The sequence below is a fragment of the Pezoporus occidentalis genome, unplaced genomic scaffold, assembly GCF_034315485.1.
Source record: "Pezoporus occidentalis ecotype Australia unplaced genomic scaffold, CSIRO_AGI_Poc_V1 ctg3, whole genome shotgun sequence".
In the NCBI taxonomy this organism is placed as follows: domain Eukaryota; kingdom Metazoa; phylum Chordata; class Aves; order Psittaciformes; family Psittacidae; genus Pezoporus; species Pezoporus occidentalis.
In genome coordinates this window covers 19,635,958-19,707,594 of record NW_026914940.1, presented here as the reverse complement: position 1 = coordinate 19,707,594, position 71,637 = coordinate 19,635,958, and the positions used below count along the sequence as shown (strand labels likewise).

Here is a 71,637-nt window from a genome sequence, read left to right as displayed (position 1 = left end):
TGATGCTAAGAATGTCCTACAATATTCTCATCTTTGAAAGGTTGAGTAAATCTGTTATTTCTTAGTGTTCACTATCAAAGTGGTTAAGATTTATTCTTCAGTGGCTGCCAAACGCTAATGCAGTATCTGTGTTCAATCTCCCCTCTCTTAACCTACTTTGTACTGCATTGCCTGTATACTCTCTCTCCTAAACTATCCAGTTTTCTTCTCCAAGCTAGGGCTGTCCTGTGCACACTATTTACTCTCTTCAGCATTCAGGGAAGGGTGAGGTATGTCCCACTGCCACCCTATTCTGAATCCTCTTCACCCAGCCCAGGTCCTTATTCCACAACAAGGCCCAACAGTGTGGTGAGCATGTCATCAGAAGCAGTACTGATGCCCCCCACAAGCTCCTGAATCCCCTCTGGTTCTTTGTCCATAAGGTTTAAGTACTGCTATAATACTGGTAGTAACTCAGGTGCTAAAAGCAAGTGCTAACATTCCCACAGGTTTCCTAAAGACTAGTATGATCTGCTGGTTCTGGACACAGCATACACACACCCATCTGAGCCACAATACTCACTACTCCAAGTCCATGGCAATGCCATTTTGAGGCAAAGGTCACTTTTTAAGCTTATCTGTTTTTAAAACTTTATAGTACATTTATTGTTTAGCATCAATTTAAAGAATTGTTTTGATATAAATCTGTCTAAAATCCTCAAAACCTGGCTTCCATTTTAAATACTTTATTGTCTTGATAACCCACCCTCTTTTACTTGTTTGGTTCCTTTCTTAAAAACATTCATGAGCACATGACACATTAGTAGCTGAAGGCAGACAGAACAAAGACTTTCACAGGCATTCTACTTCCATATAGTAAAATAGTTATCAAACTTTATCACTGATCACTTGGAAGCTCTCTGAACACCAGGATTCATTCTTGCCATCTGCAAGTCAAAAACTTGGAGCCGCGTATTTTTTCTTGATATGATCAGAGTGACACAGGACCTAACTCTTAGAAAATCCAAGCCTACATTTACCTCAAAGTCTGTCCAAACTATTCCAATGCTATACTGGCACTTATGTATTATGTTGCTTGTTGTGTGAAAAATACAGATCAAATTACCACAGAAGTTCAAGAATATGGTTAGAAAATAGAAGTTTCTAAACTTCACTTTTATGCTGACAGGAGAATTTCTGATACTCCATTTCAAATTGCTTTGATGTCTGTGATAATTACTTTGTTTCATGCTAGTTTTTGCTTGTATATTAGTGCTCTGCTTGCAAACAAAAGCTCAAAAGTGATCCAAAAGCTTCATAGTTTTATTCTTTTTCACCCTGTATAATAGTGCCAAAGGGGAAAAAGTTCTTTTGTATTCTGCACCTTGAATTCATCATACAAACATCTGCTCAGCCAAGCAGAGAACAATAAAGTTACTCACTTGACACCAACTATTTGGACTCCCAACTCCTTAGCACATTCCATGAGGTGTCTACAGTTCTTCAGGGTGGTGCCAAACTTCATATTCATCTCCTCATCAGCAGTAATGTCTTCTGTGGCAATGTGCAGTAAGAGCCTAAGAGAAGGGGAAGATGATTGGGGCAGTTGGTTTACATCATCAGCACATGTGAAGCCTGAAGACTGTCAGATCAGAAGTGTGTTGATTATGTTGTCAGTACTCCAGCTCCATCGATGGATGAGTCAAGGGAACCTAATAAAAACAATCCTGTACAGAGAAAAAACTAGCAATTAGGGGCTAAAACATGGAGCCAACAAGGACAAGGGATTTCGAAATGCAGCAACTAAGACTCTTTTGCAGCAGCAAGAGTCTGTTGAGTGCTGTAATAAAAGAGAATGTTACCTTCTATAAAGTATACTTCCTCATAAAACTGTTAAGACTGTAATATGCTTTTCCTATCTGTCCTCCTTCCTAGCCCGAAGGAGAGCACAGAGATTCTCCTTCAGGCAATCAGGTATCAGGTTTGGTTAAACTCGGCAGAAGGCACCAGGCTGACACACTGAAAGCACACCTTGGCCACATCCTTCCACCTCCCGCCTAGCTGAGCACACGGGGATTGGGTGGGGGTATCAACCCGTCCCCTGCTCCTTCTGCGAGGACACTTGTGGAGCAGGAAGGCACCAAGTACCATCTTTTATAGTCTTACGCAGTGAGACAGCTACGCTGGCCTAACAGCTACCTTGACTTCTAAAAGCCCTTTCCAAACATCCCATGATGTTTTTAAAATTCATTTGGTAAAAAGCAAATAAAGCAATCCTAAGTGCTCACACAGGCTGCCCAGCAGTCCTGCTGAGTTTAACTTATACCATTCATCTTGAGAAACTGACAACCTCCCTGCCCTTCCCCACTAGCACAGACAATTCTGTTCAAAGCTGTAGTCAGTGTTTTGTAAAACACTTTTGAAAAGTGCTACATGTAATGAAGAAAAAAGTGTCAGAAGTTAAACTCTAGAATGTAAAAAAAAAAAAAACAAAACCAAACAAAACCAACAACAGACAACCCAAATAAAACAACCCTCCCCCCCCCAAAATAAAACCCAAATACATAAATACTGTGGTTTATAACCACATTATGATTAGACAAAACCATTCCTTAAAGACACCTAAGTTTTATTGATGAGTTTTTATGGCACCATTATAAGTGAGTCGAGATACTTTTCTTGTGCAAACCACTAAAAACGTAAATCTGAAACTAGTAGGATTCTTCTTCCAAGGTTTCAGCAGTTAGTGCAGAGCTAGAGCATGATGTGTGTCTGGGGTTTTTCTACTTATTTTTAAGGAAGCATTGATACTTTAACAATCATGCCTCTACTAGAGCTCTTACTACACTAGCAACCTCAGTAGTTAATTGTTGTCTGAAAAAGCCAAATATGAAGAAATTAAAGACTTTTGAGATTGTGTCTTTCTTTAAAAAAGAAATTACAGTCATTTAACTTACTAAGACCCAAAGGAATAAAACTCAATTATAAAAAGAGACCCGCCCATTATTAAGTTCAGTGCAGAAAGTTACAAGTGTTTTTAGAAAATGAGAAGGAAAATTACAGCTAAACAGGATTTCCTCGGGCAAAGCACAGTTAGATTCATCCACAAAAAGCTAACCTAGCTGTAACAACCACACACAGGAAGAACAAGGCTCTGTGAAGGCTCTGACTTTTTGAAACTACGACCAAGGAAAAGAAAGAAGAAAATTCATAGCTGTCACTTCAGCAAACTGTCAATGACTCAAGTAAGAGAACTGTAATAAAACAAGCGAAGAAATCTCTACCCAGTAGGAGAGCTGGAGATTGGGTCTCTATAAAATTTAGATGGCAAATGGCAGAAATTGAGTTTCTTGTCCTTGGTAAACAGGAACTTTTTCAAATACTAGATTATAGGATCCTTGAAAAGTAATAACAAGTTCATGTTGGTTTTCTCCAGCTCAAACTCCTTCATTCTCTCTCCCTGCTTTACAATTTCTCTGGCTCAAGAAAAATCTGCATCCTAACTTCTGCTGTGGATGTTACAATAAACATCCAAAGAGGCTGCTAAAGAACTAACTCAATGTAAAACTTAACACTGAGAACACCAGTGATGACTGGGAACACTAGTGACAGTAGGGGACAGCTTTAGCATTACTAAGCCTTCCAGATGCATGGAGGATGTCAAGGTCAGCATTTTACACATAACATTCTTTGCACAGGAAGTACTTCCCAGTATGCAAAGCACGGACGGACTTCCATGAGGATGAAGTGTAATCACTAGTAATGATAATATTAATTCTTGAAGCAGTCTGAAGAGTAACAGTAAAAAACCAACCTAGGTGGGTTAAGCAGCCTCCAGATATCAAGCTTGGTTGAATCTTCCCAATTCTACAACTACAGCCGAGTTCTGGGAGAAGACATGACACTTGAAGGACAATCTAAAACCAAGGGCTTTGTAAAGGATGTCAGGAATTCAGTTTCTTGGTGTACTCTGATGGCATTTGTGGGAAGCTTTATCTCATTAATCACTGGAAAGCACTGCAACATTCACTTAGGCACTGACTCCACATTTCTTACAGGTGTAGCCACAGCCAAAGTATTCACATATGAGGGACCTGATGCTCAATGACACAAGCACCTGTCAGTCCAAAAGAGACAGGATGCATTGGCAGAAATACAGTTCTCATATGTAACCACCAGAACATCAGCTTTGATCACTTCCCCACAGAAAGTGCTGCGGCCAATACTAAAGTGACTGAAAACAGAACTGGACTCAAATTTCTCACTGTTTAATGGTGGGGAAATACCTGTAGGTGTATTTAATACACCTGCAGAGCATGCCCAAGCCCAATAGGTCCCAGTGTGCATGCTCACTTGCTGACAGTCTCAGCCCTGACTTCAGCTGAAGCCACTAATACCCAGACTACCCTGAAATACTGAAGCCACAACAGAGCAGGAAGATGTACTCGCAGATGATGAGGTGCCAGACTTCCAAACTTTTAGCACTGAAACCTTTACCTGAAGATTGCCCTATGAAATAAAAATGTAATATTTCTCCCCAAACAAGGGCTTTATTATCATATTAGGAAGACCCAGTAGAGAGAAAAAGTTGCAAAAAAGCTATCTTCAAAGGAGACAGAGAGAAGAGCAAATAGAAGTGAACTGCATTAAAGAAGTTGTGTACCTTGCTTGCAACTCCAACCACCCAGAATACAGGCAAAATTATGTTTCCCCCACATAAGCAGCAAAGCCAGAATTTCAACACTTACTTGGCATTTGGATGGTTACGTGCAATTTTCTTCAGCTCAATATCATTGTCACAAGTCATGATGTTTATCCCAGCTTTCGCTGCATACTTTATCTGAGAAGCTTGCTTGCAAGGATTTGTATATATTATGTTTTCAGGAGAAACGCCCAGGTCTTGTACCAATGCCATTTCAGACTGAAAAACAGGAGCATACCAGAGCAGGAGCATTTGACACAGTCCAGTGCACCATATTCACAGAATCTTTATTAGATGTGCTAAGTTATTATTTATTAGATGTACTAAGGTGTAAAATACACTAAAGAAAAAACTATCCACCACTTCTAGGGCAGAAGTATAGATTTTCTACAGGCAGTTACACAGGAGTTCACCATTTAAGTTAATAAAAAAAGCTGATTTTAAAACAGCAGACATATGGAAGAAGATCAGGCACACAGATAGACAAGAAAAACTTACTTTACTGGAACATGCAAATCCAACGCCAAGGGTTCCCAAAATTTCGAGTACACCTGGAGTAGAATTGCACCTTACAGGATAAAATGGTTTTATTGGTGCCATCACATTCTGCCATTGTATGTTATTCTTTACAAGCTTTCCAAGATCACCAACATAAAATGCTCTTTTTCCAGTCTAAAAAAGGAAGAACAGGAAAATAAAATGTCTGAAATTACGGGTTTGCTGCCAAAACATAAACAACCCATGAAATAGTCTTAAAGAATTATATACATTTTTTCACCTGCTATTAACTTTTAGGTTTGACCTTGAACAATGCTTTTGTTTTTTATTTCACCTAGCAATTTGAACTAGTTAAAAACCAAAGAGGGGATACCTACCACTTCAGAGAAATTAGGAATGTTTTTAGACAACATTCTGAGGTTCCTGAACAAAAGATACTACTTAAATGCCAAATGCTGATTTTCTCTAAGCACAGTATGTTACAAATCTCTTCCAACTTCGTCATTTCAGAAGTCTGCAATTTTTTTGAGGATGAAAATCCACTGGGACAAAAGCTTCCACAGAATCAAAATAATTTATTATATAAGGAATAAATTCTAATGCACTACCCCTTATTTTAACAGGTAGCTAATAGCTCATTTTACTGAAAATTTGTTTGATAGTATTTTAATTCAGGAAGTTAAGTTTGAGACGGTTCTCCACATGCTGTGGAGCACAAAGTTCAACCAGAATTTTAAGAACTAAACTCAGTGTGTTAAGGCTGCAGAGTCAAATACACAATCTTTAAGAAAATGCACACTTTTGTTGTTAATAGCCCCCTTTGTGCATCTGCCACCATAGTCTTTCTCAAGTCACAGTGTGGATGTAGTGGATTGAAATTCAAACAGATGATTCTCTTTGTTTACAAAGTACACTCAGTAAAGTTCCTGTAAATGAAGGGCCTACTGTATAGCAAAGACCATCACCAAGTAACAATCAATCTGAATTAAGACTGTACATCAAATGTTAATTCTAACACTTGACTTTTGCAGATATGAAACTAAATTGTGGCTTATTGTATACAATGTCTTTATTTCTGTTTAAAAAACACAAATAGAAATTCCATCGGGTGGAAGCATACTGACCCCCTGTACGGGTCACCAGCAGGAATGGGATCTGGAGCTTTAGATCCATGGCACAGGCCTCTACCCCTTGAGCTAAAGGAGTAAATGAAAGCAGCAGGAGGCAGCTATCCTCTGTGAGCCAGTCAGTGGTTGAAGACATGACATGTTGCCAGTAGTTTACCTATTTATTTGCTAGACAGAAAAAGAATATTAGGAATCAGGATTTGGGAACCCTACACCTGAGTTCAGAAGGCCATGGGATTTAGCTATTTGTTGTACTATAGTTGAGCACTGCTTTAACATTAGCTCTGATAAACCAAGGAGAAAGTTAACAACTCACAGGTATGGCACATTAAGGATACAGGATTTGCTTACTGAAACTTGTAAAGCTCGCTCTTTGTACAACCTTGTCTATAAAACAAAGGCTACCACATCTTCTTGCCTCGTAAGGAGTGAGTGTAGCTTTATTCTATAAAACTAGTATTGTATACACAGAATTATTTAAGTTTCTTTCCAGTAGATTTCTAAACTGTAATAGGTTTAGTTTCTTGAAAGAAATCACAACATGCTTGTACCCATTTTCAATGAAGAGAAGGGTCATGGGAAGACACATAACCATACAATGATGATGGACCACAGAAATGTTAAACATGGCTTTAAAATGGCTCAGCATATATCTTTGTCTAAACTTTGGTATATTTTTAGGGAGACAAAAAAAAAAAGTTTATCTCAGTGATACCCACTTGCCCAGTTTCAGGTTCCTGGTCTAAATCCCGCTGATCACAAAATCTCTTGAAACAATGAGGTGGGAACCTGTATGTTATTACATCAGCAAGATTACTTTCCTGCTGGCTAAATTCAGAGAGGTAATAATCACTGCCCAAATTTCCCCAAAAGAATTCAGCCCGAGGCAATCAAACAGCAAAAAATTGAAAGAGGAAGCTACATCAGGTGAGTTTTAGCAACTGTTCCTCTGTTGCTGTCAGGTCAGTGCTAGATACCTTTACCTTAAGTTTGAAAACTTAGGATAACTAAATGAGAAGATTTGGAAAAAAAAAAAAAAAAGATCCCAAAACTTACATGAGTGTGTTCATAAATACAGTTGTCAATAACATCTGCAAGAGTTGCTCCTTCATCCAACAGACCAATGGAGTAATTTGCATCCTCAAGAAATCCTTTCATCTCAGCCGTATTCCACAAAGCCGACAGTCATAAACCAAGAAACACAAGGGATGGGCTTCCAAGCCTTATATCCGGGTCCTTAAATTATGCAACAAACTGTAAAAGGAAACATAAAACAACGAGTAAGAGGCATAGAGCATACTGTGTCACTACTTCAAAGTTAGAAAGAGCTTTTCACATCTAATGTACTACAAACAGTAACACACACCCCAGACCAAAGATTTTTTTTATTCTGCTCACCCTCCATTTGCCAGGGATAAGGACAGAGCAAATCTACTGAATAAAACAGAAGCTACATACTTTAAATCTGATACGAACTTAAAGACAAATAAGAAACCACTGATGCAAGGCTGCTCTTAAGAATCCCAGATGATCGGCACACTGATCGGTGCTGAGCTTATGCAAACTATGAAAATACCACAAGTGTAGCATACTTCTACGAACACCTCAGTTCAGCTATTCTTAAGTGTAGCCTCTTACATGACATTAGTATCCAAGTGTGCAACTAGAAAACTGAATATATTTCTGCATTTGTTAAAGAAAACTTGTAGTTTATTAAATGTTAACACTGATATTTAAGATTCACATCTTTGTTAACATTCAATTTTTTGTTTAGATGCTAATTCATAACCATTGCCTTCATACATTGTATTTACTAGACATTTTGTTGTTCTGCTCATAAGATCGCCTACAATACTTGGAAGTCTTTACTTCAGTAAAGGTTAACAGAAAGATGTCACTAGCTAGAAGTAGTTTTAAAAGTGACAATCTCAGTAAGTGGTGTTAAAAGTAACAGTTATAACCCAGCCTTATTTGCATCTTGTTTACCCTCAGACCTTCACTGTAAATCAGATGTTGTTTACAAGCAGTGGTCTCCAAAAGACAACCTGAATCAGTGAAATCCCTAGACAGAAAACAGTGTGAAATATACAGTCTTAGAATATTGATTAAATAGTTGGTCTCAAAAATCAGACAGCAGAAAGCCACAAACAGGTGATTGTACACACTCGTCAGCCCTACTTTATGAATACAGCAATCTGCAGTTTACATTCCATTACAGTTGCAGGTCTTGTTTAAAAGCAGTTTATTAGTTTATAGCAACCAACTGACCCGACTTCCTTTGTTTCAACCATCACTTTATGACTAGCACAACTGACCAAAACCAGCCAGCTAACCCCATTCCTTCCTTACACAAACACCCAAGACTCTTCAGTGTCTCAGAAGAAGTTGCATAGGATGCGTTAGCTTCACCAAAACTCTCAAAACAAGATAATTTTGGCTTCAAATAGTCACAAGCCCACGGTATTAACACTGTCTCGTGTTTCTTTCACCACCTCCTTAGAGTAAAAAATAAAATCCACAATTTGCAACGTAAGTTTGGTTAACACTGTTAATAATATGAACAAAGTTAGTTTTGCTCAAGCTAATACCAAGACAACTAAGCAGCACTTGCTCCTGCTTGTCATTACACAAGTAACAGGGAAAAGAGCCATCGGTTTTGTGTGCTTTCTATGTAACTCAAGTATGCCACCTATGTTTCTTACAAGAAGCATTTACTGACAGGTGAATTAACTCTGGCAGCAAGCATTTTCATTCTACCCAGAAGCTGAACGATAACAGACAAGTATGTTGGGCAAGACCATAACTTGTCTCACAAATATGGTGAGTCATATGCTTATTTAAGCGAATTCTGAAGATTCAAAGCAATCATGAAAGAGCAAGATAATTATCACTGATGTAAGGGTTTAAGTAAATTACAATTATAAAAACAATGAATAGTGGTAGTGGTAGTGGTAATGGTAGCGGTAATAACCAGGAAAAATGTCTTCAGCCAGCCACATCTAAGTTTGTGAGCAACAGCTAAAACTCCTTAATAAAACCCACCAGCAAACAAAACACAAGGCTGTGAAACAAGTCTGACTTGGAATCGGTGAAACAAGCATGAACACCACATCATGTTTCTGTAGTTACTGGCACCCTCTGAACAGGTACTTCATCAGTATCCTTGATTTGGCAGCTGATTAGCACAAAGTCCTCAACACGTTCACCTCCATAAAATATCCATCATTTCCAGGAGCAGAATATCAAAAAGGGTTTGGTTTGGGTATTTTTTTTCCCCTGGAAAGAAAAGCTGCATCAGTGTTGTACTGAAAATTTGATATAGTTCTGGAGTATTCAAAACACAAAGATCAAAAGAAGAAAAAAAAAATCTAACAGCAAAGTTTAATTCTTTTAGCATAAATTTCTTTAGATTATGACTTAAACAGCCTAATGTTTAAGTTTTAAAAGTACTTTATGCATCCTCAAGCTTCCTGGTTGTGTTAATAAACACATTATGTTTAATGTGTTAATAAACACATTAAACTTCTGTTGTCTTCTTCCAAGAAAAGCAATACCCAAAGAGAGGAATAAGTAAACCAACCAAGGTGCACACACATGAGAACAATGCGATTTCCACGTTCAGCAGATCCATCAACCAAAACCCGCAAGTTTTTAATCCTTTTGTGACAGAGGGGTGTTAAAGGAAAATTTAAGTTCATGCTGTATTTAGATCTATAGCACCTTTAGGACACATCAAATCTGCCCTATGACTTTAGAGAAAGTTCAACAAAACCTAATGGCAACATTTTGACACAGTAACCCTGTAGGGAATAAACTTCCATGATCCACTTCCTCTTCCCCCCTCCCATTCACGCCCAACCAGTAAATACTGCAATACCTGCAACTGAACACATGCAAGTGACTGCTGGCAGATGCCTCATATGAGCTTCTTTCTAGCATTTAAGTCAAGTTGGACAAATGCTGCCTTTCCGATCACAAGGTTGCAATTCCCTGACATTTTGTACACAGCTGTTAAACAGCCTTAAGACAAAACTGAAGCATTTTAAGGATTTACTTACTATATATACATAGGGGTGCCACTTAGATTTTAAAGTTTTGGTGGGTTTGGGCCTGTTTTGTACTACAAGCAACTTCCTACAATCTGAAGCATGCAGATTGCCAGGAGTCCCTTCCACTTAACGAACACCTCTGATGGATGTGCCTTGCTGAGAGGTCCCAGTGGAACCAGTCACAGCACTGAGCAGGTTTTTAGATTCAGGAGACACATATCCCCCCCCCCCCGCAGGCTAATTGCTTGTGCCTGGTATTTCAAATGAAGCTGGATCTAAACAACAGCTAGGCTTTTTTACTTCCAGTTTTGTTGTTCATCTAAGTTACAACAGAGTAGATTTAAGAGTTTAAAGTACTCTTAAAAGAATGCTTTTTTCCACAGTTAATGACTGTGGTGTATATAGCTTTCAAACAGAGATGGTGTAGGAGAATGCTTTTCCCCCAGAGCTACCCTTCAACTTAAGTTGTCCCCTGAGTGGGACAACTGCTTTAACAGAAGCATGGGAGAAGGCCTCTTTACCACTAACTACTCTCTAGAAACAACAAAAAGAACACTTATCTGGTAAATTAGCTTTGACTAAGGTTATTTCCTAAAACAGCTTTCTCTTATAGTTCATTCATCCAAAGGTATCTTATGGTCAAGAGGCAGAGATGAAAAGGAATATGCTAGTACAGACTTAATAAAATAGCCTGCAGCAAGCCAGAAACAACCTAGTGTAACCTCACCCAGGCTCCTGAACAGCAACTGCTTTTTTTAAGCATGTCCACAGCATCTAAGCTTTTTCCTTTAGCAAAATTCATCTAATAAAGAAAAAACACTAACTGTTTGTCCTTGGAGTCACAGCCCATTTCTCTCCAGTTTCTCCTGCTCTGGAAGAAATGACATCTTTTCAGTCTTATTGAGAACAAGACAGAACATTCTACAAACAGAAAACCAAATTCTTACCAGCACGGCTACAACACCCCCAGAAAACAGTGCATACATCAGAAATGTTTCTTTAAGGGGGTAGATAACACCTGCAGAAGGATTTGGGATTGTGCTATAACCTTACTCTGTTCTGACTACCCCACCTCCTGAGGGAGGAGGAGAATCAATGATAAAGTTTGTGAAAGATCAAATAAATACATACAGAAGGAAATTGAGAGGATGGTTTAAGACTTCTGTACCTGTAAGACGAGTCAGAAATCATTACAGTACAGAGTTCAGTTCTTGCTGGAAGTGCTGACTTGCTGCAAGTCATAATTTGACAGACTTAGTGTGGTAACACAACCCATTTTACCACCTGAAATATTAGTCGGCACAATGCTCCAGGACATACATTTTAGGGCAAACAAAAGCTGTCAAGGACTATGAGACTTCTACACAGGCATGCAATTGCTTTCTTTGAAGTAAGAGTTAGTTCCTCAGGCTCTTTAGGGTTTAACACAATGACTTCCCAGATGAAGAACTTAAAGATAAAAGCTTACATATTTAAACACAGCAATTAATGCAGAGAACAGAACAGAAAAGTAAAATAAAACGGTATGAAGAAAATAAAATGCTCTGAAAAGTGACTAACAAAACATGTGCTTGTTATATGCAAGCATCCATAACAAGCAATTTTCAATGCTTTTCTTTACACTGTCAGATTTACATATTGTTTGGCCAAAAAAAAAAAAACCCCACACCTTTGAGGTCTGGTTCTTTCATTAAAACTTCCTCTTCGAAGAGCAATCCCTGCAAACTGAATGAGCTTCCAATAACATCTTTCAACTACTTGTCTTAAAGAAAATACTTACAATATTAATTATGCTAATGCAAAAATCATGAAGAGGTAAAATACATTCATCTTGCATGCCTTAAAGTACTGATTCTTCAGGGGTAAAAGATAAAAAAGTAGAAGCATTCTGTCACTAACATTTGGAATTGAGTACAGAACAAGAAGACCAGAAAAGTAAAAACACGAGTCCTCTGTTTTCAGCATAGGAAATGACTATTTATAATGGGAGTATCTTTAATCCAACATGCCATTTCACCAACTTACATCTTTATCATTGTTAGCTGAATGCAGCCACTACTCAGCTGAAAATGCTGAAGTAGGAGTCTTTATTCACAATGACAGTGGACATTTTGCATTACCCCAGTTGCCTCCGAGTACAAATCCACTGAGGGTCATAGACTACAGCTCTAGTTGCATGCTATCATTCTCTCAGGCATATTCCACACAGTTAAATGAGCAATGTAACAAGAGCATCTCTGCTTAAGTGAGCAAGCAAAGGGGGCAGATAATAAATAATGCCCGATCTGACACTTTCTACAGCAGCCATGCCTTCAGGAACCTCCTTCTGTTTTCTTGAAGTTTGAATACATTATTCAAAGCCAATAAGCTAGTAAAGCTTACAAAAATGAGTGGTCCTGTAAGTGCATGGACAGTTCTATGGTACTATCTCAGCACTTCTTCATGACAGTACAAGCAGCTACTTCCCTCTTCTCTCACTTGCTTAGTGAACGTTAGCTTCCCCATTGCTTCCTGTACCCTCATTGCCACCCAGTCCCATTTAGACAAAGTCAAGAGAGACTTAAAGGCTACCCAGTCCAGATAACTACTGCTTCCACTAGAGTGGGAAAGGGCTCATTAATAGATCAGATTTCCAATGGCAATTCCTTAAAATTTCTGATCAATCAGATGTGGCAATAAATAGAACAGATTTTAAAAGGAGCGAGACTTCAGGCCACAGTTGCCAGATTGCTCAGGAAGCCAGAGCCTGAAAAGACAGAACTAAATCCCATGTTCTTCCTTGGCCAGTGTAATACAAGAACTATAAAAAGGAGGCAAGTTCAGTGGGAATGTAGTTAGTACATCTTCAGAGAGATTTTTATTTGAGTTCCGCTGGAATATAAAAATTACATTTAAAATCTCAATTGATTTTTTTCCTCATTAAATTACTTTGCAAGCCAAACAGGACTCAAACTACCAATTAGCTGGCTAACTTACATCTTAGCTATGTTTGAGGGAACTACCTGCGCTTCAGCACACTAAAACAGGTACTGACAGACACTCACAGACTACTGCTACATGATTACATTCAATACTGAGCTACTTATATTTGCATACAGCATATTATTACTGAACACATAATAAATCCAAGCTCAAAATAACCATGTAGAGCTCATCTGAACATTCAACTACAAATACAGTAAATCCAGTGATATTTCCATTCTAGGATAAGCTATACTTTGCACTATTTGCCACAGCACATTTAGAGAAAAAACAATCTCAATGAAGGTAGCAGAACAGCCTTCTCTTTTAGGAGAAAAACTCTGGTCAAAGCCAAAATTCCTTCAGAGCAGTTTTAGAAATTAAATGCATTTATAGTGCCTTCAGATTTCCTACTTTATTAACTCCCTCCTCCTAACAATTATTCTGCCTTTCTTACCCTTTTACTACTTTACTTTATTCCTTTTGAAGTGTAAAACATCATGCAGGAGTTCTACTCACATACAAGAGTGACCTGAACTCAAACTGAACAAGAGGAACAACTTTTTCTGATCTTTTGCTTACAAAAATCACGTGACACAAAGTAACAGTGATATTCAGAGAACTTTCAGTGTTAACTGTATTCACTTGATCAGAGCAGACATCTACATAGAAACAGATATATGTGGTTAATTCAGTAATTTTCAAACAAAACAAAAAAGAGCATTACCTCTGAAGATCAAGCTGGTTTATCATGATAAACCACATCCTTCCCTTACTGCAGTATTTTCAAAGAATAGACATCTATATTAAGTACCTTATTGAGAAACATACCAATGCAACCTGCATTTGGACTCTTTGTGGTCTTTAAAAGGTACCTGGCTCAGGTGCACTTAAGCATTCTCATTCAAGTTTTACACTAAAAAACATTATATAATTTATAGGTACTAAGCCAAACAAAAATGCCTTCAGCTAGACAGGAAAAAAAGGTAATACTATATAAAATCAACTTAACCCAGATAATATAAACGCATTTAAGGCTCTTGTTAAAACCACATAAAGCTATTGTTTCATGTTAACAGAATAGGATAACCACATGCATTCCAGAGTTTTCTGTGCTCCTTAAGACAGCTATGTGCACTCATTTGTTTTCAGTTATCATGGGTCTTGTTTCTCTTGAATAATTATTTGTCTCTTAAACATGCAAAGGCATTTAATTTGGTATACAATTTCCATCCAACACAATTCCACATTCTACTGTAGCTCAACTGCAACTATTTGTGGAAGTGGATACTAATTTGCAAATAATGGAGACAGGCATTTGGGAAGGCACACCCTTCATGATCAGCATTAGTTACTGTTTACAATAGCAGATCTTACTATTTCAGCATAAAATACCCTAAGAAATCCCACAGCAAATAATGATTTGATGTTAACAGTCATGAAGTGTCAATTCATGAATTCAGAATTATCACTGAGACTGAAGTTATAGCATTTTATTTTAGGATTTCTGTAGCAAACAGCCCTAATTCAGAAAAATAACTATTTAACAAAGTTTACTCAAGCATGTTTAAGTCTCCCAGAAATTCATCATATAACTCTGTTGAGAAAAGTATTGTTTGAGTAAAAATTATAGACTCCACTTGAAGGAAAGTCACACACATACACATGCCAGTATTTTTAATTTTGATTGAAACATTGATACAGTTACCCTTACTTACCAAAAAGCCAATACATGCTGGTTTTATTTTTGGAAGAGCTTATCCTCCTGCATACAGATGAAAAGCAAAAGATACTTACATGGACAAGTTAGGAGATGGAACCCTACTATCATCAGCTAGGTTCCCAAGGTGGCTCAGCGTTGAAGTCGAACTGCTCTCTATAAAGCACTTCTCCTAAACCCTCTGGATAGTTGTAAACTTGATCAGAGATTTTGCCCTGTGGGAGAAAATACATACAAAAATGAATTTCCAAGCTAGAACAAAATAAAAGTTTTATCTTACAACATGTAACAAATGTCTTTTCAGTAATGCTTTTAAGGAGGCTTGCAACACCCCACCATGAAAGTTTATTATCAAAATGCTCAGTTTTCAAGATTCGAATGTGAACTCTGAGTCAGATCAAGTCAGACATATGAAGAAGTGCTAAAACACATGAATTACGCGCACGAAAGTGCTTGTTTGTACTTATCTTTCAAAGTCTGAATTGGAAGATTTTCAAAGAGCTGTACATGAACCTGCTTTAGGGTAATATGCTTTAATACTGGACTACCCTCCCACAAGCATTTTTAACCCTGTAACCCCACTTCCTTTCTATTTTAGAATTCCCTTGCCATGTTCTTTCTTCCTCTGCTGTGAATGAACACACCATGTGGGTGAAAAAGCTATGTGGGTGAAAAATACTGCTTTATACAGTGAAACTGAACACCATACAGACAAATCTAGAGACAAGCAAGACAGTGAAAAGAAAGAAACTTATGCTTGCCTTCAGGAATGAGGAAACATTTCAGCTTGCCCTTAAGGGCTATTACACACAACGCCAAAGCAGCATTTTAAAATACAAAGCTAGCTTGCTCAAATGAAGGCAAAACCTTCAGTACATTGTACTGTACTCAGAATAGCACAATGAACATAAAGAGCAGTCAAGAAAACATTAACCAGCCCTGTTGAGTAGTTATTCCTTCTAAAAGGAACTGACATTTTCGTGGAATTAAATACAGTACAGAACTGGTCATGTGTAAACCCACCATAAAACGAAGTTTCTACAAAATCACTGTGGTCTATGGCATGAAATGTGTAATGTACCAACTATTGTAGAAATAAATCTTTGCTGCTCTCGCTATTTAACTGAGACATGTGTTGCCTACAAAAAATGGCTTCTGGGAATCGCCTAACCCAAATGATTATCTTTTCAACTGCATTACAGTTAAGCAAGCTGCTGAAGTCCATTTTTCCACTTGTTCTTGCTATTAAAAAACTAAATGAGTGTACTCTGTAAAACACTGAATTGCAGACTGAATGCAATTCCACAGACCAATCTCTTCAGCTTTACCATATAAATTAACATTTTGAAGCATATAACATTAAACCTCAGTGCTTCAAAATTATGAGATATTAAGGAATTTTGCCAGCTAGAATTAGTGTAGAACAATGTTTTATCTTCCATTAAAGCAAGAAGTTAGTTCTCAGAGCATGTACACATTTAAAGTCAGCAACATTTCCCTTTCGTAAAATTAACTAGTAGCTCCACTATTTTCTAGTGCTATTCTGATTATATGCAAGAACTCATACCAATTTTCCAGTGATTGTGAATTAAGTTTACCTTCACAACAAAACAAGTTGTTAAAAACAGGTGCTTTTAGGGAGAGTGCATGACCTTTAGTACAAAAACTTAAAAAGTCATGCTTCAGACAAATATCACCTGCAGTACTATTCCAGTAAATATTCTCATATGTCCCAAGAAGGAAGTGTGCAGTGAAAGCTCCTGTGGAGCTGGAATGAAATCTGATCATTTTCTGTAGCAACTGTCAACTATGAGCTGTGCTGAGTTGTAATTGCCCTTCAGAATTTCTTTTAAACAAGAACAATTTATCTGAAGGAGCTACATAAATGTATACAAAATAGTCTGACTGCCTTCTTTCATGTAGATTTGACAATATTAAATATTCAGAGAGGAAAACTGTACTATTTGAGCCTTTCCAATCACAGTAATTTTACTCTGCTTTATAACCAGCACAAGGAGTTGGTTTGCTGTACTGCAACAGAGCAGGACTACCATTTTAAGCAGAAGTGTGTTAGATGTCCAGAACCTATATGGACAAACCCAGTCTGAGAAAAATAGCTTAAGTGAGTGGCCACAATGAAGTGTTCATTGCTTAAGGGCCTTGAAGTAGTTATAAAAGCATTCTTGCTAAACAGTGAGCTTTGAGTTGCAGGAATAATTGACAAGGCAGCTTTGCCTTTTAATACTCAAGTGACACCTATATGTATATATTTATGTATCATCTATTAGTATACTCTACTAGCAGGTGTCTCAAGTTTGACAGCAGCTCAACCAGACATGCTGTACTTCGTACATGAATAGTAACAGTCCCCTGAGGAAGAAAATAACCCCCCAGTCACCCACAGCACATAGTTTTGCTGGACCAACTGCATCCTGCAGCAAGCCCTAGGCCTGCCAGTCAGGACCAAGCTCGCTCAGCTCCCCATGTCTGATGCAGACAGACCTGCAAAACTGGGCACAGATTCATTTCCTTTGAGAAACTCAAATACTGTATCTTTCTCTTTCTGAGGAGACACTTTGGTGACCAGAGATTGAAATATTCATGAACCAAACCCTAAAAATCTTGCAATATTATGGCCTTTCACATTTACACCAACTGACAGAGTTGGAGGCACCAAAGTTACTCTGGTGCTCAAAAATTCCAGCTATTCTTCTGTTACAATAGGCCTTTCCCAAACAGTGGCCAGGGTGTAATGGCAAGGTGGTCACCAAGGGAAAGCAGGTCCTGAAGGAAGCACAGGTCCCTGAGGAATTCTATCAACAACACAATCGTTCCTGTGCTACATCAACAGTATTTTGAACTGAAATATGCCATTATACCCAAATTAGTCCATTACACAATTAAGCCTCCCTTTCAGGAAGGGACAGTCTTAATTCCTTCCCAGAGCATTCCGTCTTCCGTATAATTGAAGGGATGGAATCATTTCCAGACCATACAGCACAGCATTGCTGCAAACACACCTGCACCAGCCTTCCAGCACAGAGAGACACAAGTCACCTGCCTGGGGGGCAGGCTGCAGTGCTGAAAGGCGGTAAGCCCACCTCTTGCCTCCGTAAGATTGCCCCCACCGGAGAAACCCCATTGGTGTCTGCCACCAAACAACACCATCCCCCTCCCAAAGTCCTGTCAAGACCCCTCTTTTTCTGGGATTTAACAAGCTTCCCCCCGAACTGAAGGCCCTGCGGGAGGGATAGGGGCAGTAGGACAGCCTACGGCAGGCAGGGCAGGAGCTCACCACAGCCTGAAGCACACGGGGAGGGGGCTGCCGTGTCGCAAGCATCAGCCACGGCGGCAGCAGCATTGTTCACACGGTGACAGGAAGGAAAGAACTAGACTGGACCAGTCCAGACTGGAACAAACCCCTCCTACCATCACCATTATTCACAACCCCCCACCTCCCCCCCCAACACCGCTGCCTCACGCATTATCCAGGGAAGAATAGCGGGCAAGTGCAGCGTCCTCAGAGCCAAAAATCCCACAGCCAGGGTGAGGGCAGAAGTGGGGCAGCATTCCCACCCCAACCCACCGCCATGCTGGAGCCATGCATCTGGCTGGGAGGGCTGGCAGGTCTAACTCGCTTTACTGGACACCACACGGTGTCTTCATTCAAGGGGGGCTACATTCCACTAGGACTACACGATCAAATTCCGTTCAGCCACAGGAGACTGCTGCAGAGGTCTGAAACGCAGTGCTTCTCCTGCCTACTGCACGTGTTAGCTGTGCAGGATTTTGCACTGCAGGAGATGCACTTCAAAAAGGCTCAAAAGTTGATTTAAATTCACTTTCTTCCCTCCTCACCACAAGCCAGGTTCCCTCAGGACAGACACATGTTCCTGAACTCAGGATGAGCCCATACTGCTGACTGGAAAAGACCTGCAGTGCTGTCTAGTAAGGAGTCATTACGGCATCCTCATGGGCCACACCAGCCACGTTCCTGCTTTTGCACTGTGCCCCTTACACATGCACGAGTCCCCTGCTCCCACACCATACTTTCAGCTCTCTTACAACCAGTAAACAGGCATCTCCGCTGACTTCTCTCTCACCAAAGAGGGAACGGCACTGCAGCAAGCACACACACATGCTCAGGATACCCTGACATCCAAGTGCACATGTTTTACACACACAGAGCCAGCAACTGAGCAGTGACTGGACCTTTTTCTCCATGTTTTCCGAGAGCCACCAGTACAGCAGTGACTGACCAGACCACAAGGACTGATGGAGGCAGCTAAACCAAAGAGGCTGAGGCTTAACAAAGAGACTTCCAGAAGGACTGGCAGCACCAAACCTGCTGCTGCTACACTAACACATCGACCAAGCAGAGAGGGAAACGTGTCCTTGAGATGACCAGCAAACATCCACAGCAAACGGGGGGGACTTTAACAGGAGGGAAGAGTTCCACTTCCCATAGGCTGGAGGACCCCTGGCCCCATGGCATGAAGGCAATTTGCCCCGTCATCCCAGCACTCGTCCCGGAAAGCGTCACTTGTGCAATGCCCTCGCCCCTTGTGTAGTGCCTTGACAGCTCACGCTGCTGTCCTGATCCATGGTGTGCTCCCCTGTGCACCGTGCCGAGGGGAACGGGTGAGGCCTCGTGCGGGCACCCCTCAGGTGAGAGGCAAAGACGAGAGTGACAGCGGGAGCCCGGATGGATAGTTACGGTTACAGACACACAACATGGCCTCTGAGAAGCAGGCAAGGAGCCGCCGCAGCCATGCCACAAGCACTTCTCCAGCCTTTCTACCCCTGTCACCCAGGCCAGCCCGGAAGCATGTTACACTGCTACTCCCCCCGGCCTCAAGGAGCATCCTGCGTACGGGAGCACCCGAGAGGACGGGATCTGCCGGGACCCGCATGGAGCTCCCGAGCGCGGCAGCTGCCACAGAGCACGGTGACGGCATGCCGAGGTCCGGAGCAGCCCCTCTCCTTGAGGGGCCCAGGCGAGGACGCCCCTCGCCCCCTCCACAGGAAGGGCCTCACTGCGAGAGGTAGCAACGCCCGAGGGGTACGGGTATCCCGCCGCGGGGCACTGCCCGGCTGCTGGGGGGGAAAGACACCACACAGCCCCCCTCCGCAGGAATCCGCCATGTTAGGGCGGCCGCCGAGCCCCCTTTCCCCGCAGAGCCGGAGGCCCCGCCGCCTTCCCGTGCCCTGCGGAGCTGGGGGAGAAGAACGAGCAGCGGTCCTAGCACAGCCCTCGCCCCGGTTCCCGGCCTCCTGCTCCCGCCTCGCCGCCTCTCTCACGCAGGGCTGTCCGCCATGTTAGCGTGGCGGCCGCTGACCCCCTCCACCCGCCGCCACAGACACACTCCGGGGCACTGTCGACCCCGGCGCCCGTGTGCTTCCTCCCCGGGCGGCGGCCCCGCATCGCCCAGCGCCTCGCTGCGCGCCGGAGAAGGGGGGGAGCCTTGGCTCTGACTCATGCTGCCGCTCTCCATCTGCCGCCGCCGGTGGCAGCCGGTCTCGCCCCACGCCGCCGGGCGGAGAAAGGGCAGCAGGAGGAACCGGCCTCATCCCCATCCCCCTCCCCGCCCGGTACCGCCACGGCGACCGGTGGCAGTGCTGACCGCCGGCTGCCCCTCCCGAGTGCTGCGGCCACCGCTCCCATTCCCCGCCTTGCGCTTGGGGAACTATGGCCTGTCCCTCCCAAGCCCCGGGGAGCGAAGAGCTCCTCCACTGCCTCCCGCCGCCGGTGTCAAAGGACGCCCCAGGTCGCTCCGGAGCTCAGGGTGGGTGTCACCGCCCCTTCCCTCCCTCCCGCCGTCTCCCCCACTGCGGGGCGAGCCCCATCCTGGCTAGGACCCCGGCAGCGGTACTCACGTGAGATAACGGCCTGAAAGATTTGGTAAATCGTCTTCTCTTTTTAGGCGGAATTTTTAAAGAGGGATGTGGGAACCTACAGCAGAAATACAGGCGGCGGCAGCGGCGCCTTCCAGGGCCATAGGCTGCGGGGGCGACCGACTGGGGAAGCGCAGCGCAGCGCTCGGACGAGAGGGCACAGACACAGAGAAACAGAGCCGGAGTGGGCCGGGGGGGGAGCGGGGCTGCTGCAGCTGTGCACGGAGACACGAGCGCGGCTACCAGGCTGCGAGGCGAACGGCGGGGCGAGGAGAAGGGGGCCGCCGCCGCAACGCTCTTATAGGGCGGGCGGGTGGGGAGGGACCCGGAGCCACGCGTCACCGCACCGCGGGCGGGAGGCGCCGCCGCCGAAACCAGCCCTCCGGCGGCGGCGAACTGGGCATGCGTGGAGTGCCGCCGGCGGGCAGTGGGGATCGCCGTCGGCCTCGCCGCCCCGGGTGGGGGCACCACGGCGGTGCTAGTTCTGCGGCTGGGGTTGGGCCCGAGGGATGCCACCCGACCTGGCCCTACCTGACCCGGCCGGCGGGGCTGGTGGCCCAGGCGGATCGCCGTCTCTGGCGGGAGAGGCCGGGGTCTGTCGATGGTGCTTGCGGACGGCAGGGGCCAGGCAGGGCTCGACTGCAGGTATCCCTCGGGACGCAGGGCAGGCGGTTGCGGGCTCGTGAGTTCATGTGCCAACTTGAGCCTGTGTTTCAGGGGTGGTTTCCACAAACCCAAGACTCATCGTCCTATGTCACTACATAGCTGAGCAGGTGGGAAGGGAAGCCAAGTGTTAGTGGCCAGCCAGAAGTCTGGTTCCCCAAGTTAACAGCATCCGAATAATTTGCACTGATTCACTGAGCATTGCTAATCTGTTAATAATGCTCAGTAGAAGCTCTAATCACACTGCATACCTGGCAGCCTCAGTGAATTTCGTGTGTCTTACAGTACTTACATAAGCACTTGAACTGAAGGATTTAGCTGACCCACATATTTAATGGAATTTTGCTGAAGCACTGGGACACCTTCAGCATTTCCCGAAGCCTTTAGTACTTTCATAACACCTTTGTGAGGAAGCGCCAGCTGCAAGTAGAAAAGAGCCACTCAGACATCAAGTGCCTCAGTCAGAGGTAACAGAACTGTCCCATGGTGGGGCTGAGGATGCACCCTGACCTGCCACCCCCACTCTGCCATGTCAATCTTATAAAACCACACAGGGCTGTTCTTTAAGAACTCATTCCAGTAGTCGAAATTCTTTCTGGACAATAAAATACATAGTAATGTAGTTCACTGAGACCAGCAAATGATATACTTGTTCAGAAAAGTAATTGTTCGTCTCAGGACACGTTAATTTTATTTTTAGAAAGGTGTGTTCATACAGTTTGTGCATTTTTTTTTTCCAAAGCAAAGCTGGGTTTGTTTAATTTTCTAGCAGACAGAATTCGGAATAACAGACAATAGATACACACCTGTCATCTCCAGAAAAAAAAGTGAGACTGAGGTTTCACAGCATGCAGGGATGGAGTTTGTCTACTCTTTTCATCTGTTGTCGCCTTCCCTTTTGCCAATAATTTTAGATGAGGAGGAAGTGAATTGATAAATATATGCAGTCTCACTGCAGTCTTTCCTGGTAACAGTGCTAGTAGGTTATGGATGAAGTCAGTCAAAGCAGGCACGTTGATTAGAAAGTCAGAAGACTTCTCACATATACTTGCAGCAAACCTTGCACTGAGGACTAAAAATGGAGTGGTTTACATCACTCTTTTCTGAGGTATGATCTGTATTGCACCCTTTATTTGGGTTCCTATTCCAGAATATAAGTGCAGGAGGAAGAATCAAGAGTATACTAAAAAAAAACAACCCAAAATCCCCAAACAAAAGAAACCACCAACAAACAAACACCCAACACCAAACAAACTAAACCAAACCAAAAAAAACTCCAATCCAAACTGCAAAATCTGTGGAGACTTAGGAAGAGAGATTTGGACAATGCACAATAAATGTGAATCATTAACAGGTAATGAAAGGAGGAAGGGTTGTCCTTGGAGGACAAGGGTTAGAGGGGAGGGCACATGTTACAGTGATATACACAGAGGAGCAATCCAGAAAGCTGTATTCTTTAGGAAGGTAGATTTTTTAAAACACATTTTTGGAAGGGATTTAAACTAGAAAAAAGACTTGACTAGTTTAGAGGCATTTAGGTGCAGCCAAAAAGTGATCCATCAGGGAAAAGACAAAGTCAGTACTGGTTCTATGATGAACTGTTTTTTATCTGTGTTCTAAGACATCTCCTGATGGTAATATCCGAAGATATCCCAGCAGTGATATAACTGACACAATAGTTACTGCCTCCTCATCTACATTCATCTTCCCGAAAGAGTTTTTATTTTGGTAAGTAGGGGATGTTTTTAATATTCTTACCAGAAGTAAGAAAACAGGTGGACTATTTAAGAGGGGAGGACAGTCACGTAGGACAGGAAGAAGAACTTCAGTTTGATATGCAATTAATTGGGGGCACTGTCAGCTATTTTAAAATGTATGGTGGGAGGGAGGATTTCCTGCTCGTATGGAGGAAGCAACACTTGACAACAGAAACATAAACTTCATCCTCTTAAATCTAATGGAAAAAAAAAAAAACAGAGTGGCACACTGTTTGGGACAGTACAAGATTGAACTGTGCAATCACTGTACACAAAATGAACACAAATTGATGGGTGAATGCTTTATACAGTATTTTCACTACCACTGGTGATACTAATGCAGAACTAGAAAACTAATGCCACAGCTCAATATATGTATATTTTTAGTACAGTGCTACACAAGACAACAGTCCTGTTTTGTCTGGAGAGGGAAAATGTGAAAAAACTAACATAAAATTTTCTTCTGCCTCTTTAACATTTCTCTACCCTCAGTTTTAGTACTTGGATTCCTAACCTTGTACAGCTCCATATCCACATTTCATAGATTACTAGAGTAACAATCTGCATTTTGTTCCCCAAAGATAAAAAGGCAGCAGACCACAAAATACGTGTCCAGCCCTGAGTTCCCCTTACTTCCAACTGTGAGGCACTTCTACCGCATTTCTGGTTTTTTTTTGCTTCCACACTTCCTTTTCAGCACTGTTCACAGTTGGATGTAGACAAAATCAGGTGTTATTCCTATGACGCAGATAAACCAGAGCAGGAAGGACGCTCTTCCCCACCTCATCTTTTAGAGTGCAAAAAAATACTCGCTGGTGAGGCAACCCAGCGGTCAGGAGTTTCAGATTGGTTTGGACAGATGTCTGAAGCTGCATAGCCCAGTGACCTTTCCTGCTAATTCCAAGTATTTCCTTCTTTTTATGTCTTCCTACAGGCTACCTCTTCTCTCCTCTGGTTCTTCCATTTCCTCCCCCTCTCTGATGCACCCTCTATCACCAGGCATCAGCAGCGGGGTCGGATTCCACTCCTGCAGTGAGAGAATGAGATTATTTCCTTCTCCATCTCCTCTTCCTCTTCCCCCACTGCTGCCAACTCCTGCAGCAGTATTTTTTCTTAATGCCTCAGGTGCAGGAATTAGGTGATTACACAGGAATTTCATCTTCCATTGAGATTAAAATGTCCCTAGCTACTGAAAACCTAGCACAACAGAAGACAAATACAAATAGCAGTCCACCTCTGGATGTAGGGAAAAGGTTGTTTCCATTTCTGAATGCTTGAACTTGACAATATGCTCCCTGTTCTGGCTCTTCTTACACGCAGTGGCAATTGGTGCCAGTGTAGTTAATGCTGTGTGGCCATCCAGCCAGAGCACTCAGCTGTTGCAGTGCGAGGAAAGAATCAGTCCAAATTATATTTCTGTCTGAGCTGCTTAGGGCAGGAACGCCTGTGCACAGGGAGGCACAAGGAAAGGAAAATGAAGGCTGTGACAGCTCTGAACCCCTCGTGCCCACAGTGCTGTAGAAGTACTAGAGCTCCAGTAGTCCCTCTTTTTAGTAAAACAATCTATATAAATAGGACTTCATGGAAGTAATATCAGTTGATACTCTGAGCTTCAGACCCTTTTCATTGCTGCACACTGGAGTTTCTCCTGTCCAGTTGACAGAAATACTGATAACCAGCTGGAGGAATGATTCATGATCATTAAAAGCCCAGAGGTGGTGGGAGGAGAGTCATCTCTGCCTTAACTCATATGGAGCAGTTGCCTCTCACCTATATTTACTGAGCAGTTTGCTGAATCAAAACAACTGAGGCAGAAATAAGGTCCCAGCTTTTCAGTTTGGATTAGTTTGGCTTCGGAAGAGTGAGTTTAAGTGTAATTTCTATGGAGAATAGTTACAGAATAGATCTCATACTTGTGCTAAGTTGTTTACACAAAATTAATGGAATCACTAGCTCAAAACACTAAAGATATCACAAGTAAATAAAATTAAATTGGGGTTGTTTTACAAAATCAAGGCTGGAAGGAAAAAGGAGGAAAAAATTCAGTCTTGGTTTAGGAGTAGCCAGCAAAATACCATAAGCTCCTTTAAATCCAATGCTAGAATGTTTTCACCTCCAAAAAAATCTAGACTGGGTGGGCAGAGACTGAAAGAAATTGTCTGTCAACTAAATATTTGAGCTACTAAATAAGGACTACTGAAGAGAATATTCAAATATGAGCATTATTTGAGAGTCTAGCCACCTGCATGCCTACTCCACATTAACTGGTAAAGAAAACTGGAAAGTTTTAAGTATCTGCAACATGATACGGACTTTTTAGTGTTAGGAAATGTGCCCAAGTTCAGCCCAGGTTAGAAATTAATTGGGCTCATTACATGATAGATGTTGAGTTGTGTGTTAATCACACCCATTCTAGTTCCTGCTACCCATGTCTCATGGCTCCTCACTAAAACCTGAAGGATCAGCTGTAGGCTGAGGGTTGGGCTTCTGTGGAACGTATGTATTTTGTTCTCATTACTCATTACAAATATCTCTGGATCAGAGAAGAGGCATGGGGCTTGCCTCTGCAGATAAACAGGAGGTGTTGGTTCCCAGAAGATTGAACTAGTCAGCAGCAATAAGACTATCAACTCGTAAAACACAACAGTCCAAACACTGAAGCGGGATAAAGTGGTCTGTGTACCAGGCAAGGAGGTTAAAAATAAGCATATTGTGTGCTGTTACTGGTGGTTACCAAACAGGGAAGTTCTTTTTTTTTATTAACTTTTCAAAATGAATACTCTCTTGGTTGTTTTTTTGTTGCATTTGCAAGGAATTTTTGTTCCCAGATGTTTATTCTCAGTTCTTGCATAAGTAGCCCTCCCTAAATATGGTCCCAGCTCTATGCAATAATTAAGAGTGGTTTGAGGCTGCTTAGCTTGCTAGCTGTTCATGTCAGTCTCTTTCCAGCTTTGGACAGCTGGACAGCTCCAGAACACGCACATGTTATTCTGGTGATTTCTAGACATAGTGTGCCCCAGCAGCCTCTATCTTTTCTGAGCTTCCATGGCTGGTGGGGCATTTCGTTAAGAGTAAAGACTGTCAGTCTTCAAGAGGAAGATTTCCAGCTAACCCCTGGAGAAGCATTTCCCACTTGCCAATGTCTTTCATCACCCTCCCGGCTCTGAGAGGTGGCGGTGATCTCCCCTTGTCATTCAAGAGCAGTGAGAAGGAAAGTGCTCTCTTGAGACTGCACTCCAGTGCTGTCTGTGATGCCTTCAAATGTGCACCTGCATTTTTCTGTGTCACCGATGATGTTGTCTCACACATTTTGGGGATGAGAGAACCACAAGTCAAAGCAGAGGCCTTTCCCACCAGGGTGAAAAGGGCAGGACTCTTAGACAAAACCCTAGCAAAATCTTTCACTATCTTCAAAGCAAGTGACAATACATTTGAAATAAAATATTTGACCCATATAAGATAAATTCTGTTTACTTTGCTTGCATTAATAGTGTTGCCAGTGTTAGCAGGAGGAAGATGAACAAAATATGCACTACTCATTTTCCCTGCACCTGCATTTTCTCTAACACATGCATTTTTCACTTAGAATTTGACAGACTCTTTCAAGAAGAATATTTTTTTTTGCCCCATAAACCCCATAGATGATAGGCTGGCAGTAGTGACCAGCATGGAATAATTACCAATGTAACACAGTTAAGGGCATACAGAAGGATCTGCAGGATCCATGTCACGTACCTACAGTAATGAACAGGCTCTGGACCTCTGCATTTGGTCATTAGACCACTACAGTAGTGATGCTGTTGGTATCTGGGGCCTTCAAATGGGTTGCCTGTCAACATGCTTTTGAGACCCTATTTGCATGCAACCAAGTCTGAGCTTCACCTCTAGAAAACTGTGTTTATGTACCTGCTGCTCTTTCCCTCTAGGGACTGGCCCTTAGCTCTAAGATTTGTGGCTTGCAATTTCTTTTTCTGTGGTCCTCAAAAACAGGGAAGGAAATCCCTTTTTAATTTTGCTGGCATTAAGACCCCTGATCTCATTTAGGACTTTAGCCATCCCTGGCTGAAGAATGTGAGGATATGTCCCAAATCAGACATAACATTGTTGGGAAATGAAACAGTAGCTACAGATATCATCTGCTCAGGACACCATGTCAGTGCTATCCCTGGGCTGTGCTATTGCCAGCCGGATTTGCAGGAGCAATAGGAAGGTCAGCAAAGCAAAGCAGCCGGGGCTGGGTTATTTTTATTACACTCCATTTCCTTGCAGTGGGTCAAAATAGTCAGTACCTTCCAGATCTAATCAGCTTGAAATGCAAGTGAAAGCCGAACATGAAGTGCGTACCAGGCAAGGCTGGGGCAGTACTTCTGGTTAGTACTTGATCCTCTTTGTCATGCCTGGTTTCAGCAGCAAGAACTTTCGGCCCAGTGTGCACGCTCAAACCAGAAGATTTAAGGGCTAAGCCAGGATATCTCAACTTGTTTTAACATCTCTAAAACCCCAAGGCAAGATCCCAGGGAAGACACTGTGTGGGGCTGCAGATGGAGCAGGAGGACTGAGCTGCTGAGCCACTGAACTGAGCTGAGCTCAGCCTTCAGCCCCAGGCAGTCCTTGGGGGTCCCGGCAATGGTGTCAGGCCAGGGTCATGCCCCTGCAGAGAGCTTCCAGGCCAGGGGACTGAAAACCGGCAAACCATCCAGCCCCAGCAAGCTCAACCATTGCAATGAGGAGAGATGGTCTGATTTGAGGAGCAGTTACTGGTACCAGTAAACACAGTGCAGTAGCTGCTCCCTGCCCATTTACACTGCATCTGCTCATGAAAAACACCACTGAAAGTAGTCATGGGCCATTAACTTTGCCGGGCATTCCGAGACTGGGATTTGGATATTTTTTTTTTGTGTGTCAAAGATGGTTTTCCAAAGGGATGTATAACACTGTTCATTAAAACCAAAAAACAAACAAACAAATCAACCACAAAAAAAACACCCCCACCAAACAACAAAACAATAACAAACCAACCAAATAAAACTTTCTTGTTTTAATTTTCTTGTATAATTTTCTTACATAATTTAGAATTTGTTTCCCCTTCTCCACTGCCTGGAAGTGTGGGGCAGGGACCCAGCACAACATCTGGGAAGCTGCTGCTCTCCCCTGGCTGAGATGGATGCCCACATCAGCTCAGGTACCACTGGAGCTGGAGGGAGAGGTAGCTGCACTTGAAAACAATGCATAAAGCAGTGTGTGCTTAAGGTTACCACCTCCCACGTGGTCCTTTACTCAAGACATCCTGATATTTTTCTAGTTATGGAACGGGGATTTGGGCTGAGGTTTACTCTCAGAAACCTAAGAAATATTTACCATTTTGTGTAATAGAAGCAGAGTTGAAATGAATGATTATAATAATATCTAGGCACTGTGTTCCTGAGATTTTGCTACATGTAAACATAATCATAAGCATAATCAATGTCAGTGACTTCCATTTAATTCTCAGACACAGTCTGCATTTAAATGCCACACCAGATTTGACATGGCCAATGATAAATGGAATGCAATTAGTACCACTATTTGCTTTGATGATATACTAAATTATTTCTTACAACAGACCATTTATTATCCAATGCTAATGGTTATAATAATACTCTTGCATTTAATATGTGTAACATATCTTAAACTGTGCCAAACTGATAAGTTTCAAAAAGAGATATTAAAGTCTAGAAAAAAATCATTCCATGAATGACTTTCATCTAATAAATCCTTGTCAATTCCCAAGTCATCATTTTCACAAAGAAATCTTAAACTGTAAGAATTTTTTATGTATTTCTCATCATTACATAACTAAATAAATCTTAATTATGCTGCCTCTTAGTGATTTACAGTCACTTAATGAATATATAACCTTAAGAAAAATGTCTGAATTTAAATGTTCTTATGGCATTTTTAACATAATCCCTCTTCTAATGGTTAACAGGACAATGATTATTTGCCCCCCCCCAATTTATCATGAGCTTATCATGGTAATTGCAAATTAATGAAGAGAGGCAGTCCCTGACAATACAAATATTTGATGTTATGAATTGTTAGCCCTTATACTGCAACATTGCTTGCTGTGGAGCTTACTCAACTGCTCTGCACTCTGAATTTCCATTACCACCCCTTTTCCTTCCTTGCCTGAAAACCTAAGTGCCTGCACTTAACTAAAAATGACTTGCCCAAATTTTACCATTTCTGCAAGGTACTAAAGCTACCTTGTGAATGTCGGCTTTGATATTTCAATTTTGAAATTCCATGGTGGTAAAAGCAGGGCACGCATAAAATACTAGATCTCCAAGACTCTGGGCAGTCTTCCTGCAGAGTCAACTTCTACAGTGGAAAAAGCATTGAGTTTTTTAACATGCCACACTACCCTAACAGCCTCAAGTCTTTAAAGAAACAAAACAAAAAGGAGCAACACAAAATTGCCACAGGGAATTTAGAAATTCAACTGTAAGATTTATTAAAAAAGTAGTATCTTCATATTTTTCACTCATATTTGAATTTCCTCCTATCATCAAAGGACAAGTCTGTTCCACCTTAGTTTCATTGTTTTCCTGGTTTCAAGATAATGCAAACACAGCAAATTCTGGTTGTTATTTAGACAAAAATTTTTCCTTTCTTAACATAAAGGGTTATAGAAGGAGGCATTCAATTCTCTTTTCTGTGGTTACCTTAGTAATGACAAGCCAGGCCCTGGGCCACCAACACTGGGGTGCTCTGTCCCAGTCACACCCTACCACTTATCTACCCCCTTCTAAACCTCCTTCACTCTCCCAACCCTTCCTCCCATCTGCAGCCCCACCAGACACATCTCTAAGTCTTCTTACATTTTCCCAAATGTTTCTTCCTTCTATTTATCTATTTCCTCATGGTTTTTTTCCTGATCCTAGTACCTTCCCCCATTTCCTGAGCTTTATGTTCTCATATTCCTTATTGTGCGGAGGATGCTGCTTCTCAACAGTTTGATCTCCCTGAAGATGATAGGAGGAGGTGATCACTAGGGACAAAGGCAAACTCAGAAAACATACCACCCCAATTACCACGTTGTTCTCAGTAAAATCTTAAGTTTGCAACCATGTATTATCCTTCCTGCTAAGGACTATGTAGAAATGGGGATGTAAGAGCATGTTAGCATTTTAGGCTGAAAAAGTTGGGGCTGTTCAACCTGGAGAAGAGAAGGCTGCGTGGACACCTCATAGCAGCCTTCCAGTAACTGAAGGAGGGCTATAGGGTTGCTGGAGAGGGACTATTTATTCGGGACTGTAGTGATAGGACAAGGGGTAATGGGTTAAAACTTAAACAGGGGAAGTTTAGATTGGATATAAGGAGGAAATTCTTTCCTGTAAGGGTGGTGAGGCACTGGAATGGGTTGCCCAAGGAAGCTGTGAATGCTCCATCCCTGGCAGTGTTCAAGGCCAGGTTGGACAGAGCCTTGGGTGACATGGTTTAGTGTGAGGTGACCCTGCCTATGGCAGGGGGGTTGGAACTAGATGATCTTAAAGTCCTTTCCAACCCTAACTATTCTATGATTCTATGACTCCTGGGGAGAAAAATGGACCAGGCATTCAAATCATCCTTCTTATTCTGCTGTCCATACAATGTGTTCATACATCGGTTCACCTTGAATGAAAACAGCAACCACAACAGGGAGATTTGACACGGGTAATTCCACTTGCAGGACCACAGTTAAGACACTGCTGTGTTTGGTACGCTTCACTTTAAATCTCTGTCTCGTCGCTGTCTCTGTAAGCTGTCTGGTTTCTAAATTCTAATCAGAAGAATATTTCTGTCATCCAGATGACATCCTGTCTGCTGACAATCTTTTAGCCTGGATAACACTTCCTTGAGGTTCTCTGTCTAGATCAAAGAGCCCTCAACAAACTCTGCATGACTGGGCTGGGGCTGCCTGAAGGTGCCTGAAGCAGAAAGCTCTGCTTCTCTGTCGCAAAACTGCATAGTACTTATTCATCACCCTTGCATTTATCACAGCAAGATTCATAAATATTTTTGACAGATGATATATTTCTAAACTTCAATTTTCCAGCAGAAACACCAGAAAGTGGCAGGAAGATGCTTTTTATTCAGTTTGAGGGAAGGATACTGATACTGACAGTAGCAGTCCATCCTTGCAGCAAAGGCAATCTATCATACTCACTATACCTTCCCCTTGGCTCCAGCCAGATACAGCTCTATGGTTTTAGCACTCCGAAGTCTCTGCATTTCTCCAGAGTAGTATCTGTCTTTTTCTCAGAAGTCACGTTAAAAGTCCCCCCTCCAGCAGGTCTTGCCTTTAGGCGTTTTCTTCCAAGTAGAAAGGATTTATTTAGCAAACAGAGTCATCTTTGGTGGGAGGGCACTGGAAGAAACTCACATTCTGATTCATCATTGTTTTCTGCAGCAGAGTGGCCACTTGCACTGAGATGAGGTGTCAGCAGGATGTCAGTGATCATCTGCTCTGTTTAGCCAGACAGCCATGGCTTGGAGTAGCCACAGTGTGCACTGCTGTCTCCCCAGCCAGCCCTTGGCTGGCTACCATGGGAAGAGGGTGTTAGGGGATCTGGAGAGAACCTGGGGCTGTGGAGAAGGAGGGCAATGGGGCTGTGATGAGGTCAGCTAGAATTTCCGCCATAAATCATTGTAATCAGACATGGTTACTGCTGCTGCCCATGGATCGAATTGTCTTGTTCTACCACACCTTAGGTGAACTATGGGACAGTGACACCACAAAGCTGTGGGCCTGTGTACTATTTCTGCTTGCCAGAGTCTCATATGGGAGACCTAAATTGCGCATTCAGACGGCATCCTTAATGACCCAGTGAGTGAAGAATAAAATAAAGGTAGTAATAAAGTGCTGCAGTGAAACCCCTTAGGACACTGATGAGAAAGCACGCAGCTCTGCTTCCCACTAGATGGGTGCAGATTTCTTCTGATGGCGGTACCAAGCTGTCACTGCGGCTGCTTGCTGTAGCGTGAGATGCCAGCTGCACGATACCATTAGCATTCCTCATCAGCCGCGGCTTATGTCTCTCCCTGTGCACGACGTTGGAAAACCAGGTCATTCTCTTGGCTCATCCTCCTCTGATAACTCCTCTTTTCTTCCACTGCCAGGAAGCCAAGGACGGTGTAATTAGTTTTCACTAATGTTCAGCTGTATGTGCAACTGCTTTTGGCTAAAGCCAAAAATGAAGTTTTTGCATAGTTTGCGTGCCCTAATAGGAAGGAAACTTGAGACAAATTTGAGAGGTACCCATTTTCCTTGTGTTATAATAATTCAGCTGATATTTTTCAGAAGACCTCAGGGAATACTAATGACATGTTAAGCTTCCAGTACTTGCAGAATTGAGAATAAATGAGTGAGATTCCAATGAAAATATAAAGTTATATCTACCCATACTATATAACAACTGGTGCTGCAAGAGTCTCAGAACAAGCAAACTGAAATCATACCCTTAAAAGCAGCAAGACTGCCCAAAGTAGTATTTAACTGCTTGGGAGTTGGAGGCAGATCAGAATCCTGATATTCCAAAGAAGCTGCAGGGGAAAACAAGAATGAAAAAGTCAACTCAACCCCCAGATCAGACATTTAGGTTTTCACAGTAAGGCAGTGGAAATGATGGCTTTTAGACCTGTGAGGAATAAATTTTGAGACAACTATATAGAGTGTGCTACAGAGAGATAAAGCAACAAACTTTACTAAAGGTCAAGTGATTTTGTGCTGTGAGTGAATACATAAACATAAATGCCCGTGAAGAATTATCTGGATGGTACAGTGGAGCTTTTATATTGGCAGAGTAACCATATCAGTAATTAGAGCTGCATTAATGTGCTTGAGTGATGCTCTGAAAGTGTCACTGTAATGGCAGTCACAGCATCAACTGAAGCAGCTAAGCTGTGAGAGGAGGAGCTATGAGCTACAGAGGCTTCTTGCTAGGAATGTGCTTAGAATTTGACATGCTGGAACACTATTACATAAAACATTATTTAAATAACAATAATAAAACCCCTCAGTATTAGTATCCAATACAATAACTGCAAAGTCAACCAAGTTATATGCAGTTTTTCAGGAGATAAAATATGAAGCAGTGAATGTATTAATAGTCATTCATGTCCCCGCATCACCAGGTGGGCTCTTTGGAAAGAAGCATACTGAGTTTTAAGGAGCTACATTGTGCTTTGTATACCTTTGGAGGAAGATCCCTGAAAGTACAGTTGGGATTGACAGTGGAAACGTTTAAATTCCCCTTTTGCAATTGTTTAGGTTAAGAAGCTCTAAACATGGGATATAAGCTGTCTCTGCAATATCTCTCTCATATTTGTCTCTGCAAACAAATATGGATGTGTTCACTCAATTATGTGAAAGTTACAGCTCACTGCAGGGAAAGTATCAACCAGAAAAGTTTGCAGGTGGAGTTAATAGGAATACTTGTGCTTATAGAGAGAAACATTTTCCAAAAAAAAAGGAAAAGTCATACTCAAGCACAGGTGATCCTCAGTGCTCAAATTCAGATACATTCATTTTACTATCGCAGCCACTAATTTTACTGAAATAGGATTTGGCCCAAAAGGCTACACTGCAGTTAAACTTGCCATAACAGATCCAGATATGATTGAAGCCCAAGTTCATGGTATACTTTCAGATGTGTGGTGCTAGCTGCAGATAGAATTCTCTTGTTTTTCAGCTTCATCTCTTGCAAGCCATGAGGTTACAAACAGATCCTACAGAAATAAGTCATGTTGACAAGTCTGATGACATCTTGTTTCCTCAAGTGGTTAATTTAATGAAAGCTATTTCAGTGGTATCCACAATCAGTACTAATGTGATAATGAGTATCATCTCAGTACTCTGTGTTGTATGAAAACATTGGTTTGGCTCACAATGGGGCAATTACAGTTTTGTACATACACGAGACAAATACTGAGGATTTAGTGGTTACAGATGATGCATAAAGAATGAATTCAAAGAAGCCCACGACAGAAATGGTTCTTTGAATCTTTTCCAGATTTGTACCCTGAATGTTAATTGTGCTTAAAATGTAATATGCAGAAAAGAACAGTTTAGCATGACTGGGTTTTTCTAATGCATTGCAAAAAGTGAAATAAAGGAACTTCTCTGACATCTTTATGCCCAGATTCTTGCAGCTTACATTCTTTGGTGATATTTAGATTATGTAAATATGGGCAATATAAGTGGTGGTCTTATTTGTAATGCAGCTACTGAGTTGTTAGGAAGAAATCTAAACCTTGCAATTGCATCCTCCTATAAAACAAACAGTGCCTTCTTCACTGGAGGTGCAGAGTTAAGTACCCTCTAGTTAGATCTCGCACTGAAGAGGCTCATGTGTAAAAAGCCCTCCTCTGAGAATAACTTTGCAAATGAAAAAATACAAAAAGCCACAACTTTTATACGTTTTAACACACATCCTCAGGAGGGGAAAAGAAAAAGAGATCTCTATATTCTCAACATAGAATAGTTAGGGTTGGAAAGGACCTTAAGATCATCTAGTTCCAACATAAATGTCCTTCTAAAAACATTGCCTAAGATATGATAATAGCTCTGGTTTGATTCACTGTTCCTGCCTTATGATTTTCTTTACAGACAAAGGGACACCTCTTCCCACTGCTGGCCCTTGGCCATCTGCTACTGCTGGCACTGTGGGGGTCATCCTGCAAATGGTTTGCATCCAGGCTCCAGCAGGCCATTGATCAGTTACTAACAGAACTGAGTAGAGACCTCCAAGGCAGGATGAACTGACAAGAGCAGAGAAGGCAGATTGTAAAAAAACCCAACCAGCCATTGTAACATGCACAGGAAGACAGCTTGAGTTTGAATATTAGCTTCTTTGTTTGTTCCTTTCTAACAGATACTTCCATTGAATAGTAAATGAGCAATGTCATTTGGTATTTTGAGAATGATTAAAAGTTAAGACAAAAAATAACCTAAGTCCTCTTCTTATCTCTTGCACCCAGTGATCTTGAAGTTTTCACCAAACTGTTGCACTAATATTCTTGTAGTCACATATTGGGAAGTGGGAAAAGTAGAAACATAGAATCACACAATATCCTGAGTTGGGAGGCACCCACAAGGTTCACAGAACCCAACTCCTCATTCCACACAAGGCAACCTAAAAGTTAAACCATATACCTAAGTGTTGTTCCAACTTTTTGACCACCAGTGGGCTTGGAGACATGTTCCACTAAAGATCTCTGAGCATATGACCTGCAAGCCATGCAAAAAGACATTTTATTGACAGCACCGTCATGGAGAGCACAAACCTTTGCTGTGGTTGTGCAATTGTGTTGCAAAGGAATGAAAGGATGATAGTTGATCGTGTAGGAAAAGTAGGTCTGTGGGTATGAGTCGAGACCCCAGGCTCTCCCATCCAGCATGGTGGAGCTGCTCAAGTAGAAGACTTTGTGCTGAAGCTGGTGGACGCACTGTCAGGGTAGCACCTGCAGTCGTTGGATCTGGTCCTGAAGATTTGGCTCCAGCACCCATGGCCCATTAATGTTTAAGCAGTGTTAATATATTACAAATAAAAAGCACTTCTACGTGGGTCTTTTGTCCTGCTGATGACAAGGAGATTCTTCCCACTTCCCACAGTTCCATCCATGCTGGCGTCTTTTGTAGAAAGAATGGTTTCTAGAGCATTTATGTCTCACAGAAAATGTTATGGAAAGAGCCTGTGATTCTCTTTAGGATCCTGAAAAATGTATCTGTAACAGAGCAAAATCTTCCTTCATCTGCCTTCCTTCATCTGCCTTTTCATTAAGAGAATATTTGTATGCAGATCAGCTTTATTTGCTCCAGCTTATTGCAGTTATACATCTTAAGCATCACTTCCCTGAACGTTACCCATGCATTTCAGTCTTCTCCTCAGTATCAAGGGGCATACACAGCATTCACCTCATATCTGCAGCCAAACTGAGAAGGAAAATTCATGGGCCTTCTTTTTAATAAAATAAAACGATGAGGCTGCTTCCCTCTGCCTGAAGATATATTTTAGACAAGCAAATAACATGATAAATATATTCTGAAAAAGGTCAGGGCAACAAATGAAGTGCCTGGCTCTTTGAGCAGTAATAGCACTGAGCAAAGAAACGTCTTCTCATTCTGTGAGGAGCATAAATCCTGTCTTCAGTTCTTAAAGTATTCACAAATAATCTTTCAAAATAGAACATAAAACCAGTTTTTGTATATCTGTGTTATAGGCTACAAACAAGGGCTTCCTCCAGAGGCAAACCTTGCTTCTCCAGCATCACCATAAATTACCATAAGCTCCTATGCAGACTGTGCCTGATGTTGAAAATAAAGTTTTATTACTGAAAAGATTTTTTCTAGTATTACTGAAATTAGTTTTAAATGCCATCCTAAAATACTTACATGGCATGTTCCTAAAGCACATATGGCTTGTACAAGCTGTGTTTGCAAGCACAGGACCATTTTTGTATTTGTGTGCTTTTAGAAGTGGAAATGATTTAGACCAGCACTTTTAAGTTCGTAGCTGATCCTTTAAAGATGATGTAGTCCTTACGGAGCAACTGCTCACAAACTGCTATGCACATTTCCTCTGAAATTCAGGTCTCTTTATTGTTCCTCAAAGTGTCTTTAATGTTCAGTGATATGGAAATCACAGGTAGGCAGGCATGGAAACGTCACTGGTGCTGCTCATCTCGCAGAAAGCGTGTGATGCCTTTGGGGTGTGTTATAACACAGGTGGTTTCAGTCTTCCCTTTTATTTCTCTAAGACAGCAGCGTGATAGAGCAAACACTTCCAGGGCATTGCAGGATGTGACATAGAGAGCAGGACTAATGCTATGTAGGCTTTTGCAAGCCCCAGATGGCCAGGGACCTGTGGGTCAGCCTTGTGCTCTTCATTGAAGCTCACTATAGCTTTCCATCTTAACCAGGTTCAAAGAAAGGCCAAACCAAACCCCAAACCAAACAAACAAGCCCTATGTGCCTCTACAAGCTTATCAGCACAGCTGAAGCTTTTCTTTAATTTCTTGTTTGCTTGTTTGTGTGGAGAAATCTGCAGTCACTTAACAGGCTTGGCATTGTGTGCGACTCCCTGCATCTACAACTAGGTCAGCCGGCAGGGTAAGGCACTGTACACACGAGAGGCTCCCTCGGCTCAGTCGGTGCCTGCTGATTGTATTTTGGGAATTAGCTAGGTAGAAGAGAATGTCCTCTCAGGCATGTGCTACCCTGAAACTTTAGTCGGCTTGCTGGAGTCATCTGAAACCTCTTCTTGGCTCCAGCTGAAAAGAGTGCTAGATCCATGGCAGCTAAAGCAAGATTGAAATGTTGGGAAGCTCAGGGGGATTCTCTTCTTCCTTCTTTTCAGCACTTGTAACTACTCAGTAATTAGTCACAGCACCCAATACTATATAGGGCTTGAGCTGTGCTCAGAGAGTATCAGCTTTTCAACGTGATGTGGCTAACTCTTGGGTAGGATAAAAGTGAGAGGATAAAGACCTAGAGTATTTTTACTAGGACTATTTTTATTTTCCCTATGAACATAATTCCTATCGCTGCCTTAGGCAAAGACAAATAAAACTGCAAAGATGACAGCTACCCTTACGTCTAGGCAGGCAGAACTCTGCATTCTGCCAAAGCGTGGGTTTGCCTCCTCTGTCTCTAGCAGAGCTGTCTCTGTTGTAGTGCCATCAATGTGGAAACACTGCTGCAAGAACATATTTTTGGCTGTCACTCAGAAACTGCTGCCAGCCCACTGCAGAGCCTGGGAGACCTTTTACGCTGTGAGCTTGCCTTTAAGGGGAAAGTCCTTACAGGATGAATGTTCGCCATCACTCTCATAGCTCAAATGTTAGGATAATCTGTAAATGAAAAAACCCAATCAAGCAACAGAGAAAGCTGACAGCTCTGCAGGGTCCCTCCTGGGACATGCTAATGCTCTAAAAGCTAGGGAATTATACCCAGCTTCCTTCCAAACTTGCCCATATTATAAAATTCTCCTTCAGGCAGGATACCGAAGAGTCTTTGACTGCACAACTAATGCGGAGGTGACAAACAGAGGGACACTTCCGTCCTACCTTCTCCTTTTTTGAGTGCTTAAAACAAAATCTTCCATATTACCCAGAATTTGTAAAAGTGCAGCTAAGTAATCTTTCTACAACCCTCTCTGTCCCTCCTTTTGCACTATGCCCAACCATCCCTATGCACCAATGACAGCACTTAACCCTATTTCAGGAATTATAGAGTCAGAGGAGGTTAAAGGAAGCTTTAGGGGTGATCATTAACAACCTCTTGGGGAGGTTGCCTGCACAAGGATAGCGGTGGAGGTTACCAGGGGGCATGGTTGTCCTGCCCAGATGGTGTTGCTGTGTGTTTGCACCTCGGCACATCTGCCCTGCTTCTTGAGGTGTGGTGGGAAAAGATCTGAGCTATGGGGAGCAAGCTGGAACTTCTGCAATGTGCTGTCCATGTGCAGACGTAAGCTGGAAATACTCTGAAAGCCCTCCAAGTGTGGAGCCAGGGTGGCCACACAAGAAGCTTGTGCATAATTGCATTGCATTTTGAATTCACACTGAATTGACAACAGCAATTTCTAGGGTGGATAAGCCTGAAGATGGAAAAGTCTGCTTAAGCACAGAAACACGAGTGCAGAAATGCATCAAATAATGAGAATATAGAAAAGGTGTAGTACAGATTTCCATTCTGTCTCATGGTGCAAGAAGAAATGAACAGTTGGAGAAATTAAAATGTGACACATTCAGGAGAGATGAGAAGCCAGCTTGTTTCTCAAGACGGATAGCTCAGCCAGGAGACTCCCAGCTACTAGTTGCTACCAAAGGCAAAATCTCTGTAGGAGTCAGTAAGGGCATGAATACTAACATGGGTATTCAGAGTTGCAACACTTTGAAATTTTGAAAGCAGTCGGAGTTTACCCAAATCCTCAGCTAATCAAGATTAGGATATTTCTTGCCCTTTCCTCTACTGATTACTGTCAGGGAAAGGATATAGAGCTACATAAGCCATGTGGCTAATCCAGCAAACAGCTAGTGTGATATACACATGGGTGTCACATTAAGAAATGTTATGACTTTGTAACAGTTACAGCCTTGGTGACAGTGGCATTCCTTTCAAGCATTCTCACTCGGTTGTGTATTTTACTTCTTGTATAAAATCATTAATAACTTGAAAGTGAAAATCCAAAAAATGTCAAATCTAATGAACGAACTACCCAGTGACTGGATGGGAGGCAGGGGCTCCCAGGAGTATTTGTTCACTGCCCTGTAAAAACAGGCAAATGTCTTAGATTACAGGTAAACTATGGCCTTAGATATATACTAATTCTCAATCACAATTAGCCCTCCACACTTTCCACAGAGGGACACTTCTAAGAAGCCTATTTAGATAAACATGAACTCTCTGTAAAAATATCCTACTCTGCGTATTAATAAGTCAAATTTTAAAACTGATCATACAAGCAGAACTATCCAGCAGTCTGTGCATAGCACCACCTCGGTAAAGGCCACATCGAGTATTAGATCTCACTCTAATACCCCAGTTTCCCTGTGAGCATCACCTCTTATCAGATCACAATGTCTGGATTAATCCGTCAGGCCGGCAGCATGACATTAAGACTTGCACGCTACTGAGGCAAAAGGTCTCTCTGCAAATGTAACAAGCCAGCCACAGTGTTGCAATGCTTGCTAAAGAATTGCAAGAGCCTGTAATATTGCATGGCTTTTCTGCCCAATTGCCACAGTGGAGGGATCTGAATGTTCATTACAGGAAAAACTAATGGACTGTGCGGAAAATCATACAGGTGGGCATCATTAGTGGCATCTGAAAGGAGCAATATCTCTAAAATGCAGTAATAAGATTTTTTTAAATTGCATGAGGTTTTTGGAGCTGACAGCGCTGCAGTTTGCATATTACTATCAGTATTTTGGTTTAGAGCAACAAAACACAGAAACTTGCCCTGCTCTTTCTGGCTGGCCAGCCCTTGTTCAGCCATATGTTCTTCACACAGACGTGCGATCCTCTTCACCACAGAGATGCAGAGTCATAGAATCATAGAATCATAGACAGGTCTGGGTTGGAAGGAACCTTAAAGATCACCTAGTTCAAACCCCCTGCCACGGGTAGGGACACCTCCCACTAGTCCAGGTTGCTCAAAGCACCATCCAACCTGGGCCTTGAACACTGCCAGGGATGGGGCAGCCACAGCTTCTCTGGGCAACCTGTGTCAGTGCCTCACCACCCTTGTAGTGAAGAATTTCTTCTTTATAGCTGATTGAAATCTACGCTCTTTCAGTTTAAAGCCATTTCCCCTTGTCTTATCACTTCATGCCCTTGTAAAATGTCCCTTTCCAGACTTCTTGTAGGCACCTTTAGGCAGTGGGAGCTGCTCTAAGATCTCCCTGGAGCCTTCTCTTCTCCAGGCTGAAATAACTCAAACTCTCTCAGCCTGTCTCCATAGCAGAGGTGCTTCAGCCCCTGATCATCTTTATGGCCTCCTCTGGACTCTCTGGAGCAGGTCCATGTCCCTCTTTTGTCGCAGGCACCAGAGCTGGATGCAGTACTCCAGGTGGGGTCTCATGAGAGCAGAGCAGAGGGGCAGAGGGGCAGGGCTGCTCCTTTTGATGCAGCCCTGTCCATTACTGGCTTTCTGAGCTGCAGATTTACACTGCTGGTTCATACTGAGCTTCTCATCAACCAACACCCCCAAGTCCTTCTCCTCAGGGCTGCTCTCAGTCCATTCTCCCTCAGCCTGTATTTGTGCTTGGGATTGCCCTGACCCAGGTGCAGGACCTTGCACTTGGCCTTGTTGAACTTCATAAAGTTAGCACAGGCTCACCCCTCTATACCTATGTATAAGACCAGTGGTGGCCGGCTGTGGAACAAAGGGAAGGCAGGAGAGCAGAGCCACCCTACAGAGCTGCTTGGCAGTTTTCCTGGCCCCCTTCCCTGCTGTAAACCCCAAATTTCTGCTCTCATTCCTATCACTTGCTTGCTGCAAAAAATATCCATCCCCTCAGGCTCATTGCTGAAGGCCAGATTTTCATGAATGCTAAGCAGTCTTATTCTTAAATGAAATTAACAGAAGCTGTGGATGCTGTAGACATTTGGAAATGCAATGTTAATCCATCCATTCCCCAGGGCACACCTATAATGGAAAAACTGCCCTATTTAAAGTAGATGAATTTTAAACTATGAGTTTTCAATAGTAAGATTTTTTGCAACTTAAGTCATTCAGGAAAGGCCTCATGTTCCCTATCTTAGCTGTGTCTATAAAAAGTATTGTTTCCATTAAACAGGCTTAATTGTGTCTGAAGCCCCTGGATGAAACGAACTGAGCCCCAAGGGCTCTTGCTGTGCTTGTTACTATGGCACTTTCCAACTGATCCATGCTGTTTGCAGAGAGCTGAAGGGCCAGGGGGCTCCAATTCCCTCCCTTTGGTTGCAGAGCTCCAGCCCTGATCCCCAGGCCTCTCACTTTTGTTCCACCTCACTCTGTGCTGGCTTTGAGCAGGGAGACAGACCGGGCACTCACAGAGGTCCCTTCCAACCAAAATTATTCAGTGTTTCTCTCTGCATACCTGAATGGGCTTCAGCTTTCATTTCTCAACACAGCACAGAAGCAAGGAGTGGAGGCAGGTTCGTGCTGAGCACTTAGCTTTGCAAGGTTAAGGAGGTCTTGCTGTGAGGCTGCCTTTTTTCTGCAGGGAGTTTCAATGTAGGTCTGGCTGGCCCCTGCAGCACTGTGCTGCTGCAAAGGCAAGGCACGACCACTGCATCTCATCTGGGCATGTGCCATAAGCACATACAGGCTTCCCCAATGCGCTCTGTCCTCATGGGCATAGCACACAGTTACTCCCACCACCCTGCTGTATAATTCCATATATCTGTAGCTTCTCCAAACTCAGTGATGCAACTAGAGGATCAGGTCAGGATAAGCTGAACTCTTGCTCCATGCTGTTCTGGACATACCCTGGACTGTGAGCCTCATGGCCAAATGCTCCCAGGAGCTCTCACTATTTAAGACAAGGGTGAAAGAAACTCAAGGACACCTCCAGATCAGGACCACCACAGCACAGCAACCAGAGCAGTCCCTCACTTGTAAGACACCATTGCCCTGGAGGGCTCATGGAGGAGAGGAGCAGATCAATGAGCAATGTGTGAGGAAGAATCTGCAAATGAGAAAAACATACTGAGAAGAAGAAATGCAGACAAGAGGGAAGAAGTCAAGAGCAATTAACTTGCTCAAAGAAGAAATAAACCACACAAATCAGCATTAAAGAAAGGAAAAATAAGTTACATTACTAATAATTATTTTATAAGCAGTTGCTGCAGTTAGCACAGGGACCTTGTTCAGTTACATAGGAATTGATCCACCAAGCACTTCTGTGAGCAATGTGCTCTGCATTGCCAGAAGTACCGTCTGCCAGAAAGTATTTTCATAAAAATGTGAAGAACCAAAGCTTCCCATAAAGTTACTGTCCAGCTAGATGACCTTCCCCTCCAGCCCAGCCCACGAGAAGGTCTTTTCTTTCCCATTGGCAATTATGCTCTTCCTGAGCACATTTTAACAGGAACCACAGGTATTAAGACAACATTTAGAAAGCTGGTGTCAAATATAATGATTCCACATTGAACTGTACAATTTCTGTCCTTTTTGAAGGGACCTCTGTGCTTTTTGAAGTTCTCCTGTGCTCACTTTCTGTCTTTTCTTTACTGGGAAGTGCATCCTTTCAGCCAGCCTTTGTATGGTGGGAAAGAGCTGCATTTCAAACACAAATCTAGATTTCTGCTGTTGATGGGAAAAAACAGCTGGGAGAAGGCAGCCATTCCCACAGTGGGAATATTCTCCTGGGCTAGCGGCTGAAAGTCTGTGTTCAATCTTTGCCCTAATGCTGCTTCAACAGGAGCAAGTCAGTTCCTTTCCCAATGCTTCATTCTCCTCAACCATAAAACAAAGGTATACTAGCAATACATAGAACTTTGAGTGAAAGTGGGTATAGAGAGATATTGCTGCTGCTAAGTTACTATTACACGTTTACATCTCCTTTCCCACCTGCAACGTATTAAGCATTACCTCACATGAAACTCATAACTGCACCTACCAAATTTGGTTGTTTGCCATCCAAGTTGTGCTTTAGGCAAGAAAAGGAGCCTCCTTATCTTACAGCTGCCTCAAGTTCATGTAGCAAGTGTCAACAGTTCTTCTATTTCTCTTGTTCTCAACGCATTCCTTATCTTAAGTAGGTCATGTTTCATATTGTATTTTCCAAATCCAGGAAATTCAGTGCCAGTTCATGTCTATGTTAATTGTTTAATTGAAATACAGTCAATCCAGTTGCTAATTCACCCACACAGAATAAATGTGATTCAGAGGAATTTGACATGGAAGAATATAGCACATTTTTTTTACCCAAGTCTAGAATAGCCCAGTAAAAAGAGAGATCTTGACTATTTTCAGCTTCAGAATAAACAAAGGGCAAAATGATGTGAAGGATGGCGATGGAATTTACTGAAAGATGTTTATTGTGTGTCTGCATTCCAGGTGTGAGAAAGAATATAATGTACTCCCTGTTGGAACTTTGGAATACAGTTGCAGAATAGATTCAAAGATATCCAGAATGCCACTGCTGGGCAATCACTTATCCTTGTAAACAAGGAGTAAGTGCTGCAATAAATTCTGGTGCCTCCTGTGAGGTCATTTCATTCTGGTAAAAACCTGAGCATCTTTCCAACAAGCAATGTTTTAGCGGAAGCAAATGGCCTATCCAGACTCCCAAACTCTGCTACGAACATGCAGTTACTCACCTTTAAAACAACAATTTTTTACCTCACTTTGGCTAATACAAGATACTAAACCTCTAGCCTAGCTGTGTTTCAGGGTCCTCTTTTCATAGGAAAAATCAATGTAGTGCTACACAGCAGTAAACAGATCTGAGATGACACAGTTTGCAGTGGTTAACAGGTTGGACAGTATAAATGTTTGCTTCTCTGGGCCTTGCTGTTAAAACTCACCTCTTGCACATACACAGGCTGCAATTTTAATATGCTTAACTTGTATCCTCAGGGTGTCATCCTATTCTACACATTTAGTGGAAGCTTTGCAGCTGAGTTAGTCTGGCAAGATTTAAATTCATATTTCTTCAAACACAGCAAAGCCAACAGCCTTCTCCTAGACCCAAACACCATTTTCTAAAGTAGGGTTTGTTTCCATGTTTGTTCCCAGCCTTAGCTATTGGCCATTTCACAGTATACTCGTCACTTTAACCCTATCCCTAAGTTAAAGGAACCTCAACAGCCATGAAAAAACTCCCAGAATTTGAATGCTATACTGGTGAAGACCCTACAAGTACTTAAGACATTAGAAGAAGCAGCATTTTCATTTGAACATTAGATTAAATCCAAGGCATTTTCATAGAAACATGGAATCATTTAGGTTGGAAAAGACCTTTAAGATCAAGTCCAACCATTAACCCAGCACTGCCAAGTCTACCAATAAAACATGTCCTCCTGCCACATCTACACAACTTTTAAATACCTCCAGGGGTGGTGACTCCATCACCTCCCTGTGCAGCCTGTTCCAATGCCTGACAACCCTTTTGGTGAAGGAATTTTTTTCCTATTGGTAAAAAAAAAAAACACTCTGAGAAGAGATGGAAGAATTTGCACTGCCACTTGGGGAATGTACTGAAAGATCTAAATTTACCAGGAGGTAAATCACTGCCCTTTTGGCAAATTAAAAATAAACAGGCAGTGATATGTGTCCTATAGTCCATGTAGAGGTATGCTGGGCAAAAGGAGACTTCAGCTCCCAGGAACCCCGAGTGAAATATTAGCTTTGCTGCACATATGTGAAAAGCCAGGCATACCATTGTTTATAGCCTTTGAGAAATGAGGGCAGGACTAGGAAGCACAAGATAAGCTGTACCAACATTGCCCTCTATCAGAAATTTTAAGTAAAGATAAAATTTACATGATTTATGAGGTTTGTATTTGGCAGATATTTTTGTTGTAGTTAGCATAAAAAACATAACACCATATAAACTGTACACATACACTAATTTATTCATGTGAGGACATGATTCAGTGGAAGTGCTGCATGAAGCAGCTGTACAGCTCAGTGTTCTTGTACCCTCAGAGCCTCTCGCTCTCCCACTCTCTCCCTCCAAGTGCTGGCACATTTACAGCTACAGAGCAGATCAGGTTAAAGAACTGATTCAACTGAAAAATAACAGCCAGTGGAAAAAAAATATTAATTTTCAGCCACGAGTCCACTGTGTTGTTGCAGAATGCTTATGCTGGTGCAGCACTGGCAGAGGGGGAGGTAATGCAGGATGGGACCAGCAGGCAAGGACACAGAAGGGAGATGATGACTTCGGTAGCTGGCTCTGATGTCAAATAGTTTCTTACCAAACTATGCCCTAAACCTTTTTCTAATACAGTGCTGTGGTGGGGAAAGTATTTAGCCAGGATTATAACCAAAGGATTTGAATGAGCGGAAACTGTGAATTTAAAACAATACAGTAAATTATTAAATTATTTTTTTTAAATACTTTTTAAAGGAAAAATCTCTAGGACAGTTATATAGGACTAAGTTGGGGCCTTTGTTTTTCCTGTCAAAGTGATAGTAGTGGTAGTAGCCTGTATTATCTCCAGTCTAGCCAGCAACTTCTGTGGTCAAAGGCACTGTCTACAAAGGCACAAGGTATGTTGCTCTTAGTTAAATGAGGGTTGGCAGAGCTGGGTGCCAAGTTATAATGGTTAGTCCTTTATTGCACTCATACTTCACCACCTTTTGTAAAATGTAATTTGCCAATCCATTACTGCCATTACTGCTGTGATTATACATCGCTTCCATTTTTCTGAATATTCAGACATATAATTCATTTGAATGCTATATGATACTGAAATTACCTAAATGGAATTTTAATTCAGTGAAGATTCACAGTGGGGTTCAGGCATTTAACTCCAGTGAAGTGACATCTGGCATCACTGGTGTCCGCAGAGCTTATTCGTGGCTGCTCCCACAGCTCCCCAAGCATCCAACCACTCTGCTGACAGACCCCCCTGGGCTCTGAGTTTTCTTCCACTGGACAAGTCCATAACTGTCTGAAATTCTGTGCACCCTTCAAGGTTCTGCTGGCACAGCCAGGCCAGCTGAGCTCTGCTGTACACACAGGTGTGTTGGACAAAGAAGATGCTGCCTGAGTTTGCATTATTTGAGAGTGGGAATAGTAAGAAGCCTGATGCAGCAGTATATGGATGGAAGTGCTGCACAGGTACATGGCTGACTGTGCCCCCAGGCATTGCTGACTGTACAGGGGTACAGCCTTCCCAGCCCCTTCTTCTTGGACTTGATTAGTCTAAGCCTGGAGCTAGTGCCCAACAAGAAGCCCCTGTCACCGTCTCTCTACAATAGAGCTCTAAATCAGAGGCTCTGAAACACAGATTCATGACAGCACTGAGCTTCCCACGTGCCCCATTCATAAATCTGATACTCTGCCAAATGCCTTGGTTCTGAGTTCTGCATCAACAGATAGAAGGGGCCTCAAGGATCATCTGGTCCAACCTCTCTTAGCAAAAACATGGCCTAGACTAGATGTCCCAGCACCCTGTTCAGACAAATCTTAACAGTGTCCACTGTTGGGGAGTCCACCACTTCCCAGGGGAGGTTATTCCAATGGCTGAGTGTTCTCATTGTGAAAAGTTTTTAGTGAAGTCCATCAGAGTGTGGCCTGCCCCAAAGCTTTATAGGCATGCTGGTTTGTCTTTCTGCACCTGTCCTGAACATGCTGCCTACATTGTATAGAATAAATAAATACTCACATGCATAAATAGATAGAAATGGGGACTTCAACGTTAATTAAGGTAATACAGGATTTTCAAAAATTTTGTAAAATTTATATTTGTTACCTCCCTGAAGTCCTTGATCTGAAGCTAGAAGCCAGGGAGGCAGTTTTAAATCAAAGTGACAGCTAGGAAAGAGACATTCTGTCTGCTTCACAAAACCTGGCTGACGAACATACCAAATTTCTGCTCCAGTTTAAAAACATCTTTTTTTCATAGACCTAAATTTCAATCTTAAGGCTTGTGTCTCCCAGGCAACATCAAGAAAGATTAAAATGCAATGTGCTTCGATAGGTATCTTTTATTAAAATGCTTTCAAAAAGCCACCTACAGGAAAAATAAAAGTAAATAACAAAGTAATACAAGTTTATTTTCTCTCCACTCTCTTTGAATAATTTTGGGGAAACAGTAATATTGTTATTCAGTTCTCCCAACAGACAAACTGATGGAGGCTGGAGGATGGGGTCCTATGCTGCAGCTTACTTGTGTCACACAGAACATCATGATCTTAAACCATTGTATTTCCGATTTCTCAGACATCTGAACCCTGTGCAACTAGATAGTGGGCTATACGTATAGCAATATTATTCTTTTCTAACTTAGATTTACAGACACTCTCAAGCTTTAGAAAACAGCTTTCAATTTTTAGGGTTCTACCTTTGCACACTGTAATAGAACCTTTATTTTAGCACCTATACCACTAAAATAAACAAAAAATTAAATAAACCCCATTGACACAATAAAATGGTGAGTAAAATTCTGATCATGTTAAAACTCATTATAATATTCCCAAAGTCTTCAGGAAATCAGTTTGTCAGTGTTTGTATAATACCTGGGTAACACAGGCTCAGAGAATGCCAGAAAGCAAGGGAAATTATACCATCTCTGGCAATCTCTGTCGCATGTCAAAGAACATGCAGCTCTGCAGAGATCATTGCAGAAAACTTGGCTACAAATCAAAACAAATAAACAGAAGTAGAATGGGTAAATAATCAGAATTCAAATAAAATCTGCATTTCCCTCAGAAATGTCAAGAGTCACTGCACTAGAATGAAAAGCTAAAATCCTTTCACCATGTTCATTTTGGAAACACTCATGGAATGGCAACCTCAGCTCACAAACGAGAGGCTTTCATGGTATGGAGTCCTTGGATGGCTCCCGACAGCAGCCCACAACAAGTGTTCTGGCCGAGGATCCTGTGTAGCAGACACGGATTCCCCAACTGGGGACTCCCCATTGCTGCCTGGTGCATCACACATGCTCTGGGTCACGTAAGCCCTGTGGGACTCTCCTAGACCTGGGTAGTGTTACTTTCATCACTAGGGTTTTCAAACAGCAGCAGCTACTTCTGTAGCCTGTCTCAAGTATTCTTATTTTCACTCTCCAAATCTAAAAGAGCAACCACTTCATGCAGCTGGTACAAGACCAGGTCTAAGAACAACCATACCCCAGCCACCTCTTGCCTAACTTGCCTAGGTAAACTGTCTCAATCTTAAGTAGTTCTACCTGCAAATATCACTGCACACCCCCATGCACACTCAATCTGTATTAAGCCTGTGCATGAGTTTTCCTGAACAACAATCTGTCAGATAAATACAACAGGAAACAATTGAGGTTGAAAAGACACATTACAGTATTTTCCTCCCCAAATGAAATTTCAACAAATACATTTCTGAAGCCATAAATAAAGTGTACTATTTTCTTCAGGCCTCCAAGTCTTTGTAAAAATATCCCAGTCAAGCCAGATGGAGCAATGTTACAGGCAAGTACGTTTATAAAAATATTAGTGAACATATCTGTTGAATCTACCATATACCCACTCATATTATGATAGCTCTCATTTAAAATGTTAATCTTTACAGTATTCTGTGTGATACCATTTATAACTACTGCACACCTTGGGCCTGGGTTTCTCAGTGACGGCTCACTTCAAGATCACGCTGCAGCTCACTGCTACTGAGGGTGCCAATATCCTGATTATTTAATTTGTGTTAATCCTTTTTGCCTCTTTAGTTTTCCAGTGAAGAGTCGTAGATTGCCTGCAGGTCGGCTTTGTACCTCACTGATCTTAGTCAACCAAACAGCAAATATGGTTATAAACCCAACCACATTAGGCAGTAGACTTAAGCGGCAGATCATAGGTCCTTGTTCTCAGAATCCCCTCCTGTGGTTTTACAAGCGTGCTATCACTGTGCAGGTTAGAAATGCTGGCTATTCTTCTGCTAAGTACTGATTTTATAGTATCATTTACTAACTACTTTATAGAGGTTAATGCCAAGTTTCCGTCTGATAGCTTGGAGCTATGGATCACTCAAAAAAAATCTTATCTTGTTCCAAAAATAACACAGATAATGACTTGCATTTGCTATTTAGTGCTGGCATATATTGCCACATTTTGAGGAAATGGCTTGCAATAATAATGACAATATGTACCTATGGTGAAGTTTTTTTAAGAATTTCCACTGAAAACTGTTAATAATTCAGCCACTAAGAAATTGTTCTTGATGGAATTTGGAATGTGGGTATTTAAGTCTGCCCACCTTTAAGGTAGCCAAGGTTCTGTTTTACTAAGTTATTTTGGAAGATGTGTTTTCATACTGATATGAGAAACATCTAACAAAATTGTACCAGCAGGAGCATGTCAAGAGTATTATAAGTGGATGTGGGCAGCTCAGCCAAAGGAACATTCTCAGAAGCCTCTGGTGGTGGAAGAACAACATAAATGGCTGAAGGAAGACTGAGCTGCCACACTATGGGCTGGTTAACAACATTCACACTTTGAACTAGACTATGCAGTTTGAAGCTGCTGAAGCTGTAAGTACTTAAGGGGGAGAAGAGCACTGGAGCAGAGTCCTGGAGCTACTCCCAGAGACCAGAAGGTACGTCCTTTGCTGGGCTGGAACTATGTGAAATCACTTCTCTGGTATCTGTGATAGCATTTTGCCTCCTCTGTGCTGCAGTTCCCCACTAGCCATCCATGGCTGTAGGATGGCTCCAACTCCTGCCTACTTGAAAAAAAAAAAAAAAAAAAAAAAGGAGAAAATAAAACCAAATTGCTCGGTTCACCAATACCAGCAAACCAAAATAGGCTACTTTTTGTATATGGTTCCTGCTTTCTCCAGATAATACCATGAATTAAGATGATAAGCAACTTCACACAATAAATGGAATTCAGAAAGAAATTTCACTACTAATAGAGTAATTTATAACCTGCTATTTTTCACTTAGCAGTTATTGGGCACGGTGAGAAAAACAGGGTTCGGTGCCAAAGTCAAATTGCGAGTTTTCCAGGTCCATCTTTTCCCAGACTTCACCTGCATGCACACTGTCTTCTTTCCCAAGCCCTTCACTGCAGATAGATAGCAGTACAGCAATTGAGTACACACACAGAGGTAGTTTTGACCACTGAACTACCACTGCATTCACCAACACTTTCTCAGAGCTGACTCGAGGAAAACCAGCCAACCGCAGCGAGAACAAACACACGTTTTCAACCCCTACCGTTCTTCTCTGCCCTGAGGGCAAAACGCATAAAGCTCCTTAACATCTGCTTCCTCGCGGTGAACGAGGCCCCGGTTTTCCCACAAATTCCCTATCAAAAAGGAGTCGCAGGAGCCCGCGGGGCCCTGAGGTGGCCAGTGCTGACCAGGCGCTGAGGCAGCTGCTGCCCGCCGGCCCGAGGCGCCCACAGCAGGATCAACTGGGTGTCCCGCAGAGGTTGGCGGTGTCCACGATGGCGATGGTGCCCCGGGGGAGCTCCAGCCGTGCCGTGCAGAGAAGCGAAGGGCTGACCGCGCCGATGGCTTCGCCGTTGGCCGCCGCGGCTGCTCGACCGGTAAAGGCCTTTGGGAGCCACTGCCAGGGCCCGCGTCCGGGGGGCGGAGAGGAGAGGAGAGGGGAGGGGAGGGGAGGGAGGAGTGGCTGGGTCAGGCAGCGCCGCTCCCCGAGGCCTCGGCGCCGCCCCGGGGGCTGCTGGGGGTCGGGGCTGCCCTGCCGGGCTCCCGCGCCGGGACTGAGGTACCGCTGTGGGGTTCATTTCTAGGAGGACGAAGTGAAGCGCGGTCCGGGAAGCCTGTGCCGGGGCAGCTGCTGCCGGCCCGGGTGATGGGAAAGGCCATCTAATCCCGGCTCAGTGGCTCCGTGGGGCTGGGGCCCCAGCCTGGGCACCAGCCTGCTTGCCTCTGCACGGGGCCTGTGAACTCCCCGTTGTGAAATCTCCTGGACGCTTCCTCACTGTGGCCGCTTCTGTTTATGAACGTGATGTCCAAACACCAAGTGTCAGAAGTGATTTCTGAGGGCGGGCTTGAAGAAATATTCTTGGGGGCTTCATGCTGGATATTGGGAGACTTCTAAATCACATTAGTAAATTGAGTTTTACCGTTGAGTAGATTTAATTAGGAAAGAGGAAACAATTGCCCCTCCCCTTAGAGCCATCGTTTTTGAAAAATGTGCAAAGTGTCTTAGCCGAGATTCTGTTTTGACATCACTGTATGTCATACCAGGTACAGTGCTGAAACAGCTGCTCAGTTATTATATTTCTTAGGTTATAATATAGTATACTGTGTGAAAGACTTTTTTCTTTGGAGATCAATTTTTGCTAATAATATAGAAATTAAGCAGTATATATTATGAATAATCACGTGGAATACGTTTTTAATAATATATGACACTTATTATGGGCATTAGTCAAGGCTTCAAAAACAGCTACTCCAGATGAAAGCTTCAAAGAAAGAAATATTTCAAGCGTTTTATAGATGAGTTCTTGCATGCTCTCAAGGAAGAGGTAACGCAATTTGTGGCATTTGATCAGCCCAGCATCTTGGCAATATGTTTATGTTACTTAAATCTCTTTGTAACAGAACATGGAAGACTTGTACTTCCAAGTTTTATGTTGTGAGTGTGCCTATGACGAAGTGTCAAGGGAGACTTTTTGGGATGCTGCCCAGTTGTGGAATCTAAAATGAGAAAAATTTGTTTTAATGGATTTCTACTATTAAGCCCTTATAAATGAAAACTTGCGTTCTTCATGAGTACTGAACAAGATAAAGATGGGTCGAAGCACTGCTGGTCTTACAGGGTTAAATTTGTTTTGTGGGGTTTTGAGGTTTTTTTTTTTTTTTGAGATGTGAGTGGTTCGGTTGTTCAGTATTAAAATAGTAATGTTATCACCTGTGGAATTCTTAAGTATCAAGGTAGCTAGCTCAGTGCTTTATACAAAGTTGGAATTCCAGAACCTGTTCGTTTAAGTCCTGAAGTTTGGTTCAGCATGGTCTATGGAGAGATTTTTGTATGAACTTTATTTCTCATTTTCCTAAGGAAATCTCCCTCTCCCTCCCAGTTGTATAGCAAACAATTTTTAGTGAAGTTGGCCAGAAGATGTTTACAGTGGCATCTCAGAAGCTGTTTTGCTTCTTAATGTTTTTGCTCCTTAATGTGGCTTTACCCAAGTTCTGCAGAACTGGGACCATAGTTTCTATTCGCTTGGTGTCATAGTGTGGTAGGATACTGAATGGACAATGTTTAAGGAAGAAACATCACCTTGAAAATGTTAGCTTGATTACTGATATTAAGGAATCATGAAGTGCTCTAGTTCATTGGGTTTTAAGCATGAAAAAAGATTTGCTACAAGTCTGTCAAGTGTTTGTAACTTTAGGCTTGTTTATGGAAGACTTGCAGTCATCATATAAAGGCTGGACAGTTGGTCTTTGAAAACTAACTCTAAAATATTGGAGAACTTTACTTACTGAAAGCAGTTGTTCTTTGCAGTGGGTCTGTTAAAGGCTTAATAATTTTTTTCCCCTGGGAAAAGATGTTTAGATTTTTAATATTGAACTGATTTTTTCCAATCTGTAATGCAGGGAATGAGACTGTGTCATTGCAAACATGTAACTGTTTCCCTAGCTAGTACAATCTCTGGAAACTTTATACATATTCTTTAGGGGCTATATATGTTTTAGTGGAAAATATGAGAATGTCATTTTCCATGTCTTACTGAATAGGATTCTAGATTTCTACATTATCTCTTCTGTCTTTTACTTGGGTATTTGCACACTCTTGCTGCCACCACCTAAACTAGTTTAGTTGTTCAATATTTATTCCAAAGCCTTTTCCAGTCCCAGTCTAGTCAAATCAAAACAAAAAAACAGTTTAAAGCTTAAACACTTCAGAGTGTGTGTGTCAGCTGTAATGGTGTCTCCCTGCATGTGTGAAATTTACTGTAAACTTGACTGTTTCTTTTATGGAGCCAGAGTTCTGTGAAGTGTAGGAAAACATAATGTGTAATGGATTCACCAAGTTTGGCATATGTTAAGGCAGGTAATGCGTCGAAGTAGTCTGAGGAAGAGGAAATTTTGTCTCATTCCAAATTGTTAATAATTAGATCTTCTGGGGAGACCTTTTATGTGAGATAATCCAGTTGGTGCTAAGCAAAGAAGCCCTATAACATGGCAATGACTGATATTGCTTTAATTTTCTATTGTACCTTCTGATATCAAACTCCAGTACAGTATGACCAAGGATTGTTACAGCCCTTTTGAACATGAGGGGCCAGAAGACTCCTTTTCTCCCCTGTACTATTTCCAGAAGCAAAGAACAACTTTTCCCTTTCCAGCCTACTTTGTCAACTTGTTAGGGGAGAAGAGAGAGTAGTGCCAGTGAGGAGAGCACAGATAATTTCCAGGTGTTTGACTTTCTGCTGTTGAATAGAACCAGCTCTGCAGGTGTGTGGTCCTAGCACGGGAGAGTGCCCAGAACTGGACTGGGTCAGGCTGGACAAGCTTGTGTGGAGTGGAACGTGTCTCTGGACTTGTAATACTCTTGATTTCTCAGATATCTATACCTGCCTTGGCATTGTCTGTATTTAGAATTATAGCACTGCTGTAGTACTGCAGTGTCAGATATCTAGGCATCAAGAGCCTTGATAAGTAGGCGGCATCATCTCTCACTATAAACAAGGCCCCCTAATTGACAGAGGTTATCTGTTACGTCCATTCCAAGGTGTGCTTCATGATATTAATTTAACAGTTGGCAAACTTTCTTCAGTTTAGGCTTCCTGAGTAGCTGAACAAAATAATTGGCTATCAGGCCTTTCTTTAGCTCATCTCTGACTTCAACAGCCTTGATAACTTGTTGACCCTAGAATGATTACACAGATGAAGGACCTATGAGTATTGTTTTGGGCAAAGTTTGCTAGTGTGTCCTGAGTCTTACAAATACAATATATTATTCTCTTTCTCAAAAAAAATTGCTGCAGTCTGCTCGGTATGAAATGCAGGTCAGTCTCTACTCTTTCACACTGTACAGAAGATATCTCAAATATCAACATTATGTATTTAGATTCTGTCAAGGTACTATTTGATTTTGTTCTTCATTTCTTCATTAAAAATGTCCAGTAACTCTTAAGCAGCTTGTTCTGTTTCTTAATAACAGAATAATGTATTTACTCTAAACTTCTTGAGCTCATTTGCAAAGTAGTTCAACATGATTTGTATTTAGCACTCTCTTGACTGATGCCAGTGTATGTGATATTGAAGGTCTGCAATGACAACAGAGATACCAAGATTAGAAAGTGTCCTCCTTTTCATTAAGTTTTTAACTGCCAGGAGAACTTTCTTTGCATGAAAGTATAAACTAAAATTTATTGCACATAGGTATTTTTTTTAATGCATTTACTCACTGTCCTAATCTGGAAAGTGATTGGAAAAGCTTTTACACCAGAGTTGAATTTTTTAATTTCATTTTCTCTTATGTGTTCAGAAAAAGTTGTATGTTGTAGAGGTGCTGGAAAATAAAGCTATGAAAATATGATTTGGGTCCAGTTTTATTTGTTTTATTTTCAGTTAGATTGTTTGCTTATAATCTTTCCTGTGGAATTGCAGTTGAAAGATGCTGATGTTGCAAAGTCAGCCTGCTTTAACTTGCAGGATGAGTAGTGATTTTCCAACTGTGCAAATGTGATTTGGAGGACAGGAAAAAATGTATTTAGAACCATGTGATGCTTTTGGTAAAATCTCTTATAGTGACTGGAACTACACTTTTAATAACATGGACTGAGATGTTTTTCTTCAGGCAAAGCTTTGAATCCTGAACTAATGGCAGATATTCTTTCTTCCTCCCTCGCTTCCCTTCTGCTAGCTAGCATCTTGCATCCATCTTCAGAAGCAGAAAACATCAAGATAAAGACACAAAAATGACTGAGTTCTGGCTGATTTCTGCTCCTGGGGAAAAAACCTGTCAACAGACATGGGAGAAACTACATGCAGCAACTACAAAAAATAACAATCTTTCTACTAATTCGAAGTTCAATATTCCAGATTTGAAGGTATGTAAGCCTCATGTCACGTCCCAAGAAGTATAATTGTTTTGCATCATCTTGGTTTCTTTGGACTTAAACTGTAGATGAAGAATACTTGCAGATGTTTTAGAGACAACAGTTGACTTCTTTTGACAATTATGTGTGGATCTAAAAAATAATTCAGACATATATTTTTTTTTTCTGAAAATCTAAATTAAAAATTCCTTACTCTGGAAGTTTTAAGGATTCAACAAGCTGTGTTCTTTCAGAAATACAGTGGTTTTCCCAACAATAGTAGTCTTGACCTCATGGTGCTAGCAGCTGGAGAAGAAAATGAGAATTAAAATGGAGACTTGTGATCTCAGTATTCATGTGATAGTTTCCTTTGCTGTTTTTTTGTTTGTTTCATTCTTACTTCTGAATTATCTCCTTTTCTGGCTGAGATGCAGTGAAAAGACTTGATTTAAAATATAGGGGTTGGTCAAACAGCTGCGGCCTTTTCACTGTGCAGAAGTAACATTCTTGAATACTGGTTATCTCCAGCTGAGGATGTGTGTTATTGAAAATAGGAAGAAAACTGTTTGAACTAATATTCTGAGAAGTGAAGAGAAACAAAATCTGAAAGCAGTTTCTCTTGGTTTAGTACAATTTAATTTTCAGAGTATGGAAAAGTTATGAGCCAGTGTATTCATTAAGGTCTATCCCAACACCCAAATGTTTCTTGAACAAGAAAATTTCTGAGCTCATTTAACTGAGAGAAAGTGAAAGATCATAAAGCCTATCAAAATAAAGAGGGGAAAAAAAAATGCCACCAGTCTGTGTCTGGAGAATGGGTCAAGTTCAGGTGGCACAATGCCTTGTTCCTGTCTCTGCTAAGGAATGAGCTCAGGACACAAAGTGGTTCAGTGTATCTTTGAAGAGGATCTTCTAACTGCCGTAACTTATATTCATGTTTAGATTGTCCTGAGTTATTTCAAGAGATACACTAGTAGAGGTAAGAAGGGGGATTGCAACAAATATGTCTCCTCCTAGGAGATCCTTCCACATGAGTCAAGATGGCTTTCCAACTGTAGGTTGCTTACAGCATTCAGAAGAGTTGTCACTGAAAACTGATGTGGCCTATTAGGGTTATAAATGACTGGATTTGTTTCTACTCTACTTCCTAAAAGGGGCAGCAGCTGAGTATACTTTGTCTACAATGGGAAATGGTCTGGCTTCTTTGGTCCTAGGAAAACTGCTTAAAGAGTTAAACTCCTTAGTTAAAACTCACTAAAACAGTGATTTAGTCTCCATTGAACAGCAGCCTTATTGCTTAAAGACTTAACTTGACCTGTAGCTTGTGACTAGTCAAAAGCTTCTTTATTTTACATGTAGCTCAGAAGGTGGGGCATCAAAAGTGATTTGGTTGTGACTTAAGTAATTGTGCCCCTTTTTTTCTTCAAGGCTAAAGAGAACAGGAATAATGTAAAGTTGAGTGGGCTCAACTTGTTGACTAGGACTAGAATAAGGATGCTAGATTTAAAATAACATTAATAGCATCCTGACTAGACAGAAGATTAATTTATGCCTAGTAGTATTTCAGCATAAAATATAAACTAGTAGCTAAAATATTAACGAATTATCTTTTTGGAGGTACCTCCTACTTTCATTGAACAGAATGAGCAAACGCGTAAATACTTGAAGAGAGAACCAAAGAAACACTTCTGATCTATTTAAAAATAATCACCCTTTGGCCGTTTAACTTAAGCATAGCTCTATTGTTTTTGTACTTTCTGATATCTCTAGACCCATCTGAGACTTGCTTATGAAAGAGCTAAACAGAATATCTTACTGTGTTGTAATTTCCATGCTTGAACTATACAGAGTCTAAAATGCTAAGTAGCATCCCTGGCCACAGGCTGGTATATGGATTGCTCTGAATTATTACATGAAATCAGGGAATAAAGTGTTTTCTGGAGGAGAAGTGAAGAAAGAGTGAAAGCTTCTATACAAGCTAGGTATTCCATTACTTGATATGCCAACAGTCTGAGTGTTGCAGTTTTCTTGTGTGTTCAGTGTTTTCAGTGTTCTGGTTGCCTCCAGCACTGAGATAACTGATCACAGAAGTTTCAGATTTGATCTAAAGTAGTAATCAAATACTTTATTAATTTCCCACAAAGACTTGTGGGAAATGCAGCCAACTCATAATATAAAAGTTGATTTAAGATGTTTTGGATTGCTGGCATGCAGGATTGAGACTGTACCAAACTAGACTGAGTTAGATCTGATACTCTGGTGCTTTAGGGGTATTTTGAGCAAATGAAAAGCACAATCCACAAGCCGGAAATCCTGAAGTACAGCATTTCATGTAGCTCTGCAAAGCTACCTGTTCAGGAGGCTTAGCTTTTATTGTTATTTGCTTCTATCTTTTTTATGTTTATATACAATTACTAATGTATTTTGATCTTTCCTTCTAGGTTGGCACACTGGATGTTTTGGTTGGTTTGTCAGATGAGCTGGCTAAATTGGATGCATTTGTGGAAAGGTAACAATTTATTTTTACTAGCATGTAAAATATTAGAATAATAATGTGATGGTTTCCTGAGGCCTAATAATACACAGATTATTTCTATCTTTTTTTTGTTTCTTAGTGGTCCTCTGTAGGCAGTCAATAAACTAAGATTTCAGAAAGCTGAGATGCTGGTTTTCCTAGTATCTGTACTTGGGGGAAAAATAAACCTGAACTTCTTGTGGAATAGTGGAACATTATGTGTTGATGGAGGATGGTTCTCCCTGTAGTAGTGCTAAGTGCTGCTGGGTCCTGGATAACTGGTAAAAATTGAGCCTGACAGCTGCAGGAAGTGATGTTGAAATGAGTAAAACCTGTTCTTTTAGTAAGTTGGAGTACTATTTACAGACTTGAGAAGGTAACCACATTGTTTCCTAATCCACAGATATGATTAAACAGCATTAATATTAAAATACAAAACCTGTTCACTTTGAAAAAAATTATGGTCCTTTGAAAGTCATTTTCATAGAATCATAGAATCGTTAGGGTTGGAAAGGACCTTAAGATCATCTAGTTCCAGCCCCCGTGCTGTGGGCAGGGACACCTTACACTGAATCATATCACCCAAGGCCTTGTCCAACCTGGCCTTGAACACTGCCAGGGATGGAGCATTCACAACCTCCCTGGGCAACCCATTCCAGTGCCTCACCACCCTTACAGGAAAGAATTTCCTTCTTATATCGAATCTAAACTCCCCCTGTTTAAGTTTTAACCTGTTACCCCTTGTCCTGTCACTACAGTCTCTAATGAAGAGTCCCTCTCCAGCATCCCTATAGGCCCCCTTCAGATACTGGAAGGCTGCTATGAGGTCTCCACACAGCCTTCTCTTCTCCAGGCTGAACAGCCCCAACTTCCTCAGCCTGTCTTCATGTGGGAGGTGCTCCAGTCCCCTGATCATCCTCGTGGCCCTTCTCTGGACTTGTTCCAACAGTTCCATGTCCTTTTTATGTTGAGGACACCAGAACTGCACACAATACTCCAGGTGAGGTCTCACAAGAGCAGAGTAGAGGGGCAGGATCACCTCCTTCGACCTGCTGGTCATGCTCCTTTTTGATGCAGCCCAGGATACGGTTGGCTTTCTGGGCTGCAAGCGCACACTGCAGCCAGCTCATGTTCATTTTCTCATCGACCAACACCCCTAAGTCCTTCTCTGCAGGGCTGCTCTGAATCTCTTCTCTGCCCAACCTGTAGCTGTGCCTGGGATTGCTCTGACCCAGGTGCAGGACCTTGCGCTTGTCATGGTTAAACTTCATGAGGTTGGCATCAGCCCACCTCACAAGTGTGTCAAGGTCCCTCTGGATGGCATTCCTTCCCTCCAGCATATTACATTTTGATCAAATGTAACAAAATTTCACATAATCAGAATTGTGGAGCCATCTTCTGCTTCAAGGAGAGAAGTGTTAAATAGTTGCTTTTAAATAAAAAACTATTTGGCATGGCACATGTGAGCAATATTAAACATAACTTTTCTTGTGAGGAAGGCAGGTCTTGAGTGTTGAATCTCATGGGGCATAGGGCTGAGGTTTCCCCATAGCTCTTTGGTTGTCTTTGGTGTTTCATTGCCATGGTTGCCTTGTGTTTCATTTGGATTATTGATGATTTCTATCTTGCTGTCCATTTTTTAGAAAGGGGTTAGAATTTTGAAAGTATCACAGACTTCAAAAAAATATTGGAATCTAGGGAGATAATACATGAAGTTATCCCTTGTTACCTGGAGGCAAGGGAAGTAGCCTCACCTTGTTGAGAACGATAAGTAGCAACACTAGAGAAGGATTTAAATAAAGTTCTGGCATGTATTTGATAAGTTGCTTGCCTTCAGATACTGAGCCCAGTTTGTGCTCTTGGAAAGCTTATATGTAAAGCAATCAACTCTTATTTTTGTATCAAATTTCAGATCAGTTTCATAAATGGTATTTCTCAAAATAGCAACTTTTTCATTCTTCTTTTTCATATCTTTATCTTTCATTTTTCAGTGTTGTAAAGAAAGTGGCCCAGTATATGGCTGATGTTCTAGAGGACAGTAAAGATAAAGTCCAGGAGAATCTTCTGGCTAATGGAGGTAAAGTGTTAACCAGGATATGTGCATCCTAAAAGTCTAGGGGGAAGGCAATGATCCTGAAACATATTGAATGCTGTTTCTCTGTATGACATTCTGAAAGCCTAGTTTAGACATGGAAGTGTGTTTTTCCATGAGTCACTTGCCCCGAGATAAATTGTAGGATCCAGAATGGCAAGAAATTAAAGCTACATGTTAAATACTCTCTTACAGAAGCTTTTTGATCCCTTAGGGCTGTGTTTTTTAATCACTGGTCTCTGGTGGAACATAAATAATCTTTACTGCTTTTTTTTTTCTGTTGTAACCCTCCTTTCTCTCGCCCATTTTTCACACAAAGCAAAAAATAGTTGGTCTTGTGTGTGCTTCTCCAGCCATCATTGACTTAGTAGTAAATATCATTTAGGGTCTACAGAGGAGCAAGAAACAGTGTCTGAAGGCAGAGTTCACAGTTAACTTGCAGCTTCATTGTTTATGTTCAAATTTCTTAAGGAACAGGGTCCATACATGTGAAGGTCCACAAACAGTCTGTTACAGTACACTTCTGTTACAGCAGTCCTACATGGAATATAATGCATCAGTCTTTTTATTGTCTTATTCTTTAAAATTTTAGTTGACTTGGTCACCTATATAACAAGGTTCCAGTGGGATATGGCCAAATACCCGATCAAGCAGTCCTTGAAGAATATTTCAGAAATTATTGCAAAGGTAAGGTAATTTGTTCTATAAACAACATGTAGAAATAGGCCCACTATGTTAGATTGATACTTTCTTCAGCAGTATCATGAATCTACCTCATTTTGCAATGACTTTTCTGAGTTATCCACCAGTTCTACTACCAGAAGGAAGTTTGTGTTGTTGCATCATTTGGCGCTTTTACACAAATATATTTTCAAGAGCTCTACTGTGAAAATGAGGTTTGCAGTTCTGCATCCTCTAACATCTTAATAGGAAGCAAAACTGGTTCTTGTTTACAATAAACTGCAGTCAGTGCAGCAGTAACAGGCTTTTGTCTATGCAGTTATCTTTTAAAAGGTTACTGACTTTACAACTGAGAGCAGTTAAAGTCTTGACAATTAGGAACCGATAAACTCATTCGTAAAGGCAGTGTTTAATATCAATGGGTTTTGCCTTTTTTTTTGTTAAACATTGCATAGTTAGACTGGTGTTGAAAATTTTGATCCTTGGAAAACACAGAGGGAAAGGTTGTCCATCTGCAGTTGAAACACACTAGTTAATAGCTTAAGAAGACTCCAAACACACTGGTTAATAGCTTAATAGTTTCTGATTAATTTTTCCTCTAATGCTGTCTTCTAGTGGTACAAAAACTTTAAAAAAAGCTTTAGTGCTTTTTCTTGTAATATAAAAGAGTTTCATGAATGCGTGTGCTTTGTGACACTTGAAGTGCTCCACATGCTTTGCTAGAGCTTGCATCAGTCAAAATACTCATCTGTTTAAAAGTAAGTTGTCTTATGTTCAGAGTATTTTGTCTAAAGCTTTGCTGTATCTTTTTAAGGTGCAAGCTGTTAACATGTTGCCAAATGAAACTGCCAGAATGTTCAGGTTTTTAATGACCCTTCTGCTGCAGACCAGTGAGCTTGTGTGTTATTGTAAACAAGGTCACTATATAATGAAGTGACTTGACTTATATTTATTTTGTGGAAACAAAATCATTATCTGGATCCCCACGCTGAAGGGTTGTATGCAAAACAAAATGTTCTGTCAGTGGTCAAAGTCCAAATAAAGGTAGAATCCCTTGACTATGTTCAAATACTTGTCCCTGGGAATCTTTAAATGCTTGTTCTTCATACCATAGTGATGAAGCACTGAAGGAGGGAGCAGGCAGCATTACAATGCCAAACCAGTACTGTACCTTGTTCTTTCAGTTATCCAGCTGTTATGGCGTATATTGAATGTAAAGTAGTCTTTGTATAGGAGCATGATTGGAAGCTGAAAACCTACTAATTGCTTAATTTGTTATTTCATTTGCTGCCAAGTTACCTAGCTGGGAATGAATTATTTTTGGCAATCATGCTGGAGGGTGGATTTGAGAAGAATGGCTTACTGGAACAGCAATGGCAAGCTGAATGTGAGAATCTGAGTCTAATCAGTAAAATAGTTGGAGCTTTGATATGAAAGTTTTAAAGATGACTGTAGGCTGCCAGTGACATTAAATGTAGAATGCTGCCTCTAGCTGATTAGACAGATATATTTATCTGAAATAAGGTAGATTCAAGTCTGAAATACTGTCTGTCTACGCTGGCACTGGCCCTGTGTAACTTCAGACATTCCAAAATACATAAGTTTTCACTAATTGAAGAAAGCCTCTATAAAAAAGTTTGTTCTTCATGTTTGTAAGTCAGTGCCAATGTAAAACAGCAGCATAAAAGAGGATTTTGTGAAGGGAGATGCTGATACAATTTGTGTTTACATTTGCAACCATACCATGGGAAATAGTTCTGAGGGGAAAAAAAAGACATAAAATAACAGTATTTACAACTGTAAATAATAACAGCCATTTAGAATTGGGCAGATGATGCATTCAGTTGATACTCTGTCTTTCAGTGCCCGTGGCTGCTCACCTTAAAAAATGGCAACTGCAGTAGGCATATATGGTGCAACAGTTTCCTCTTAAGTTGTAGATAATGGTTTGGGTTACTTGATTTTTGGATTTACTACTCATAAAACTGTACCTTCATTCTTGTCACTTAAACTAATGAAGGAAAAACATAATGAGAAGTGAAATAACAGCTGGAGGAAATGGTACCCAGTGTTCACAAGTGTAATGGTATCGCAGTAGAAACGTAAATTCCAGTTGGACTCTCCTGACAGCTGAATGAAGGGTGTCAGCCTGAAGGTGATGGAGCAATGATCAGCTGGGTTGTGGTACCATGTCCAGCTGAATGCTGAAGAGGATGTGTAACTTTTATTATTGGCTGATTTCCCTTTAAAGGAATTCTACCATAGAGTTTTCTGAGTTTTGAGTGAATTTTCTCAAGCACTAGAGAAACAAACATTTTAACCTGTGTGGGTTTTTTTTTTTATTACCAAGTTCTTGTTGGTAGATCTAAGATTTGAAATTAAGAAATTATTTTTAAAATATTCCAGTTCTTTAGACACTGTTCCTTTTCTCTTTATCTTTAAGGGAGTAAACCAAATTGACAATGATCTAAAAGCAAGAGCCTCAGCATACAATAATCTGAAAGGGAACCTTCAGAATTTGGAAAGAAAGAATGCGTAAGTCATTGGTTTTTTTTTTGCTAATGTAGCACAGGAAAGTAATCTAACCATGAAAACTTTATCCTGTGTTAAGTACATGTTCTAAGCTTAATGTATTTTTGAGATGTTTATCAATCTTAAATAGCAGCTGTTATAAAAGCACTTATTACCAGCTGACTCGCTGGCTCATTTGCAATTGATAGGCAATTCTGAAATACACAAAAGCATATACAAATACTGTAAATTACTGGAGCTTTTGAGAGAAGCTTGCTGTTAAACTGCTGCGTAGCAATTATACTTGGATGTCTGTCTAAACAAGGAAGTCTGTCCCTTCTCTCCATTTTGTGCTTTAAGCATATCAATATTACTGGATTTCTTCCCTCAGAATTAACCAGCAGAGTGACAGCTGTTGTGTACATGAAGATAATAAATTAAACAAGGACTGCATGCACTCTTGTCATGTACATGTGGTGATTATCTGGAATACAGTTGAGGTACAGCAGTAGTTCTGGGTAAATATGGTTGATTAATTTGACCCAACCCTACCATTGCAGTTAATGGTACAAGCCTGCTGCCTGATTCAGAACCATGGGTCATGCTAATGGCAGCCATTTTATGAGTGAGCCATAAATTCTGTAGTAAGGCATGGTAATTTTGTCAGTTAAGCCCCATTAAATCTGTGTATGTTCTTAGTCTTTTGTGAACATGAGGCATTATACTGCTTTACATTTTTATTCAGGTTCTGTATATAGGTCTGTACTGGATTAGTTGTAATTCTGAGGCTCTATATACTGCACTTCAAAAATAATGGTTTTAATGGTTCCAGTGTTTTTAAACCAAGTTTTTAAAAGATAACTTGGCTTCTTAAGTGTGTGAGGTGTTTGGAATATGGAAATCATGCACAGCAGTGGAACTACTAGTAAAAACTTTCAGTGACTTTAGACAGTAAGATATGAAATACATATAAGGAGACATTTTGTTTGCTCTGCTAATAGTGAATGCTTAGATAAAATATGGTTTTGAAAATGTTATACCATCAAGCCCTGGGAATTTGTCCAGACAAATTCAGTTCTTAAACATGTATTTACTCTGTGTTTGTTTCTCTGCAGGGGAAGCTTGCTAACCAGAAGCCTTGCTGATATTGTAAAGAAAGAGGACTTCGTACTCGATTCAGAATATTTGGTCACGTTATTAGTGATTGTACCAAAGTAAGTTTGTTGTGTGCCCGAAAAGCACAATAAAATAAGAAATTTAAGTCAAATAATATATCCCACAACCCTTTAGTACTGTAAGAAAGGACATCTGAATTTGTTTGGGGTTTTCCTGGATGAACGAACATAAATGTCTGGATGCTCAGTAGAGGCAAATGAGCCTGCGTACCTGCATTCCACTCTACGTGAGAACTCATCGTAAGGAATGCTGAGTGCTGTTGAATTTCTTTAGGAAAGTGGAGATCAGATTTGTCTCTTACCTAATATTAGCTGTGACTAGTGATGTTGCAGAAGGTAACCTTATGAAAACACTGAGTGAAAACATGACTTGTTTTACATTAGAAAGGTTGATGATGGAATTATCCTGGTTAGGATTATGGGCTTTTACCACCTGGTGAGCAAAGTGAACTATACTTTGCTCTACAATTTTTTTCAGATTGCTAGAGTGTTGCTTTTTAACTTGCTTACGTCTCTGTCAACGTAACACTGCTTACATCATGTCAAAGGTTTGCTGGGGGGAGCAGGTTGTTCCTGTCTGAAATATTTAAACAACAAAAGCTCCATCTTTTACCCTGACCAAGGGAAGTGGCAGTAAAGACATCCTTAAGACTCTTGTAAAATGAGAAAATGGCCCTAGACTCATTCTGGAGCTGGAAACAAAGTTGAGCTTCTAACTTGTAAAGATAGCCAGTAGGTGGTTAATCACATGAAGCAGTAGTCTGTGTCACCAGTAGAACTCTGGTGAAGGTAAACTGGTTTTGCAGTGGCTTTAGAAGAAAACAAGTGGCTAGTATATCTTGACTGTTCTCTCTTCTGCCTTTGACTTGGCTTTGGTGTTCAAAGGGTGAAACCTCTTCACCACCAACTACAGAAAGGCAGGACTTCCAAAATTCTCAGTCCTTCAGGCAAGTGCAGGACGCTGGGGAGCCCATTTATAATTGTGGAAAAAGTATTCTTATTAGGAACTTGCATAAGGAACTTCTGATAAACCTTGACTGTTAAGTTTGTTTGGTCCCCTGAGATCTGTACTCAGTGATGACTGATTTAATTTAGTTCTTTAATTTCAGAAATTTTACACTTATAGACTTATATGAAGACTGAAGATAAAATGTGTTACTTTTGCTATCATTACAGTTTATTTAGCAGTGATCTTAAAAACAGCATGAGGAAGACTGTCTCTTATGTCTTGTGTATTTCTGACAACCTTACACCTGTGTTGAAAGATTTGATGATTAAATGTTTTCAATTTTTTTAATTGATCCATTAATCTAAGATTTCTTATCTACGGTACTAAAAATGTAATTATAACCTGTGTATTCTGTAGGTCAAATTATAATGACTGGGTTAAGCAATACGAAACACTAGCAGAGATGGTTGTACCACGTTCCAGCAAGTAAGTAGTTAAAAGCTAAATCTTGTGCTCTATTTTACAGGTGATCTTTAACTGTAGTGACTTTGAATTTTTAAAATTAGTCAAAAACTTGACAAAATGTCTAGCTTTGTATCTTTAGCTGATCAAGCTTTTTATGTTGTAGTAAAGTTAAAAATCAAAGGAACTCTAGGGTTAAAAAATTTACTAAACTAACGTATGTGGCAAGAGTAAAAGAACTGAAAAGTACAGATCAGGTACATTCAGCTTCAAGCTAGTGCATGGTGGCATTTAGCAACAAATACTAGCTGCTAGCCTGTAAGCTTTATGCCTGTATTCAGAGGACTTGAAACAAGTTGCATACACTCTTTGAAAGCTGCTAAAGAATGAAGAACTGGAAATGTAGTTGGTTTTCTTGGTGCAAAGAAAAGTAACTTGTCTCTTTTGAGCTAACAAAGGTCCTTGGTACCAAGCTGGTGCTTGCTGGCTGTGATGGTCAAGACTTGAGGCCAAGACTTGGTAGGATTGTTAAGCCACTTGAAAATAGAGTCAACATGTAGCCCAAAACATTGATATGTTGTTAATTTTAACTGACAGAGTGGGGTTCTGATCAGGCAGATTGGATATTGCCAGTTCTGTGTTTGTTATAAAATCTGACCTTGCTCTTGCTAACTTCACATTTGAACTGGATCAGCTTAAGCCTAGTGAGAGATCTGCTAATGATTCTTGTTTAATTACTGGGAAAGCATAACTTCAGGATAGCCTGAAAAGAGATGACTCGTTAAACTTTTTATTAAAGACAGTATGGCATTGAGGGACAGCCTAAATCTCTGCTCAAAATAAGCAGTATTGTCTTGAGCCATAAAACAGTAAATCTAAGGATTGTCTCTACAGCCTAAGAAATGCTCTTTTTCTTAACCTAAGGCTCTTTAATTTGTGTGCTTTTCTATTTTAAATCAATTTCATTTTTCTTTAAAACATGCATTTCTATGAATTCTGTAGTTCAAACTTTTCAGTATTAAACAAGCTTTAGTTCATTTTTCTGTAAAATCATTTTAACTTGATTAAATATCCATGCATGAAGTGTTTGAGTGGTGAAGTCTCTGAATGTGAAAAGGAAACTGCTGTTCTTTACGAAGGGAGTAATTAAGAGCAGTTGCTAAAGTTTCAGTTACTTTCTGTATAAGGTGTTTAATTTGGGAACTAATCCTGTATGGTTATCTACAGTTATGTTCTTGCCTAGTAGCAATAAGTACAAGTTAAGCTACTGTATATCACATCTGTGGTGTCCTGAATCATATTAATTCTGACACTTTTTTACTTTTCTCCTTTGTAGTGTACTCTTTGAGGATCAAGATAGTTACCTTTGTAACGTCACCTTGTTCAGGAAGGCAGTGGATGACTTCAAGCATAAAGCCAGAGAATATAAGTAAGGCTTATTTTGTGTGTGTTCCGTCTCTCATGCTTTGAGGGATCTCTGGATAGCTACTTTTGATTTTATTCACTTCCAAATGCAGATTTATGGTCCGTGACTTCCAGTATAATGAAGAAGAGATGAAAGCAGATAAAGAAGAAATGAATAGACTGTCAACTGACAAGAAGAAGCAGTTTGTAAGTCTGTAAACTAGTCATTACAGAAACATGAGACATCTAAGACTTGTTATTGCTACATAACAATTTCATGAACTTGTGATTCTGAGAAAGCATTGCTTAAGATGACATGACGTACTCAGACTGCCACCCGCCTAATTTGCTCAGGGATAATTGAGTTTCCCCTAGCACAAATGCTCCTCTGCGGTTGAACCTAGTGCTGATAATGCAGCTGATCATATGTGAAGTTTGAAAATGGACAAGTATTTGAATGAAATAATCAGATATTACTAAAATGGTTCATAATATAGTTAGCCCATGGCAGCTGAGATTGTGTACTGAAAAGATACTGGAAGTCTCATTAAATTTCTTGTAGTATCAAAACAGCTTTGATCCATTATGTCATAGTGAAACTCTGCCTTTAAGTTGTCTTTATTATCATGGTAGAGATATTGAGTATCTGCTCCAATATGATTAATGGGTTTAATGTTTTTCTGGAGTTTGAATAATATTTTTTTTTCTCTTCCCTTTCACAGGGGCCTCTGGTTCGGTGGCTGAAAGTTAATTTCAGTGAAGCTTTCATTGCATGGATTCATGTGAAAGCACTACGAGTTTTTGTTGAATCTGTTTTAAGGTAATGAGGCAGACCTGAATAGTGTGTTTCTTCCTAGACTTTGTAAGAATTTACATTTAGCTTGTTTTTACCAAACTGGGTATGAATGCCACTTTTCCACAAAGGAGGAAACGAGAAATAGGGCAATAAAAATAGCTGATTGCAATAGCTCTTGTTGATAGTTGTAGAATATTTGAGTAGATAGTTGTGTATCTTGCCTCTTTCCACCAACGCTTTAGGAATTACAGGTACTCTGTAAGTTGCAGCAAGGCATTTCTGCTGATTCTTAGCTTGCTTTATGACCTGCTTGTGTAGAGAGCTTACTATATCTTCTATTTAAATGGGAAATTGGACTAGTTCAGAATAAAAGCATTTGGGCTTTGAGTAATATAGCTTGACATTTTGAAATACATGCTTTTTCTTTAATATGTGCCTTTTGAAGAGTTTTGTAGTCTAAACTTTTTAAGTATAAAACCATTCAATACCCTAACTACAAAACTTCTCTCTTTTCTTTGCTTTTTTTATTTCATACCATATCCAGAAATATGGTTACTAAGTTGACTTAAGAAGAGCTGTATTTGTTCTGTAGAAGGAAGGACCTGAATGATTATTAGAGTTCAAAGGACTTTACCTTAGTCAGAAAATGGAAAGGGTGGGGTTTTTTTAGCCGTTTTAATAAGTTATCATAAAGGATAAATCATAAAGGACTTATTAAAGGACAACCAGAGAAGAAAAGAAAAAGAAGTAACATGAAATTGCATTCTGGTCTGTTTCATAACTGCTACGGGCTGAAATCTGATGACAAACTTGAGTGAGGAAGAAAGCTGAACTTGATTTGTATATTGTGATATGTTTCCACGCATCTAGAAAAGAGGGTTGAGTAGAGACTAGATTCTCCACCTAGTGACAGAAGCAAAGCCTTGCAAGTAACCTAATTGGAATGTTCAAATATTAGTTCGAGATGTCAGGTAACTTTGAGAATTGTGCTAAGGACTCAAGGATTTAAAATGATTTTAAAAACATTTAGGCTTCTGTTTTGTTATTTTAAACTTTAAGAAAAGTTCTATTTTATTGATACCTTAAGAATTGTAGGAACAGAATGGTCTTGCAAAAATGAAAATGAGCAGAATTTCCTCTTCAGCAACAGGTTTCTTTCTCAAAATAAAATTCTGCTTTGAAAGAAGGCTTTATTTCAGCATTTTCATTTCCTCAGGTATGGTCTGCCAGTTAATTTCCAGGCAATGCTGCTTCAGCCTAATAAGAAAACAATGAAGAAACTGAGGGAGGTTTTGTATGACTTATACAAGCACCTTGACAGCAGTGCAGCAGCTATCATTGATGTAAGTATTTTTGTAACTGCTGCTCCCCTTCAGTATTAGGTTTAATCTGTTTAAACAGAAAAGTTTTATTTACTTTATTACAAAGCTCCACCTCTCCATACTCTGCATCATCTCTCAGTACAGGAAATTCTCTCCTTATAAAAATGCCACTTCTGTTGTACACTTTTGCAAAGCAGATGGCATTTAATTTTGCAACCAATGCATTTGATGAGATGTCTGGTATAAAAGTCTTATGTAATTTCTTCTTACTGCGTTTTTCCCTGCTACTGGTGGAAAGATATCTTACAGGTACTCCATACATATTCATATCCTCAGAGAATTCAAAGTCAACTTTGATCTGAAACTGGCTTAACGAATTTTGACAGTTTTCATCTCTTTTTCTTTGAGCCCAGAAGGAATACATAAGTTGTCCACAGTCTGTGGTAACAGTGGCCTTTAAAGATAAACAAAAATTGCTTTAGTATTGGTTCCATTGCTGTCTTTGATCCTTCTCTGCTGAAGGAGGCTAAATAGATCTCAAGATGGAGTCATCCTTTCCATCTGTAGTGGTCTCATTGTGTTTAAAACTGCATTGCTGGGAGGCTTAATCTACTGGTTTGTTTTGTATTGGAAAGCAGTGCTTTTCATAGTTAAAAATTGACTAAAAAAAGACCACACAACAAGTGTAGCTGAATTTTAAAAGATTAAAAATAATTTTTCTGAACATTATATTTAATGTATATTAATGTATGTTTAATCTTTTTCCAAAGTATTTCTGGGCCTTTTTTTGGGGGGGGGGGAAGGAATGCGAGACAATTAAGGTAGAAATTAAAGATGCTGAGCTTCATTTAACTTCATGGATCATTCAGCACCTTGTATTGTTCTTTCCATAAGCTGTCTGAGTTTAGAAGAATTTAAAACAATTGCAGTACTTTCCCTTCCATTTAGTGGTGGCGAGTTTACAACAGGAATAGAGATGAAATACTGATACACAACTACTTAGATTTTTGAAAAAAGCACTTTTATTTCACTTTGAAAAATATTGTTGTCTGTCAAACTTCTAATTTCATTGCTTAAACAGTCACTTGAGCATAGAAATTTAAGCTTATTTGCTTCTAAAACATATGAGTGTTTCACCTACTTCTGGGTAGGAGTCTGAATTGTAAGAGTATAACTGGTTTCTAAACTTTATTTGCAGGCATCTATGGATATTCCAGGCTTAAACCTCAGTCAGCAGGAGTACTACCCATATGTGTACTACAAGATTGATTGTAATTTGCTGGAATTCAAGTAAAAGTTCCCTAACATGACAATCTTCTCAGTGTTGGTGTAAACAAACAGAAGTGAGGTTGAAGTACAGTAATACTTTTGACACTGCTAATCATATGCTTGCTTCTTATGTTAGGTGAATTTAACACACAGTGGTCCATCTCTAGACATTTTCTTTTTAAAGAACAGAGTAGGTAATCTGCTTTTAATCAATAATGTCTGTAAATGTATATTGAGAGAATTGAAGTATTTATAAACAGAGTGATTTATTTAAGGAAAAGCTCATTCCTCTTTCATATGGTGGTCTGTGTTAATTCCCTTTACCATTGTTTATAAAAAATGTTTACAGAATAGTGTAAATGTTCATGGCCATTTTGTTCATTTGATTTAGCTGGTACAATTGTGTTAATGTTGTTGAACTGTGATGTAAAGTATGTAAAATTGGTATGAAATTGTGCTTTATGAATGGTTTAAAATTACAATTGATGCACTGTAAACACAGGGGAAAATAAACATACCTGTGCAAATGTGTCACTTTCTCATACCACATATAACTAGATACCTGTGTCTAAACTGAACCAGTGTATTAAGTCTTAAAAGCAATGCTTCAGTCAAATATTTTTAAGAGATGTAGTTATTTGTGCAGAAATATTCAAGTATGTTTAGCCGTCAAACCTACATATGAATATTTTCCAGGTTTATAACTTTGTGACTCTAAAGAAAAGATACAGAACAATTATTGGGAAGGTGGCAGTAACCTGGGATGCTAGGCTGGCCTGGGATTTTTTTGATAATTCTTTGTTCTTGTCAGTCAGTCGAAGCTTGGGACTACTGCCTACGTTATGGCTTTGAATAGTCTAATAGTAGATGTTTGCTTTTTATTATTATCTGTTGTTTGAAGTACTGTAACCACTGGAAGTTTTTCTAATCTGA

The 71,637-nt window shown here is 40.9% G+C and overlaps 2 protein-coding genes and 2 long non-coding RNA genes across 6 annotated transcripts in view; 1 reads left to right on the top strand and 3 right to left on the bottom strand.

The window, feature by feature from the left end:
- Positions 1–21,205, bottom strand: part of AZIN1 (antizyme inhibitor 1) — a 26,142-nt gene extending 4,937 nt beyond the window's left edge. Inside the window, exons 1-6 of one of the 3 annotated variants that reach the window (XM_062627265.1) lie at positions 20,914–21,205; positions 15,114–15,251; positions 7,363–7,560; positions 5,180–5,353; positions 4,728–4,900; positions 1,422–1,556 (exon numbers count right to left, since the gene is read on the bottom strand). In XM_062627265.1, the coding sequence (XP_062483249.1) occupies positions 1,422–1,556; positions 4,728–4,900; positions 5,180–5,353; positions 7,363–7,464 (584 nt within the window). In that variant the 5' untranslated portion in view covers positions 7,465–7,560; positions 15,114–15,251; positions 20,914–21,205. Of the gene's footprint in view, positions 1–1,421; positions 1,557–4,727; positions 4,901–5,179; positions 5,354–6,303; positions 6,475–7,362; positions 7,561–9,348; positions 9,583–15,113; positions 15,252–20,913 lie in introns of those variants that run through there. The other 2 variants (XM_062627267.1, XM_062627266.1) reach the window with 2 other exon arrangements.
- Positions 21,206–24,284: 3,079 nt separating this feature from the next.
- On the bottom strand, positions 24,285–25,299 carry LOC134167982 (uncharacterized). Its single transcript, XR_009966350.1, has 2 exons — positions 24,586–25,299; positions 24,285–24,378 (listed from the first exon to the last, which is right to left on the bottom strand). It is a non-coding gene; the product is annotated as an uncharacterized LOC134167982 (long non-coding RNA).
- Positions 25,300–49,176: 23,877 nt separating this feature from the next.
- Positions 49,177–50,790, bottom strand: LOC134167981 (uncharacterized). The gene is made up of 2 exons (XR_009966349.1): positions 50,722–50,790; positions 49,177–50,225 (listed from the first exon to the last, which is right to left on the bottom strand). It is a non-coding gene; the product is annotated as an uncharacterized LOC134167981 (long non-coding RNA).
- Positions 50,791–55,073: 4,283 nt separating this feature from the next.
- ATP6V1C1 (ATPase H+ transporting V1 subunit C1) lies at positions 55,074–71,410 on the top strand. Its single transcript, XM_062627264.1, has 12 exons — positions 55,074–55,540; positions 57,970–58,037; positions 60,035–60,120; positions 60,728–60,822; positions 63,260–63,351; positions 64,443–64,541; positions 65,869–65,937; positions 67,250–67,342; positions 67,431–67,524; positions 68,040–68,137; positions 69,330–69,456; positions 70,634–71,410. Exons 1-12 carry the CDS (start codon positions 55,409–55,411, stop codon positions 70,727–70,729), a joined length of 1,149 nt encoding a protein of 382 aa, XP_062483248.1. The 5' UTR covers positions 55,074–55,408; the 3' UTR covers positions 70,730–71,410.
- The last annotated feature ends 227 nt before the right edge of the window (positions 71,411–71,637 follow it).

What these genes read in the sequence shown, in the direction of transcription:
- ATP6V1C1 (XM_062627264.1), top strand. Translation starts at nt 55,409, where the DNA reads ATGACTGAGTTCTGGCTGATTTCTGCTCCTGGGGAAAAAACCTGTCAA. An exon ending in TCAATATTCCAGATTTGAAG is followed by an intron (nt 55,541 to 57,969) that starts GTATGTAAGCCT and finishes CTTTCCTTCTAG; the next exon opens with GTTGGCACACTGGATGTTTT. An exon ending in TTATTAGTGATTGTACCAAA is followed by an intron (nt 64,542 to 65,868) that starts GTAAGTTTGTTG and finishes TGTATTCTGTAG; the next exon opens with GTCAAATTATAATGACTGGG.